The 65,007-nt window shown below is 31.5% G+C and overlaps 2 long non-coding RNA genes across 2 annotated transcripts; both read left to right on the plus strand.

The window, feature by feature from the left end:
- Nucleotides 1-35,609: 35,609 nt before the first annotated feature.
- On the plus strand, nucleotides 35,610-37,934 carry LOC148310056 (uncharacterized). The gene is made up of 3 exons (XR_015837439.1): nucleotides 35,610-35,722; nucleotides 36,841-36,950; nucleotides 37,905-37,934. It is a non-coding gene; the product is annotated as an uncharacterized LOC148310056 (long non-coding RNA).
- Nucleotides 37,935-51,930: 13,996 nt separating this feature from the next.
- LOC148310057 (uncharacterized) lies at nucleotides 51,931-60,407 on the plus strand. Its single transcript, XR_015837440.1, has 4 exons — nucleotides 51,931-52,018; nucleotides 54,883-54,967; nucleotides 56,352-56,657; nucleotides 57,842-60,407. It is a non-coding gene; the product is annotated as an uncharacterized LOC148310057 (long non-coding RNA).
- The last annotated feature ends 4,600 nt before the right edge of the window (nucleotides 60,408-65,007 follow it).

A 65,007-nucleotide genomic window follows, 5' to 3' on the forward strand; every position in this document is an offset into this window, starting at 1 on the left:
CATTTTTATTATTTAAGCTTATAATTTGACCAGATAATTTATTTACAACATTTTGAGTGTGTCCAAATACTTGTTCGCAAAATCTGGATTATCTCCAATTACAGGAGTTATTTTCATACATCTATCATGACATCTATCATAGATGTCAAAAAATAATATGAAAATAACTCCTATAATTGGAAATAATCCAGATTTTGTGAACAAGTATTTGGACACACTCAAAATGTTGTAAATAAATTATCTGGTCAAATTATAAACCTTACCCTAAACTAAGCTGTGTTAACGTCTCCAATTGAATAAGGAATTTCTCTGTTAAAAAGCGTCTGTCAACCCTTAAGTTAATTTGTATAAATAACGTATGTTTTTAATGTGACACTTGCTTAAAATGAAAAGGCATTGAATGTTCGTTTCATTATCCACCCTCGAGTAGATCTCCCATTACTGGGGTGTGTTTCAGTTCACATCCCTCCCTAGAACAATACTGCAATTTCACAGTGATGCATCTCGGTCTAAGGGTTGATTTTTCACAGACAAAGAGAAGATGAATCACGTTTTTTGTGTTTTTAGATGAAAGGGTTGCGAAGATGCCATAGTATGGTGAAAGTAGATTGAGAAGAAGATGATTGAAAGGGTGTATTTCCTGATGCTATCATGATTTCAATACACAAAATTGAGATTGTCATATCATGTATTTTTAAGAATAAATTCGACACAAAAAATACCACATATCGCTCACTCCTTTCAACAACGTCATATATCAAAAATCGTCATTTTCGGTTGTGCATGTTTTCAGAATGCCCAGAAAATATACTATATCCCAGAAAAAAAAGACATATATTCAATTTAATATTTACAGAAAGTGTTGTTTTTGCATTTTGAGGAAAAGGTATTGTTAAATTATTTTTTGAAATATGCTAAATATTTTTCAAATGGAGAAAGAACCTTCAGGGTTTACCTAAAAAGATCTGTTGCACAGTAAAAAGTTCATAGAGTGGCTTGATATTTATTTTTAATACATTGTATTATATTTTAAAACTTTAAAAACGTTCTCCTGAAAAATCAAGTTTTTTGATTTTTGACGTTGTTGAAAGGAGTGAACGATATGTGTGTTTTATATACATGCAGATATCAGTATGTGCATATAACCAATTCATCACTTGTCTTCATATTATTGAATTTACCGCCATCTATTTTTTGTAATGATCAAGATAACACTCCGTCAATTCGCCGCACTGCCCTATGCACCATTGGGTGCGGATAAGGGTTATAAGTAGGTATTTTTATTTTTTTTTATTTTAGCTTTTCTTGGTAAATACCACTATTTCTAAAAATCTATTTTGACACCTGGAACTGCATTCTATATAATAAAATAACAACGTTATTTTTCCACATGAATTTTATTTGACTAGCTGTTAAAAAAAAATTATTTAGTAAACTTTAAATTGATTATATTTTTCTTACGTACTATTCTCACAGTTTTATTTTGAAAAATCTCTAATTTATTTTATAGAAAAAAAGCTCCTTTATGTACAAATGTTATTTACTTACAACCCTTATGTTATAAGTAAATAATATATGTACATAAAGGAGCTTTTTTTTCTTTTTTTTCCGCACCCAATGGTGCATAGGGCACTGCATCGAATTGACGCAGTGTTATCTTGATCATTACTTACATGAAGGTAATGTGATCACTCTTGCGCTTCAGGAACCAGTCCAGGGTAATATTAAATAAATATCACGGTGTAAAGTCACTAACATTTTTTTTCACCCCCCTGGGAATCGAACCCGGGACCTCCAGCACGGTAGCTTAACACGCTGACCATTACACCACGGAGGCGGACAAAATGTACATATATGTATAATATGTACAAAAAGTTGAATAGATAAGATGAATTACTGAACATTCGTAGATGGGTCTGTAAAAATAAATTAAGGAAAATCTTAGCGTTCAGAAACAACTCAATAAAGTAGGTTAATATTTTCGCCATTCAATTTTATCACTGTACATCATTATTGTTCAAATTGATGTAATTTTAAGTCCACTTTTAATAAGTTGAAAGCTTCCTTTTATTACAAAACTTTCGGCTTTGTCCGTCACAATGAAAAAATATTGCGGAAAAATATTTCAGAACAATGCCTATTGAAAACCTGAAAGCTCTGAAAATCAAAGGGATAGTTTTTTATCCAGTCTGAGAAATAAATGTATGTATATAATATTTAAAAGTTTGTTTTACTTTACAAATGACCACATTTGTGGAGCTTTGAATCAAGTAGCTTTTTCATTTGCTGACAGATTTTTTTTCTTTTATTAACGGCCGTAGCCATTTTTTTTTCTTTTATTTGTACATAATAAAACTCTCTCCTTATCATTCATCGTTCACTCGAGTATTATATTACCATACCACAAAGTTAACAATTCTTATAAGCGAGTGTTTTTGCCCAGAATTTTCATTCAAGATTCAATTACAGTAACTTTAAACATAAAGAGTAAATCCACTCACGAGTAGGCATAGGCTGTGAAACCTAAAAAGTTGAAGCCTGAGTAGGGTCATGATAAACGGTGTTGCATAAGCCGTAGCTAGATTTCAGAGTCACCTGGACATTAGGTTATTAAAAAACAATGCTTATAATATACAAAATATTGTACATAATATATTACATATATACTTTATGATTATATGTAGAATATCATAAATCAATATGTTTTCTCTTTTTAAGTATATTATTGGTTCGAAAAATACTTATCTAAACAAGGACAAACATATAAAATAAGAAATTATGTATTAGCCTTAAATAATGTAATTATTATCGCTTTATAGTTAAAATATATAAAAGAAAGATTTATTTTCAATTGGTCTGGGTGTTTGTGATGTATTTTTCACATTTACCTTCCCTATCCTTACTATCCTACCTGCAGACAAGCCTCTAAAGGTAAAGACTTTGCGAGTTATTCCCTTTAAAAAAAGAAATGTCATAAACCCTGTTACTGTCCAGCTTTCTATTTTCTTCTTCATCTTTGTTGAGATGTCAAAATGTAATAATATTAAACATCATAAAATATGCCTCCAAAACGCCGGTGCTTGCAAGTAGACTACAGGGTTGGTTCTCATTTCCATTCCGAAATTTCGAGGTTGCAATTTGAGTGATTGTGTCTGGAAAAGAATGACGTTTCTGAAAAAAGGGGTGGAATTGTCGTATTTAGAAATAAGGGTTGCTTACCGCAGGACAAAACAGGACCCAAAAGGACAACTGAAAAATGAAAAAAATGAAAAACTGAAATGCGTCTTTGTAGCGACACAAAAGGGAGCTTCCTTTTCAGCGTGCTGCTCCTGAAATTCATGAAATATTTATTTCTTTTACTTACTGCAGTCAAAATTCTTCCTTTTTATTTCATATACTTATATGTTTGTTCATCTCACGATACATTAATTCAATCCAGTTCTAAAATCACGTTTTATGACTAACTTATCCTTAAAAATAGTGTCGGGTTGTGGTCCTGTGGTTAGTGTCAAGGACACAGTTTCTCGATTCGAACCTACTCTGCCACAATTTGATTCCTTTTTATAATAATGAGCCACTCAGGCTCACAGAAATAGTATGCAATTGATGTGTTTTTGGGAATAATAAAAAACACAATATCTTTATATATTTTTTTTGACATCTCATCAAAGATGAAGAAGAATATGGAAGTCTGTTCAATGACAAAGTCTGATGACCGTCATAGGCTGGTTTGAGTGATCACTTTACACACGTGTAACATTCACCAATTCTACCCATTATTGACAACCACACTATTCAAATTCTTAGAGGTTCTTTATATATGAACCAATTTAGAAACCTTGTTCTTGAATCACTAGAACTTCACTAGAGACATCTATTGGTGAGATGTAAAAAAGCTTTTTACTAAGCAGAAACTCTTCTATTAGTATGTGAGGTCCGAATTCTGGATTATAATCACACACATGAGAAACGCCAGAAAATACCATTTTCATTTTTATTATTTAAGCTTATCATTTGACCAGATAATTTATTTACAAAATTTTGAGTGCGTTCAAATACTTGTTCACAAAATCTGGATAATCTCCAATTACAGGAGTTTTTTCATATTATTTTTTGACATCTCATCAAAGATGAAGAAGAATAAGAATATTCCCCGTAAATGCCCAGACCTCCATATTCTTCTTCATCTTTGATGAGATGTCAAAAAATAATATGAAAAAACTCCTGTAATTGGAGATAATCCAGATTTTGTGAACAAGTATTTGGACACACTCAAATGTTGTGTTTATATATAAAAAAAAAACTAACTAACCATAACGCCGCTTCTCCGAAGGGGTAGGCAGAGAGAATAGAGCGCCACACCACTCTGTCCTTGCAAACATTCTTCGCCTCTTCCACGTTCATGCATCTCCTCATACATACCCGCCGATTGTTACGACTCTTAACCTGACCACTTTCAAGTATTTGGCATACCTGATCGTGCCATGTTTTTCTCGGTCTTCCTCTGCTACATTTATATATTATATATATATATATATATATATATATATATATATATATATATATATATATATATATATATATATATATATATATATACATATATAAATATAAATATATATATATATATATATATATATATATATATATATATATATATATATATATATATATATATATATATATATATATATATATATATATATATATATATATATATATATATATATATATATATATATATATATATATATATATATTTATAAATTTCTACCTACTTTAAACTGTATTTCTCATTTAAAAACGTTTTATTTGAGAAATTTCAATATTTTTTCAGTAAAGCTTGCATAAGAGAGGCTTATTCCAACTTTTGTACGAGATCAGTATAAAGAAGGCATCGTTTCGCAACGCAGACAAAGCTATAAACAATAAAAAGTGTACCTGAAGGCTCCCAAAGTTTGGTTAGCAGGTGGCCATTCGCTATTCAATTAGCTAAGATTATCTGGAAAAAGAAATATTACTTAAACTTTTTCACTACTCTCACTACTTTCCGGAGGTTCTTAAACTGTCCGGAAATTTTGAAAGGGATGTAGTTCAGATAATAATAATAATAATGTGAAAATGGATAATGTATAAACCGCAATTTCCGTAAAAATACTACCTCAAGGGCGCTTACATAACATGTATATTTATTAAATTACCTAACGTCTAAGTGACTTTGAAATCTAGCTACGGCTTATGCAACTAAGCTTATCATGGCCCTACTAAGGCTTAAAGTTTAAAAACCTTTATCAACTCGTGAGTGGATTTACTCTTTATGTTTAAAGTTACTATTTACAACATTTTCAGTGTGTCCATATACTTGTTCACAAATCTGGATTATTTGCAATTATAGGAGTATTTTTCATATTGTTTTTTGACATCTCATCAAAGATGAAGAAGAATATGGAAGTCTGGGCATTTGCTGGTTTAAGTTATCACTTTACACATTCACCAATTCTACCCATTATTGACAACCACACTACTCAAATTCTTTGAAGTTCTATATACATATTTGAACCAATTGTGAAACATTGTTCTTGAATCACTAGAACTTCACTAGAGACATCTATTGGTGAGATGAAAATAATATGGAAATAACTCCTGTGATTGGAGCATGTATTTGGACACATTCAAAATGTTGTAACTGTTTATTGATTAATTATGTTACATTTTAAAAATTAAAATTAAAAATCGAAAATGTAAATTGAACATTTTGAGAAACTCTTTGAAAGCAGATACATACTTCGATGTTAGCTTAATAAAATACTAAGTTATGTCACAACTTTAAAAAGGTCTTTCGAGTTTATTTTTATTAAAATTAGAGTTAATTAATTCATTGTACTTAACTTATCATAAGTCCAAATTTTTATGGCAAGACTGGGATATTTTTTTTGGAGCTAGTATAGTTTGAATTGCGGTGGTTCTACTTGGATTGCATGTATGTATTACTCAAATATCAATCCTTTTCTACTCGCATCACATCCGGGTAAATGTAGGATGTCTTGACTGTGGAATATCAGCGTGTGGAGTCGACCCAATACGCCAACGTCTAAAAACAGACACGGCACCGAAAGATAAAGAATTCAATTCTATCAAATGACTGCTTGCATATGAAAGGAATCCTAGATTTTCTAATATTTATTTATTGAACAGCTAAAGCCTTTAAAATAATACATATATACAGTATCTAATATCAAAATACACCAATGAATACACCAATAGAGAAACAAAAAGTCTTATTACATAAAATAATTATAAAATAACAAATAGTAAGCACTGGTACAAATACACGTCTCCTTCACACACTATCAGCGAGCAGCGAGAGAGGGTGAAATACACCGTTTAAATTTATCCATTATAACATGGAGAAAAAATTATGAGAAAGTACAGACTTCAAGGTGGATACCAACATTTTAAATAAATCTATACTGTCAAAAGCATTGGCTAACATGTGAAGCCGCGGAATCGGAGAGAACATGGCATATTTTGCATTATGTACAAATACTGCGAATACAGATTTTTGCCTAGTACCTCTTCGACGCACGCTAAGCTTTATTTGATTTGGGAGATCAGAATATGAATGCAATATGGATGTTCTATAATAGGTAGAATGGTGAACGTTACACAAGTGTATAAAGTGATCATTTAAGCCAGCCAAATGCCAGGTCGTCAGCCCTATAATGTTAAATTCTTCCTCTCTTTTGTGTAAAAACGAAATATATTCAATCTCAAGTTGACAAACAAAATATATACTTCTTCTTCTAACCCTTATCCGAACCTAATGGTGCATAGGGCACTTATTGTATTGACGTACCTCTTAGAAACCACTGTAAATAATTATTTAATTTTCGTATTTTTTTATCATTTTAATATAAAAAATCTAATTATCATAGCGTAGTCACACAGGAGAAAGTGACCAAGTGCATTTCTTACAAAAACGTGAGCATCGTCTATTTGATATCTTACTAGCTTAATATTGCCCTGAAAAACATCCCAAAGGATTTTTAACTTGTAAGTGTGATATATTGACTTGGTAAAAATGACTAACTGCATTGATGCTAATTTTCTTGCCAAGCAAAAGTGACTTAAATGGCCCTCCTGAACATTTCACCTTTTGTGAGTTGGTCACTTCCTCCTGTACGACTACAATAGGTTGATTTTAAATATATTTTTTATTATTAATGAATAATATCTTGAATGTTCTGACTATATTTTCACATTTTATCGTATTAACGCCAACGTTTAAAAAAACACACCACCGAAAGCTTTGAGAAGCACTTTCAATCATTTAAAAGTCGATGAGCGATTTTTTCCCAATTTTCAAACCCCGGAAATATTGTGTCGCGTCATTGTTCCTGCTCAGGAAGTGAGATAAAGGATGCATGGCAGACACGTACTCGTATTACTCCCAGGGGTGCCCAACCTCGCAGCCTCCCCGAGGCGTGTCTGGGACCCTGATTAGCTTTGGGAACCACTGGTCACATTAAATATTTTCCTATCACCAAGAAAAATGGTTTTGTTTCTTCTAGTACCAAATTCAATACATGTTTTTAAATGATTATTATAATTATGTAATTTTTAAAAAAAATTGCATTTCACAATAATAAAAAAATCCACAAAGGCATGGCTTGTGTGTGGGTATACATTATCTATATATTTTTTTTAATAAAAAGAGAAGTACATCTCACCTTTAGATGTCTCTGGTGAAGTTCTAGTGATTCAAGAACAAGGTTTTTTAATTACTTCATATATATATAGAACTTCCAAGAATTTGAGTAGTGTGGTTGTCAATAATGGGTAGAATTGGTGAATGTTACACGTGTGTAAAGTGATCACTTAAACCAGCCTATGACGGTCGTCAGCCCCGTAAAAGCCCAGACTTCCATATTCTTCTTCATCTTTGATGAGATGTCAAAAAATAATATAAAAAAGAGAAGTATTTGTGATTTTATATTTTACAAATCCTCAATTTCATACTATTTCTGTGAGCCTAAGCGGCTCATCATTAGAAATAGGTATCAAATTGTGGTAGAGTGGGTTCGAACCGAGAAACTCTTACTCAAGAGTCCGCGACACTAACCACGGGACACGGGACACAGGGATTTTAGATTATAATAAAGGGCGTTGGCAAGAATACAATAGATATCAGAAATAAAATTAGATTAAAAGTGCTAATATAATAATGTCCGCCTCCGTAGTGTAATGGTCAGCACATTCGGCTACCGTTCTGGAGGTCCCGGGTTCGATTCTCAAGGGGGGTAAAATAAATATTTGTGATTTTTTCACTGTCATATTTATTCAATATTACCCTGGACTGGTACCTGAAGCGGAGGGCTGATCACCTTTCCTTCATGTGTAAACGATCAAGATAACACTGCGTTTATATGACGCAGTGCCCTATGCACCATTGGGGTGCGGATAAGGGTTTTATTATAAATATTAATATAATAATAATAATAACTCTTTATTCCAGCTTGACTAAGTGGTGGGTGCAATACTTAGTCAGCCATATATGTTTTACATTTTTTTTATTAAATGAAATTAAAATTACAATAATAAAGAAAAGAAACCGCGAAAGAAAAACAATAAAAAAATAAAGTTTTTTTTTGAGAGATGTATAAACTACATATATTTGATTTTAACAGAAGACAAAAAATAAAAAAGATAAAAATGAAAAAAGTAAGCAAATATGTACTACATGAGTTATACGTTTAAAAGAAGAAGGTTATAAAGTTTTACCAGGGCTTTTTTTCCCATGTAACGTGGTGGAACGGCGTTCTGTCACCTTTTCTCATGATTTTTTTTTCAAAATCAATTAGACGAAACAATGTTTAGAATCCATAATTATTTATCAATTAATCTACAATTAAAATCTATATTTATATTATTAATCAGAGCTTTTTTTCCTATGTAACGTAGTGGAACGGCGTTCCGTCACCTTTTTTCATGAATTTTTTTTCAAAATCAATTTGACGAAACAATGTTTAGAATCTATAACTATTTATTAATTGATCTACAATTAAAATCTATATTTATTTACAACATTTTGAGTGTGTCCAAATACTTGTTCACAAAATCTGGATTATCTCCATTTCCTTTGAAAATGCTATTTTCTGGCGTTTCTCATGTGTGTGATAATAATCCAGGATTCGGACCTCACATACTAATATAAGAGTTTCTGCTTAGTAAAAAGCTTCTTTACATCTCACCAATAGATGTCTCTAGTGAAGTTCTAGTGATTCAAGAACAAGGTTTCTAAATTGGTTCATATATTTAGATCTTCCAAGAATTTGAGTAGTGTGGTTGTCAATAATGGGTAGAATTGGTGAATGTTACACGTGTGTAAAGTGATCACTTAAACCAACCGATGACGGACGTCAGCCCCGTAAATACCCAGACTTCCATATTCTTCTTCATCTTTGATGAGATGTCAAAAAATAATATCTATATTTATATAATTAACCAGGGCTTTTTTTCCTATGTAACGTGGTGGAACGGCGTTGGAAAAAATATGGTATTGAAATAAATATTATAATATTTATTAAGGATAAAAAATAAAAAAATATTTGCTTTAATCTTGTCAGATATTATCTCAGATAATTTCAAAATATTCGTCCCAATGAACCTCTTTTGTGCGGGTTGTATTACGAGCCGTTTTCTTCCCATTCTTAGAAGGATTAAAAGATGAAGAAAATTCCCCTACACTTAAGGAAATCTAAGGATGCGCTCAGTAGCACTAAGTCCTGGTAAATCCTTACAAAATTAACGCTTTGATTATTCAAATCCGAACACAAAAACCTTGTTAACAAAAGGAAATGTTTTATAATTAAAATGTAACTTTGTCTTAAAATCACTATAAATATTTTAATATAACTTTAATTTATTGTTTCGGCATTAACTTTGTGGTAAGACATGTTACAATGATTAAAGAAAACACTTCGTTTTTTACCACTTGAGTTTTATTATAGACTACATGTTTCAGAAGATGGAAGTTTAACTTCTGAAACATGTAGTCTATAATAAAACTCAAGTGGTAAAAAACGAAGTGTTTTCTTTAATCATTTTAATATAACTTAATGATAATGTCTACCGGTTTCCAAGCTAACCGCTTCTTTACAAAGACTGATTAATACTAAAACACTATCTACGAAACAATATACAAAATATTTTGACGGTTATTCAAAGAAGCTAGGGTAGATCTCAAGTGGCTTTATTTTTTTGTGTTGATTGGCAGTCACAGTCAAAAGGGATGAGGGATGATGAGTGATTGGAAACATATTTAATAACGGACTTTTAGCAAAATCATTTACTTATGTATTTATTAGTTGTAAATTATTATTGATTGCCATTTTAATTTATAATATTTCTAAGTAGGTAATCTAATTTAAGTCTCTATTACATGTGTGTAATATATTTTAAGTGTTAAGATTTGCACTGACATTTATTGGTGGAACTGCATTTTATAGAATAAAAAAACATCTGTGTAATTTTTTCCACATGAATTTTATTTGACCAGCAACTGGATTTCATCGTTACCGACATCACAAGACTGGTGTGAGGCTAGACTAAATTCTATGTTATATTCACAACAAGGCAGGAGTTTAAAGCCATGATTTTGTATATTTATTCATTTATTTTTTCAGTTAGTTATTTTTAAATACATATCGCTCACTCCTTTCAACAACGTCACATATTGAAAATCGTCAATTTTCAGTTTTCATGTTTTTGAAATGCCCGCCAAATGTACTATATCCCAGCAAAAGCGGCATATTTTAAACTTAATATTTACCCGCTACAGGGTAGAAATTGTTGTTTTTGCATTTTGCAGAAAAGGTATTATTTAATTAATTTTTAAAATAAACAAAATAACTAAATATTTTTCGAATGGAGAAAAAAACATTCAGGTTTTGCCTAAAAATATCTGTTACACAGTAAAAATTTCAATAAGTGGCTTGATATTTATTTTTAATATATTTTAGTACATTCTTATACTTTAAAAACAATCTCCTGAAAAATCAAGTTTTTTGATATATGACGTTGTTGAAAGGAGTGAGTCAAATATAAAGATTGTTTAAACGTTCATTTGTTTGACTGTCATAATTAAATACATATAATACGTAATACATTCGCATTTGGTATTTGATAAAGATGCGGAATGCATCGAAACACTAGTAACAATAGATTTTAAGAAATAGTGGTATTTACCAAGCAAACATTAATTGAAAATACAAAAATATACTTGATAACACTGGTATTTTGTATACACCATACAGTAAAATATAAAAAAAGAATGTATGTAAATTTCGAGAAGTGACTGCTGAAAAAATTAAAACGCATATGTGTCGCCTACATTCAAAATCCGCCAGATCCACTTTTATAAGATTTTAAAATAAACACTCTATCGGAATCCCAATTGTGGGCTTTATTTTTTAAAATATTTATATACTTGAAAACCCTGCTAAACAATACTTAAAAACAGCTTTGTATTTCAAATTCCGCTATATTCATGGAACTTGCCTTTTGACCCATATCGGCCAATCAGAGAGCGGGGATAGGTCAAAAATTAAGATGACGTCATTTTCGGTTTGTATCTCGTGTTTTTTTTATATACTGAAAAAAATCTAAAAAAATGTTGAAATTCTGTATTTCATAATGTTTTATCTAAAGTCAAATCTTTTAAACATAAATGTTACTTGGAGAATTAAGCATTTTTGGAAAATCGACTGACATGGATCTGGCGGATTTTGAATGTAGGCGACACATATATACTATTAAATTTATTCTTAAGGAAGGTCAAAAAGTAATGTTTTTTTATAAATATTTATCAATCAAAAATTATATATGATCCGAAGAGGTCAAGAGGAAATGATCATATGTGTAGTTTTGATAACATTATATTCTAGTATGTCATAATGTTTGTGTAAAATCGTCATATTATTCAATAATATTTTTAACCTTCCTGTTTTGATCTTGAACTTTCGTACTGATAGTGAGATATCTGTGTTTTTCAACTATTTTTCTTAGGAATTAAATTTCATTGTAAATTCGATAGCGAATTGTAAATTTGACATAATATCACGGTTTGGGATTACCAGTATAGATAATTAGAAAAAAAACACTAAATAATAATGATTCTCGCTGATAATGTTTTTTAAAATATTATTTTGTAAAATGCGAAATATTTGTGTTTTTATTATTTACAAAAATACTTCGATTTCATACTATTTCTGTGAGCCTAAAGGGCTTGTTGAACTTCCTGCCAATATACCAAGTTATTTTTTTTAACATTAACCTTCCTTATCCTTACTATCCTACGTGCAGACAAGTTTCTAAAAGCTTTGCGGGTTAGAAAAACATGTAAATAAAAATAATTATAAGCTTTATATAATTAAATAACTTTGTTTTAACCACTTTTTATTAAAAGTACACTTTAACCTACCGGTTTCGACAAGAACCTTGTCATCATCAGGCTTTATTAAATTCTAAAACATTAAAAACATTAATATAGGTACTCATAATTAATTACATTCCCTTACCAAAAACTTCCACACACTCCGTAAAAAATCCTTAAATGAGTACGAAGTTCACGGAAGTTTGTGGAAGTTTTTGGTAAGGAAATGTAATTAGTTATGAGTATTTTATTGTGTTTTAGAATTCAATAAACCCTGATGATGACAAAGTTCTTGTCGAAACCGGTAGGTCAAAGTGTACTTATCATTAAAAAGTGGTTAAAACAAAGTTTTTAAATTTTATAAAGTTAATAAAATGTGTAACAAAGTATCTGCGAAAATCATCCAAGAAAAAATAATTATAATTTAATATTAAGTTACATTTTTTGAAAATACAATTTCTACACATTTCTAATTAGTACAATCTTATAATTTTAGTTGCTCTAACCAAGTCTCTCCAAAAAAGAGACTGAGCTCTTGTGCTTGGAGAGGGACTTTAAAAAAATTATGTAGTTTTATATATTTAAAAAATATTACTGGGTAACATATATTTTAATGAGGTACAAGAGAGTTATCTTGTTTAGTATTATTTTGTATAATCTGTATGTAATATGTTTTTATCGTTTATATTACAATGATTAAAGAAAACACTTGTTTTATACCACTTAAGTTTTATTAAAGACTACATGTTTCAGGAGTTAAACTTCCATCATTCAGGTCTGTATAATGTTATTATACAGACCTGAATGATGGAAGTTTAACTTCTGAAACATGTAGTCTTTAATAAAACTCAAATGGTATAAAACAAGTGTTTTCTTTAATCATTGTAACATGTCTTACCACAAAGTTAATGCCGAAACAATAAATAAAATATCTTTTATGTTATTAATTTCTGAAGGGAGGCGGTTGAAATTTTTTATTTCTAAGTACATATATGTAATTATTTCTAAGTATATGTGAAAACAGCGGAAGCTAAACTGGCAGTGCACAACGGAGTTCTGGTTCCAACTCTAATGTATGGAAGTGAAACATGGAGTTGGCAAAAGAAGGATGAAAGTAGACTGAATGCAGTCGAAATGCGATCTCTCAGAAGAATGTGCGACGATACGGTGTATGATAGATGTGCGAATAGTGAAATAAGGAAGGAATGCAAAGCTGAGATAAGCACTATCGATAAAATTAAGAAAGGTGTGTTGAGATGGTTTGGACATGTAGAACGAATGAGTGAGGAAAGAACGGTAAAACAAATTTATGAGGCGAATGTTAGTGGGAAAAGAAGCAGAGGAAGACCGAGAAAAACATGGCACGATCAGGTATGCCAAATACTTGAAAGTGGTCAGGTTAGGAGTCGTAACAATCGGCGGGTATGTATGAGGAGATGCATGAACGTGGAAGAGGCGAAGAATGTTTGCAAGGACAGAGTGGTGTGGCGCTCTATTCTCTCTGCCTACCCCTGCGGGGAAGCGGCGTGATGGTTAGTTAGTTAGTTTAAATCTAATCCTTATTATATGTAATTATTTTGGTACTGTTTTGTGTTGCATTTAGTATTTTCAAATTATGTACATACATATATATTTCCCCCATAGAAGTTAGCAACAGAAAGACGGGAGGGGGGTGAAGATAATATTATGCTTATTTTCCATCTGAAATGAATGAATGCAAGTTTTCGAATAAAGACAAATGGAAACAATACAAAACATCCCAACTAAGAAACCCTTGGAAAATTTGCTACGGGGTGGATTTACTCGACTTTCTAACCATTCAAATGAATATTTATAATATATGTATTTATAAGCCATTTACACATACCATACAATAAAATGGTCAGCATTCTCGGCTACCGCACTGAAGGTTTTTATTTCCAGGGTGAGGGGACAAATATTCAAATAATAAAAATAAAGTGATTTTTTCACTCTAATATTTATTCAATATTACCCTGGACTGGTACCTGAAGCGGAGGGCTGATCACCTTGCCTTCATGCAATAAACGATCAAGATGAGACTGGGTCGCTACGATACAGTGCCCTATGCACCATGGGGGTGCGGATAAGGGTTAAAAGCAATACCCATTAAGGAGTTTTTTCTTAAATAAATATCAATAAGGAAGGGGAATATACCGTTTATTTTTAACGATGTCAAATATCTTCTTCTTCTTCTTTAGTTAGGACTGTCCTATTGGTTTCGGACTCCGCTTCTTGGAGGTGGAAGACCTGCTGTCTCTCCATCGTTCAGGTGGTCTTCCTGGGGGTCTGTTACCTCTTATGCTACTGTCTGCTGCTATCCTCACCACTCGATCCAAATTGCACTCATCACTTGAGTTTTATAAAAGACTACTAGTTTCGGAAGCTTATTGTACCAGTCCAGGGTGATATTAAATAAACATGAGAGTGGAAATCACCCATGGGTATTTACTTTCTTACGTAATGCAATATACTTTCTGTTATATGGTTGTATGCTATTAGTAAGACAGCCTCTGGATTCGATGTGTAGCGGAGTATCTTTTTAATACGGACGGCGTGTATTATGGTTGGAAAAGTACACAAAGGTATTTACGCTAAGTAGAGTATTATCGTATTACAGTCAACGCGTTACATAAAGGGGAACTTAAAATAAATCTGTGAAAATAATCAAAGTCACTTGAAAAAGAAAAAAAGGTATATAAATTATTATTTACAGAATTTAAAAAAGCCCAAAGATTCAAAGCAATTTTAAGAAAATCACAATTTTTCATTTACTAAAGGGTGACAAATATTTTAACTAAAAAAAGTCTATCTCCGAGATTCCAAAAATGATTTTGCAACTCAAAAAAACGTAATACTAAAATATCAACAAAATTTCAAATATTTAAGAATTAAATACTTCAAAAAACTCCCTAAAGAAATTAAAAAAAAATAGAGGATATCAAAATTCGTAAGAAAAAAATTAATGTCCATTACGTGTAAATCCTAAAAAAATATAAAATAGAAAAGAAAAATACTTTAATGCGATTAATCAAATAAAACATTGAACCTTGAGTGTAAAGGTTAAATAAAATAAAGATTTTTTGAGTATACAAAGCTGCATTTTATTGACAAAAACACATAAAAAATTCATATTGTGACAATTGTTTGATTTAAAATTAATACATAAATTAAAATGGAGTTCTACAAATTAAACGCCAAATCAATAAATAAAAAAATTCTAGTGATTCAAGAACAATGTTTCGAAATTGGATCAAATATACCTACATAATATATAGAACTTCTTAGAATTTGAGTAGTGTGGTTGTCAATCTTGGGTAGAATTATTGAATGTAACACGTGTGTAAAGTGATCACTTGAACCGATGACGGTCGTAAGCCCCGCAAATGCCCAGACTTCCATATTCTTCATCATCTTTGATGAGATGTCAAAAAATAAAATGATAAAATTAGATAAGCAACTTACTTGAATCCACATTTATTCTTCAGTATTTACAATGATATAGAATGCTTATTACTACTTACTTATCTTCTTTTTCTTCTTCTTATATTATACTCTTACTATTATATTATTTCTTATATTATTACTTATATTCATGAAAAAAGAATCGATCACTGACTTACCACTCTGTTGGCCAAACTTTCCGGTTGCCTTTCCGGTCCATATATATTTTTTAAATTCCATCAGGTCCACAATACATTTACAGCATTACAGGGTTAAACAATACATCCAAGTTTTTTTTAAAAATAAAACTACACTTCTTTTAAAATTTTATTTTTGTTTTGAATGTATACAATCTTGTCTCTCATTATTACATTTTATAGACATCTAATGTATGATATCGGTGAAAACAGTCACCGATGCAAAGGCCGGGCTTTCTCTCGTAAGTGACGCAAATGCATCGGGTTTCTTTTCTACCTCCAGGAATTTTTCGTTGAGCGTATCATTTTTCCATACACGTGGTCTATTGTGGATAGAATTGTCATCACTGCTGCTCACATGCGCACGGGTCGAGTGTAACTGATGCCGGTAGCCGGACATCCGAGTGACGGGTACCGAGCCAGCCCCCAAAACATACCTCTTGTGTCATTCTCAGGTAAAAAGTTGCACATTCTAGTGTTTATAAAAATCATTGAATCCTCGTCCCAGTATACCGCTAAATACGAGTCAGAAAAAATGTTTGCTTGTATTTTAATACTAAACTGATGAAGAAAAAAAATGTCGAATGACATTCGACATAGGACTCACCGGAATAAAATCGATGTCGAATGACATTCGAAATAGGATCGGAAAGGGTTAAAAAGCCCATATTAAATAATAAAAAAATAAAATAAAATAAATTTCTGCACAATTCGAGTGTGTTTCTTGAACGGGTGTACTAGGAACCCCGAACGCGTACATCTGTAAACAGCGGTATCCGCATTCTCTTAATACCTTCCGCGTTTGCGGGAAGACTATGGTTATCCTAAGGCGGCGCGCAGCATCTGGGACCCACCTAGCTAGGGGGTGACTTATCCCCGTTCTTTCGCAAGGGATGTGTCTGAAAAAGAGCTATAGAATTGACTAGAACGCGCCGCACAGTGTGTAATCAGACGTAAAAATATAGCCAAAATGAAAATTAATAAAAATATCATCTGCGTAATGCAGTACCGACTTGCTAATCCCTACGTAAAGTTCTCAGTATTTTCATCTCACCAAAAGATGTCTCTAGTGAAGTTCTAGTGCTAAAGTAGTGCTAGGTTGGATAAAGTGGACAAGCGCTAACCACGGGACCATAACCCGACACTTAAATTAGTCGCAACTAATGGAGTAGATGAGTAGTTATTTAATGACTTTATAGAAATAATATTTTGAGTATGTCCAAATACTAGTTCACAAAACTTGATTATCTCCAATTATAGGAGTATTTTTCATATTATTTTTTGACATCTCATCAAAGTTGAAGAAGAATATGGAAGTCTGGGGATTTACGGAGCTGACAAACGTCATAGGCTGGTTTAAGTGATCACTTTACACACGTGTAACATTCTTCATCTTTGATGAGATGTCAAAAAAATAATATGATTAATAACTCCTGTAATTGGAGATAATCCAGATTCGTGAACAAGCATTTGGACACACTCAAAATGTAGTTAACTATTTTTAGCATTTAATTTTACAAATGAGTATTGTAAAATGTGCCCTCGGAACGGGAAAACCCGATGAGGGCACATTATTGTAATTTGTTCTTATGTATATGATGAAACATATACATATATATATATATATATATATATATATATATATATATATATATATATATATATATATATATATATATATATATATATGTATATATATACATATATACATATATATATATATATATATATATATATATATATATATATATATATATATATATATATATATATATATATATATATATATATATATATATATATATATATATTTACAATATAAAATATAAAACCCTTATCCGCACCCCAATGGTGCATAGGGCACTGCGTAATACAAACGCAGTGTAATCTTGATCGTTTACACATGAAGGAAAGGTGATCAGCCCTTCGCTTCAGGTACCAATCCAGGGTAGTATTGAATAAATAGTACAGTGAAAAAAATCACTTTTTTATTTTAACCCCCCTAGGAATCGAACCCGGGACCTCCAGAACGGTAGCCGAGCGTACTGACCATTACACTACGGAGGCGAACAGAATATACATAAATAAATAAATTTGTCCAATTTAAGGGTTAATATAGCATTCTGTGTGTAGCTTTGCATATACAAGTATATATTTCCAATACAAGGAATTAGACTCTTAATCCTTTTGTTTTGTTTTCCATTTAAGTACGATTATTTAAATATAAATATGGGTCCCATAACAAAACATTGTATTCCGTACATTGATTTTTTTTGTTTAATTATTCTATTTTGTGACATTATTTTCATCTACAAATAATATGGAAGTCTTGGCATTTGCGAGGCTTACAACTGTCATATGCTGATTTAAGTGATCACTTTACACACGTGTAACATTCACCAATTCTATCCATGATTGACAACCGCACAATTTGAATTCTTAGAATTTCTTTATGTATATTGTTTTAAATTCGAAATATTTTCCTTGAACTTACTAGAATTTCACTAGAGACATCTATGGTGAGATGAAAGAAGCTTTATATTGAGCAGAAACTCTTTCATTGGTTTTTGTATTTCATTCTTCTTAATCTACGTTAATATCGCTCACTCCTTTCAAGAATGTCATAAATCTAAAATCGTCAATTTACAGTTGCGCATGTTTTCGGAATGCCCAGAAAATGTACTATATCCCAGTAAAAGCGGCATACTTTTAACTTTAAATTTACCCGCTACAGGGCAGAAAGTGTTGTTTTTGCATTTTGAAGTAAAGGTATCTTTTAATATATTTTTAAATATACAAAATATTTTTGAAATGGAGAAAAAACATTCAGGTTTTACCTATCTGTTGCACAGTAAAAAGTTCAACACGTGGCTTGATATTTATTTTTAATACATTTGATTATATTTTTAAACCTTAAAAACGATCTACTGAAAAATCAAGTTTTTTGATATATGACGTTGTTGATATATGATATGAATATAGAAGATGCGAATAATGTGCAAAACAGAGTGGTGTGGCGTTCTATTATGTCTGATTACCTCTGTAGAGAAGCAGCGTGATGGTTATTTTTTTTAATATTGTACTTACAGATATCAGTTTTATTTTTGATAATATCTACTCTACGTTTAAAATCATTGTTTGAAAATAAATTACACCAATATAATAGTACTCATCAGTACTATTATATATATATATATATATATATATATATATATATATATATATATATATATATATATATATATATATATATATATATATATATATATATATATATATATATATATATATATATATATATATATATATATATATATATATATATATATATATATATATATATATATATATATATATATAATAGTACTCATCGTATTTTTAACAAACCTTGAGATATGGTAGGGTGATGACTGTTATATTTTACATACAAAAGGCAGGATATCAATGCAGGAAGTGAAATCCAATCACGTGACCTTCGTGAAACAAATTCAAACAATAATAATTTTTTCCGGAAATATAAAAAAATGCACAATAAACCAATATTATAATATTGTATTGATATATCAAGTTTTTTTTTTAAAATTAATACTTGTATAATACCTCTTTATGATTTTTATTTCATTACTCACGACTTGTTTCGAAAACTACAGATGTTTTATTCGACAGGTGAAAAGTAAGTCAGTTTTAATTTTCACGTGTAGATGAAAACATCTGTAGTTTTCGAAACTAGTCGTGTTTAATAAAATAATAGTCATTGAGTGGTATTATACAAATATAAAATTTAAAAAAAAATCAACACACAAAGTTAATAGCGAATCAATAAATAATATAATTGACTATCTGGATATTAACAGGGCCTTTGATCTACCATAGGCTGGTTCAAGTGAATTTATTTATACTTGTGTAGCACCAACATTGTGTACCAGATGTAAATAAATGACTGCGTTTTACTGTCATAAGTTTTAGTATTGTTTTCACTTTTGATGTTTGGACAATCATTATAGATTTAATAATGTACAAACGCCTGGATACACATGCTCATTACTAGCACATAAGCATGCTATTATTGAGTAATTGCAACTTAGTAGCATGTGTGGATCAGCGACGTGCCTAGGGTTTACCAGTAAGGCAAGCCCTTATTTTCCACTCTCGTGAATACATAACGTACCTATAATTTATTCCATTCATACCATTCCCAGTACAGTAAACCCCAAAAAACATTATAAAGATAAACAATGCATTGTAATCTCGGCTTTTCTCGGCTAGATGATTCCAGTACCACGAACAAGCGCGCGATAATTTAAAAACAACCATACCCTAATTATGTATTTTTTTATCATTTGATGCAGATTTGGTTATTTTTATTCGGAGTTGTTAGGCAAGCCAGGCTTATGGGCTTCTATGGAAGTACCGCCACTGGTGTGCATGTACTTTGCTAGAAGTAAGCATACTCAAAAATCGACAGTCGTTGGATTTTCCTGCGTCTGAAAAGGGTGATGCTTGTATCGAAGTATGTAAACGAGAATGCTTATCTCAAGCAAATGTATACAGCTAGAGATCATGCCCGTCTTAAGTATGCTCATAAGCATTTTAAATTAGTAGCATGTGTATATATGTCCGCCTCCATAGTGTGCCGGTTACCGCATCTGGCTACCGATCTGGAGGTCCCGGGTTTGATTCCCATGGGGGTCAAAATAAATATGCGTGGTTTTTACTTTTGTATTTATTTAATATCACTCTGGACTGGTTACCTGAAGTCAGGGCTGATCACCTTGCCTTTGTGCAATTAAGATGGCACTGTGTCGATGTGATGCAGTGCCCTATGCACCATTGGGTGCGTATAAGGGTTAGAAGAGGAATAATAAGTATATATGTACCTTTACTCGTACCACCCCAATCAATAATCCTATGCTGTAGATTATATTGAAATAAAGTATGGTGAATTTTTACTAAATCTTTCTATTTAGGATGTTACGTATGGGTTTAAAGATTTTTATAAGTTTATTTATGTAGAATCTTCAGTTTGCAAATCCTATTTTAAGTTTTGGATATTTGTATACCTAAATTTTGATATTGTCCTCTTTTGTTATTAACATTTACTTGTCTCAGAGAATAACAGACCGGAATATCTTGCTATATCGTGATGGTAACGCCATTTGCATCCTACAACAAACAAAGAGTCCCGTTGCATTGTTAACTTGGACGTAAACCGGACGCAAACACCTAGAGACGGCGGGAATTGAAATCCAAACGTCAAAATTTTCAACAAGATGGCGGCTGCTGATAGCGACTGCAGCGCCAGCGCTTCTATTCACCCCCTGCGACTGGTTCCATTCAACAGGCGGTCGGCGCCGGAACTACGCCTGAGGTAATGTCAAAACTTTGAAATAACTTTGTATGGGATGAGTTTCGAATTTTGCAAACCACTACAGCTTGTACCTGGCTGATTCAGCATGCATTATTTGAGTTTATTTTCTATTTTTTTAAAGAAGAGAAACGTCATATATTTTATTGTAATAACAATGCTCCTATACACCGAATGCAAAACCTCGGCAATGATTCGCGGATCATATCGATATCTGGAATATGTCACTTCCAAAATATAAAGCAATAATAATTATAACATTTCAAGCTAATGTTTGTATCCCTCACTCCTTTCCACAACGTCATACATCAAAAAACTTGATTTTTCAGGAGATCGTTTTTAAAGTTAAAAAATATAATGAAAATAAATATCAATGTATTAAAAATAAATATCAATCAACTTATTGAACTTTTTACTATGCAACATTTTTTAGGTAAAACTTGACTGTTTTTTCTCCATTGGACAAAATATTCAGTATATTTAAAAAAAGTACTTACACAATACATTTTCAGAGGAAGACCGAGAAAAACATGGCACGATCATGTATGCCAAATACTTGAAAGTGGTCAAGTTAGGAGTCGTAACAATCGGCGGGTATGTATGAGGAGATGCATGAACGTGGAAGAGGCGAAGAATGTTTGCAAAGACAGAGTGGTGTGGCGTTCTATTCTCTCTGTCTACCCCTGCGGGGAAGCGGCGTGGTGGTTAGTTAATTAGTTTTTATACATTTTCTTCAAAATGTAAAAACAACACTTTTTGCCCTGTAGCAGGTAAATATAAAGTTAAAAATATGCTTTTGCTGGGATGTAGTACATTTTCTGGGCATTCCGAAAACATGCACAACTGAAAATTGCCGATTTTTGATACATGACGTTGTTGAAAGGAGTGAGCGATATGTTCATCCTTGTTTAGATTAGTACTTTTCGAACCAATAATATATGCAAGTACTTAAAAGGAAAAAAAAAGGTTATTTTTTTATCATGAAGTATACATGTAATTTATTTTGTATAAATTGCCGTTAATAAAGGGAAAAACATGTGAGTTGCGTTTATTTTTTACCCTGCGTGTTACTCGTGTGGACAAGGTTTATAGATCATTACGTGGATTTTTGCTTCTTCAACCTAAAAAATGTTTTATTTTAATCTTTGTTGGGAACAGGAGGGATAATCTAGTGTGGGCTAATCGGGAACTTGTCAGCATCAGCTCTTTGCTGGGAGGAAACCACGTTGCACTCTTCAGGAGAAGCCGGACTGCTGACTGTCCTCAATAGACCTTCTATATGATTATTTGAGTTTTATTCAAATGATAACTCAAGTTTTTTTATACCTCAACATAGATACAGAAAAATATTGTAATAATATTGATATCTCAACAAAGAAAAAGAAGAATATGAACGTCTGGACATTTACAGGGTTTTCGACCTATCAACGACTGTTTAAAGTGATCACTTTATAAACTGTGTAACATTTACCATTCTTACTATGATTGACAGCCATGCTACTAAAATTTCGGAACTGCGTTTGGAGTGTGTCAAAAATCTTTTTACACAAATCGCCGCTTCTTCATCTTTGTTGAGCTGTCAATAAAAAACCTTAGTTTCAATAATAACAATCGGTAGCCTAAATACTCATGTCCGTGTAGCCTTACAATAAGATGTATCAAAGACCGAAAATTGTTGTCTCGAAAGTCGATCACAGTTAGCCCAGAGGGCCAGCCTGACAAGAATACACCGTTATCTATTAAAATGAGTGCTAGCCTATATTTTGCAACAAATAGAAATTTCTCAATCCTTTGTATGACTTGACTTTTGTTTGTTTGCTGAACGCTTAATTACGTTTCATTCAAACATTTGTGTAGGAATAACAAAGAGCATCCTTATTTCTCAAAATCAGCCACATCCAGCAAAGTTTTTTTAAGAAAAATTAAATTTGAAATTAATTTAGATACTAAAAATTTATCATCAGTTTTTCATAATTCAGTTACTTAACATTCTTCTTCTTGGTGTGGGTCTTATAACCTATTTTAAGAGGGATGTCGAATCCCAGCTGTAAATCAATCTCTTTGCTAGTCTGCCTTGGGGTTGGCCGTGCAGTGCAATGTGGGGGAGTCTGGATGGTTCCATTCTCCTCACACGCGCATACCATGGTCTCCTTCGTTGCCTTCCCCACCTAACGACATCTTCCATCTCGCATATTTCCCTTATCCTGGTGTTCCTTATTCTATCTTGCCAGATATGCTCCTTAGAATCTTCATTTCTGACACTCTAAGCGCGTTTTTTGTTACTGCGATGTCCGCTCTGTATTCGATCCCATATCGCTCACTCCTTTCAAGAACGTCATAAATAAAAAAAACTCGATTTTTCTGGAGAACGTTTTTAAAGTTTAAAAATATAATACACTGCATTAAAAACAAATATCAAGCCACTTACTGAACTTTTTACTGTGCAACAGATCTTTTTAGGTAAAACCTGATGGTTTTTTCTGCATTTGAGAATATTTAGGATATTAAAAAAAAATATTAAGCTATACCTTTTCCTCAAAATGCAAAAACAACACTTTCTGCCCTGTAGCGGGTAAATATTAAGTTAAAAATATGGCTTTTTTGCTGGGATATAGTACATTTTCTGGGCATTCCGAAAACATGCACAGCTGAAAATTGTCGATTTTTGATTTATGACGTTCTTGATGAAAGGAGTGAGCGATATGTCATGATGGGTTGCGCATTAAATAAACGATTTTTTTTAAATAAATTACAAAATATTTAATTTCTTTGTATGCAAATACTGCGTATAATCACTTTAAGAGATTGTTATCAAGATTTATCATTTATATCTCAAAAGAGACGAGAATGAAAGACTGAAGATTTCACAGATTACTAAAAAGTTCACTTTTACATTTTCGACATCTCAACATAGATAAAGAATAAATACCGATCCGTGACGGGAGTCTTTTGCGATCCGAAAATGCCATCCAAATTAAAGAGGAAAGTCTACCATCAATTGTCAGACACGCACTCCTATACGTCTCCGGATGCTGGACCATGTACAGCACCTTCTCTAGGCAACTAAAATCCGCTGAGATGCGAATGCTCAGATGGTCAGCTGGAGTGTCCCTTAGAGACAAAATAAAGAGTTCACGTATTCGTGGAAGTCTGGCTGTAACAGGCATCAATAGTAAGGTAGAGGAAAGGCAATTGAGATGGTATTGGCATATGCCAATACCATCTCAATCAATACCTCCTATATAGGAGGCAGAGAACCCGAACATGTAGTTAACCAGGCAATAGAAATGGATCTTCCTTGAAAGTTATCTAGAAGAAGACCAAGAATTCATGGGTGATGCAGAAAGATAACATGATACGAAGGCATGGCCTAGGTGACGTTGTCCAGGACAGAAGGACCTACGGCCTGAGGACGAGGAGAGCTGACCCCAGCAGTCTACAAGGACAATAAGCTGGGATGTAGCCAGGAAGAAGAAGGAGAACATGGATGAAGAAGAAAAGTGAAGTCTGGGTATTAACCCGTAATAGGCTAGTTTGAGTGATCACTTTATACACGTATAACTTTTTACTCTATATCTACCCATGATTAACAACCACACTACTCAAATTTTTGAAACTTCTACATAAGTATATCATAAATCTCGCTAAGCCAGTTTTTTTTAACAGATACAGCCGCCGTGGATGTGTCCGCTTTTGAGACTCAAGGACACAATAAATAAAAATGAATAATTCATTTGTGAAAAGCGGTTCAATAACCTAATTGTTTATGTTGACACTTTTAAATTGAAGTGTACAATCACTTGTCATATTTTTAGAAGTGATGAATTTAAAGAATGACATTTTAAATATATATATATATTTTTATAAGAACGAGATAAAAAAAAAATTGTTTGGACCACACACCGGGAGGATTAATTTTTTTTATATTATTTTTTGACACCTCATCAAAGATGAAGGAGAATATGGAAGTCTGGGCATTTACGGGGCTGACGACCGTCATAGGCTGGTTTAAGTGATCACTTTACACACGTGTAACATTCACCAATTCTACCCATTATTGACAACCACACTACTCAAATTCTTGGAAGTTCTATATATATGAACCAATTTAGAAACCTTGTTCTTGAATCACTAGAACTTCACTAGAGACATTTATTGGTGAAATGTAAATAAGCTTTTTTATTAAGCAGAAACTCTTATATTAGTATGTGAGGTCCGAATCCTGGATTATATTCACACACACGAGAAACGCCAGAAAATACCATTTTCATTTTTTATTATTAAGCTTATAATTTGACCAGATAATTTATTTACAACATTTTGAGTGTGTCCAAAGTTCTAAAGTGATGTTCTAGTGATTCAAGAACAAGGTTTTTTAAATTGGTTCATATATATAGAACTTCCAAGAATTTGAGTAGTGTGGTTGTCAATAATGGGTAGAATTGGTGAATGTTACACGTGTGTAAAGTGATCACTTAAACCAGCCTATGACGGTCGTCAGCCCCGTAAATGCCCAGACTTCTATATTCTTCTTCATCTTTGATGAGATGTCAAAAAATAATATGAAAATAACTCCTGTAATTGGAGATAATCCAGATTTTGTGAACAAGTATTTGGACACACTCAAAATGTTGTAATTATTTTTTTTTAGCTATTTGAACCTGGGTTTAACCCATCTGAATTCTGTGAAGATCGCAAACCAATCCTTATACAGATTGTTACCCACGAAGACTGGAGGACGCCTGAAAACATGATTGTCAATTTTTATTAAACTTTTATTTTTACCAGTTATTTTGTTATTTTTATCTTTCAAAAATATTGATATTTTTATTTTGTCTCCCATAAATAATCTGACAAAATATGATGGTATGGTAAAACCAGATGACGTATTATTGTACGTGGAACTATGTTTAAAAATTTATGTTAGCTATGAGCAATATTATAGAATTAGCATAGCTAAACGCAGCAATTACCGCGGCCAACCCACTTGTATTGGCTGCTTTGCATCCTACGTACTGTACATATGGGTACATGCATGTTTTGAATTCATATCTCGGCATAAGAGACAGGTCATTGCTCCAGTTAAACACACGTCTGCCGAGGTGTCACAATTCATTTTCACACACTCAAATATGTATATATACACACACACACACACATATATATATATATATATATATATATATATATATATATATATATATATATATATATATATATATATATATATAAATATATTTATATATATATATATATATATATATATATATATATATATATATATATATATATATATATATATATATATGTATGTATGTATGTATATTTTTAAATATTTGAGTATTGCTGATGTATGCAAATTCACTCATTCATAATAACACGAGAGGTATTGTTATTTACGAATATTTAAATGAACTTTCTAAAGCGATTATATTTAAAAAAAATAAATTATAAATAATATTTAAGAATGACTTAGTGACATGAATCAATAACTATTTTTAACCATGGAAATAAAACACTTTCTTTTATCTATGTATAAAAGAAAGTGTTTTATCCATGTATAACTTAAAACCTGGTCTGTGCAGGCTGAGGATCGGACACACTATACTTATTTATTGTAACTGCTGACAGTTGGTAGAATTCCATATAGAATTGTTGGGTAATATATTCAAAATAAAATGTATTAAAAATAAATATCAAGCCACTTATTGAACTTTTTACTGTACAACAGATCTTTTTAGGTAAAACCTGGATGTTTTTTCTCCATTTGAAAAATATTTAGTATTTAAAAAAAATATAATTAAATATTATGTTTTCTTCAAAATGCAAAAATAACATTTTCTGCCCTGTAGCGGGTAAATATTAAGTTAAAAATATGCATCTTTTGCTGGGATATAGTATATTTTCTGGACATTTCGAAAACATGCACAACTCAAAATTGACGATTTTTGATCTATGACGTTCTTGAAAGGAGTAAGCGATTTATTTGTGTATATCTTAATACGTGACGCGTTTCGTCTTCTTAGGACATTATCGACGAAACGCGTCACGTATTAAGATATACATAAATAAATGTAGAATTCAATCCAACAAAAACCCTGTTTTATTTTGATATATTACCCAACAATTACATACTATACTTGCATCCCACCTCGAAAAAATTACATTCTAACTTGTTCATTATAAGCGTGTTGAGAGGAGGATGAGACTGCTGATGACATGTTGTTTAACTGTCCCTTACTCCCTAACCTTTAGTTCCTTCAGGACATTCGCTTGAAGGGTTTGTCCTTCCTTCTGAATATCCAGCATCTCTTATCAATGAACTCCCAAAATTATAATAGTGCGGTCATAACGCATTTTAAAAATTATGGCAAAACGTTTAAGTAACACAAAGTATTTTTTTTTGACATCTCATCAAAGATGCAGAAGAATATGGAAGTCTGGGCATTTTCGGGGCTGACGACCGTCATAGGCTGGTTTAAGTGATCACCTTACACACGTGTAACATTCACCAATTCTACCCATTATTGACAATTACACTATTCAAATTCTTGGAGGTTCTATACATATGAACCAATTTAGTAACCTTGTTCTTGAATCACTAGAACTTCACTAGAGACGTCTATTGGTGAGATGTAAAGAAGCTTTTTACAAAGCAGAAACTCTTATATTAGTATGTGAGGTCCGAATCCTGGATAATAGTCACACACATGAGAAACGCCAGAAAATGTGAGATAATCCAGATTTTGTGAACAAGTATTTCGACACACTCAAAATGTTGTAAAGTAAAATCATTGAAAAAAATGTTTGAATAAAATCATTGTTATGGCATGTGTCACTCAATTTTGGGTACTTTGCCAATAAAAACAAAACATAAAACCTGAAATGATACTCCTGAAAACTCATAAAAAAAAGAATATATTTGTGTGCGTGCCTGAAAATAATATTATAATAATAAAGAGCGGTCTACGTGATGCGTGTACGGTTTAATGACGTGCGTTGAACGCTTGCAGAATTCATAATATTGCTACAAGGTAATTTCAGAAGTGCATTGCTCTGAATGAATGACGTCATAGCACATTATGCAACATAATCTACAAGGTCCTGCGTAGGAAATTTTGCATATGCGTTTTAAACAACTGTCGCTTAATAAATATTGTTCATTATTTTTGACCTCTCAACATAGATGAAGAAGAAAAAATATGGAAGTCTGGTCATTTAAAAGGTCTACGACCGTCATAGGCTACAGTAGAAAAAATTGGATCATATATATATATATATATATATATATATATATATATATATATATATATATATATATATATATATATATATTTATATTTATATATGTATATATATATATATATATATATATATATATATATATATATATATATATATATATATATGTACATATATATATATATATATATATATATATATATATATATATATAGTATATATATATATATATATATATATATATATATATATATATATATATATATATATATATATATATATATATATATATATATATATATATATATATATATATATATATATATATATATATATATATATATATATATATATATATATATATATATATATATATATATATATATATATATATATATATATATATATATGTATATATGAAAATATGAAAAATAACTCCTATAATTGGAGATAATCCAGATTTGTGAACAAGTATTTGGACGCTTTCAACCTGTTGTACATTTTTTGTGAGGATTTTTTTTTACTTTTTGACATCTCATTATGTCGAGTTGTGATCCCGTGGTTACTGTCGCGGACGCTCGAGTCAGTGTTTCTGGGTTTGAACCCACTCTACCACAATTTGATACCTATTTCTAATGATAACCCGCTTAGGCTCACAGAAATATTAAGAAATTAAAGTGTTTTTGTAAATAATAAAAACACAAATATTTGTCTTTTAGAAAAAAAAGCAAAGATGAACAAGAATATACTTATCTTGGTATTTCTTTATCCTCTAACGCTTATGCGTACTCAATGGTGCAAAGGGTACTGCATCGTATTGACGCCGTGTTATCTTGATCGTTACTTACATGAAGACAAGGTGATCACGTCTCCGCTTCAGAGACCAGTCCAGCGTAATATTAAATAAATATTAGAGCGTAAAATCGCTAGTTATTATTTTCACCCCTCCCTGGGAATTGAACCAGGACCTCCAGCACGGAAGCCAAACATTCTAACCACTACACCACGGAGGCGGATACGGGATAACTAATTATAAGTAAACATTGTACAATAGATTTCTTAACACTTGAATATACCAATTTAATAAGTTTTACTTTTATTTACGACTAGTTTCGAAAACGACAGATGTTTTCATCTTCTGGTACAAATTAAAAATAATTAAATGTAATTATATAAATATATATATATAAAACCCTTATCCGCACCCAAATGGTGCATAGGGCACTGCGCCATATAAACGCAGTGTTATCTGGATCGTTTATTCATGAAGGAAAGGTGATCAGCCCTCCACTTCAGGTACCAGTCCATGGTAATTTTGAATAAATATTACAGTGAAAAAATCACTAATATTTATTTTACCCCCCTTGGGAATCGAACCAGGAACCTCCAGAACGGTAGCCGAGCGTGCTGACCATTACACTACGGAGGCGGACTAAATGTAAATAATTACATGTTAATAATTACATGTTAATTATTATAGGATTAATAGGATTAAATGTAAATAAAAATAAAACTCATTAAAGTGGTATATTCAAGTGTGTAATTTTAATAAAATAATCATGTCATTCCACAAAGTTAATGCCGAATCAATAAATAATATATTTCTTAACGATGATAAATTATCGATAAAATTAAGAAAGGTGTGTTGAGATGGTTTGGACGTGAGAATCAAAAGAGCAAATAAAGAACATTTTAACAAATTTATGAGGTGAATTTGGTTTGTAAAAGAAGCAGAGGAAGACCGAGAAAAACGTTGCATGATTGAGTCTTCAAACGCTTCGGCGTAGTTAGGTCAGGAGTCGGAATAATTAGCTGATATGTATGAGGAGATGCATCAATCTGGAAGAGGCGAAGATTGTTTATTAAAAACAGATTGGTGTGGCGTTCTATTATCTCTGCCTACCCCCGCGGAAGCGGCGTGATGCTTAGTTAGTCAATTAGTTAGCTAGATAAGTGATTTGAATATTTAAACTTGTTTTTTATCAGAAGCCTTCAGCGATTTCGTTATATTTACGATAGTTCGTTGTATTTTTTTTCCTGTACTTCAAAACGTTTATTATCATCATTCGCTGAGCTCAAATGTTTTATTTTCCATTTTGTTATCAAACAAACATAAAAATGTTGACAATTTTATTGTCAAGTGTTGTTAATTGATTATTATCCTTGAAGTCTACCTAACGATCATTTTACCGTATAATATAAAATTTTAAGTGAATTTATCAGAACTACGACTATTTGCTAAGTCATTGAAATATCTAATTAGAAGTATAAAAATATATATATATATATATATATATATATATATATATATATATATATATATATATATATATATATATATATATATATATATATATATATATATTTATATATATATTTATATATATATATATATATATATATATATATATATATATATATATATATATATATATATATATATATATATATATATATATATATATATATATATATATATATATATATATATATATATATATATATATATATATATATAAATATAAATATATATATATATATATATATATTTTTATTTTATTTTATTTTATTTATTTACGGTTCACAAACAATGAAAAACATATTACAATAAACGAAATACAGTGCAATACAGATAGTTTTGATGTTTTTCATCAATTACATGGGAACACAACAAGCTTACAGAAACAATAAAGGTGCAGGTTAAACACATATATAAACAATAGTAATTTGGTGGTAAAAAAAAGGGTAGTAACAATTAAAAGTAATGAAGTAAGAAAAATAAAAATAAAAATTAGAAGTAAAAATAAAAAGTGAAATTAAACTACGCTACATAAGGTATAAAATTCAAGACTCCACCAAATTGGTGAAATCAATTTGAAATTGATTTCACCAATCCGGTAATAGTCCTCTTGTATTTCTCCGTGCCATCATTAAATATGTCGATGGTCACATTATCAGTATTTTCTAAATTATTATTATATATATATATATATATATATATATATATATATATATATATATATATATATATATATATATATATGTATATATATATATATATATATATATATATATATATATATATATATATATATATATATATATATATATATATACATATATATGTGTATATATAAGTAAATTTATACTATATTTTGACATTCAACAAAGATGAAGAAGAGTATGGAAGTCATAGCCTGGTTTAAGTGATCACTTTACACACGTGAAACATTCAATAATCTACCCATGATTGACAACCAAACAATTGTATACTCGTATATGATCCGATTTCGAAACATTGTACCTGAACATCTTAGAATTTCACTAGAGACATCTATTGGTGAGAAAAAAATATGAAAAATAAATAATATAATTGGAGATAATCCAGATTTATTTGGACGCACTAAAAATGATGTAAATTAATTATTCGATCTTGTTTACATGCAATGATCTTGGATTCGTGTCATATGTGGGTAGATGATTAATAGATTTTGAAGTATGGCAGAGTATATTACAAAAATAATACATGTGTTCTTTAGTCTTTGCGTGTTTGTTTTGAATTTTTCTTCTACATTTTGGTCGGATTTTCCTAGATTTCGTATTTCCGGGGTTCCACTGTATTAATAAAAAATAAACAACTTTTATTTTCACGCTTTTCTTATCATTCACTTTGTGTATAAATTAATTAGAAATAATTGAAGTCTTACCCATAGTAAATAACCAATTAAATTAATATTCTCAATATTATTAATATTTAAAGCATTTACTTTGTGGTTAGTCATTTTTACTTATTTATTTTTTTACAAAAATGTTAATAAAATTAGTATATAACCACTCACCGAGATTTTTACGTCTACCGGTTTCGAGACGTACCCGTCTCTTCGTCAGGACAATCACTAACACAGCATGCAAACAATACTACCCTTCACCACCATAGCACCAAAGTGTGTAAATGGGTGTGTGTAAATTTGAGTGTGTAAATGGTGCTATGGTGGTGAAGGGTAGTATTGTTTGCATGCTGTGTTAGTGATTGTCCTGACGAAGAGACGGGTACGTCTCGAAACCGGTAGACGTAAAAATCTCGGTGAGTGGTTATATACTAATTTTATTAACATTTTTGTAAAAAAATAAAAATTAAATTAATGTCTTCTTTCTCTCTTTCAAAATTTATTTTTGTCTTAATGTCGGACCATAACAATTTCATTTTAATCTACATTTGAACTGATGATGGAATGATTATTCCGAAACTGGTGGTCACGAAGTAGTATTTTTAAAGTGGTATTAGACAAATAATAATAATAAAACCCTTACCGCACCCCAATGGTGCATAGGGCACTGCTTCATATAAACGCAGTGTTATCTCGATCGATTACACATGAAGGAAAGGTGATCAGCCCTCCACTTCAGGTACCAGTACAGTGTAATATTGAATAAATATTAGAGTGAAAAAATCACTTATATTTATTAGACCCCCCTGGGAATCGAACCCGGGACCTCCAGAACGGTAGCCGAGCATGCCGAGCGTTAGACAAAGTGAACGATAAATGATAACATGAGTTTTATATTACCATACCACAAAGTTAATAATACATTTAAAATACAAAATATATTTTTTAAAATAATTATTCTTTTTCTGATGGAGAGCCACTGCTTGTTAAAACGGATAAACCCATTCGACTACATATAGTATATAAGAGAGAGACAATATGTCGTCATCACTCATTTCGCGATCAGTACTCAAACGATATATACAACATACTGGTACAAGTTTATATGTTTAAAAAAAATATTTATTAAAAAGTATAAAAGTGTGAAGTGAATTTTAACCATTCATTAACGCAGCAGAGAACCATAATTTCATTAATAATAAAAAATAATAAAAAAACAACGAAAAAACCGCGATAAATACAAATTGTTTTAAAATTAAATAAAGTAAAGGCGTTTAGTTTTAAAAAATGGCAAATAAATTTGTGTTTTTTTATTGTATTGTATTTTTAGTAGTTTTATTGCAAATTTCAACAGCAGTTGAATCAACTCCACAAGGTAAGTTTTTATTATGATTTTTTTAAGGATAATTAATATACAACATTTTGAGTGTGGTCAAATACTTGTTCACAAATCTGGATTATCTCCAATTATCAGAGTTATTTTTGATAATTATTTTACACAGTTTTTCTAATATTTTTCTTTTTGTCCGCCACCGTAGTGTAATGGTCAGCATGCTCGGCTTCCGTTCTGGAGGTCCCGGGTTCGATTCCCAAGAGGGGTAAAATAAATATTAGTGATTTTTTTCACTGTCATATTTATTCAATATTACCCTGGACTGGTACCAGAAGCGGAGGGCTGATCACCTTTCCTTCATGTGTAAACGATCAAGATAACACTGCGTTTAAATGACGCAGTGCCCTATGCACCATTGGGGTGCGGATAAGGGTTTTATTATTATTATTATTTTTCTAATATATCTAATATATAGAAAAATATCTCCAATAATTGGAGATAATCAAGATTTGTGAAAAAGTATTAGGACACACTGAAAATGTTGTAAATAAATTATCTGGTCAAATTATAAGCTTGAATAATGAAAATAAAAATTATGTTTTCTGGCGTTTCTCATGTATGTGAATATAATCCAGGATTCGGACGTCACATACTAATAAAAGAGTTTCTGCTCAATAAAAAGCTTCTTTCATCTCACCAATAGACGTCTCTAGTGAAGTTCTAGTGATTCAAGAACAAGGTTTCTAAATTGGTTCATATATATATATATAGAACTTCCAAGAATTCGAGTAGAGTGGTTGTCAATAATGGGTATAGAATTGGTGAATGTTACACGTGTGTAATGTGATTTTTTAAACCAGCCTATGACGGTCGTCAGCCCCGTAAATGCCCAGACTTTCATATTCTTCTTCATCTTTGATGAGACGTCAAAAAATAATACGATAATTAATAGGTCATTTGTAAAAAAATTCAATCAATTTGTGGAAGTTTTCATATAAAAAAAAATTACAAGACCAATACGGTTTTTTAAAGAGATTCATGTAGATCTGGGTGTAAAATATTGGTAAATGGTGATATAATAGAACAGGTAGGCGATTTCGTTTATTTGGGAAGTATGTTTTCTTGGGATGGAAAGATTGATAGAGATAAATGTAGAAAGGAGAGCGAATGCTGGGAACAGAGTGAATGGTGCACTGAAATAAGTTAAAGTAAATAAAAACTCAACAGCGAAAGCTAAATTGCCAGTACACAATCGAGTCCTGGTTCCAACCCTAATGTATGGAAGTGAATCATGGAGTTGACAAAATAAGGATGAAAGTAAAGTGAATGCAGTCGGAATGCGATCCCTCAGACAAACGTGCGGCATAATGATGTATAATGGATGTTCAAATGGTGATATAATGAAATAATGTAAGGCTTGGGAAAAGCATTATCGATAAAATGGGACATGTGGAACAATTGTGTCGGGTTTTGGTCTCGTGGTAAGTGTCGCAGACTCTTAAGTCAGAGTTTCTCGGTTCGAACCCACTCTACCACAATTTGATACCTATTTCTAATAATAAGCCACTTAGGCTCTCAGAAATAGTAAAAAATTGAAATATTTGTGTAAATAATAAAACAAAAATATTATTTTCTTAAAAAAAAACAATGAGTGAGGAAAGAAGGTAAAATAAATTTATAAGGCGAATGTAGTATTAATAAGGTAAAAAAAGTAGCAGAGGATGTTCGAGAAAAACTTGGCATGTTCAGGTAGGTCAAATAATTTAAAGCAGTCAGGCCAGGAGTAGAAATAATCGGCGGGTATGAATAAGGAGATGCTTGAATGTGGAAGAGGCGAAGAATGTTTGCAAAGACAGAGTGGTGTGGCGATTTATTATCTCTCCGTGGTAGTTATATATAGATCCATACATTTTATTCAATTAATTGTTTTCTTCTTCTTCTTCTAGGATATCAAGCCAGTACCCTTCCGGATATGTGCTTGTTACCAAAAGTAACAGGAGTGTGTAGAGCAAGGATGATAAGGTATTTGAAGCAATTATTTTTAAATTTATATATATATATATATATATATATATATAGATATATATGTATATATATATATATACATATATATATATATATATATATATATATATATATATATATATATATATATATATATATATATATATATATATATATATATATATATATATATATATATATATATATTTATAAATATATATATATATATATATATTTATATATATATATATATATATATATATATATATATATATATATATATATAAAAATATATATATATATATATATATATATATATATATATATATATATGTAAATTTTGTCCGCCTCCGTAGTGTAATTAGAGGTCCCGGGTTCGATTCCCAAGGGGGGTAAAATAAATATTAGTGATTTTTTCACTATAATATTTATTCAATATTATTACCCTGGACTGGTACCTGAAGCGGAGGGCTGATCACCTTTCCTTCATGTGTAAACGATCAAGATAATACTGCGTTTATATGTGCCCTATGCATCATTGGGGTGCGGATAAGGGTTGTATTTTTATATATTTACATATATAAATAGAAAGTATACAATTTTTATGACATTTTATTGCAGCAATAAATAATTTTAACGGGTATCCTTAGGGATGTTTATATGAATATATCTGTTATTCTTTTCTGGATTTATTGGTGCTTTGGGCACTTCATAATAATAATTAGGTGATATCTTCAATTCGCATCACTTAAGCCGAATATTAATACTAGAAAATAGATTTTAAACTTAATATTAATTTATTTATAATTTGCTATTATGTGTAAAATGGAAAGTAAATAAATAATGGTCCTAGGAATGTAATAATTAAAAAAATACTTTCGGAAGCCTTAACATAGATAGAACTATAATAAAATAATAATAATTATAAAATTCATTGTTACTATATTTTGAATATTAAAAGCATTACCTTTTTTGGATCAAAGCGATATTTTACTTTGAGAAATAAAAATACTTTTTTTATTTTATTGATTCACTCACATTGTTATTAAAAACCATCTAGACTTTCATATTTTTCTTCATCTTTAATGAGATGTCAAAAAATAAGATATATATTTTTTTTCTAATTTTTTTTTTAGATGGATGTACGACCCTGCAGTAAAAGGTTGCGTTGAATTCGTGTATGGAGGATGCCGGGGAAACGCTAATAATTTCATCAGTAAAGAAAAATGCGAAGAAGTTTGTCATGGTAAATATAAAATCCTCCCTTAGTTTTTCCCTCTACCTCCTTCCAGTCCTTCCCTAAACTCCCTTTTTCCTGTGCCTTCCTTATTATCATCAATTTGTAATTTATGTTTTTTTAAATGTTAAAGTATTATCTAATCTCTGATTGCAAACAGCTATACTTATATGGTATCAAACGTTTTGACCAATATCACTAGTCAGTTTTTGATTGGTTGGAAGATATAGCTTTTTAGCAATAAGCCAGCCAATGTAAATTTATTTTCTGTACGTAATAATAATAATAAAACCCTTATCCGCACCCCAATGGTGCATAGGGCACTGCGTCATATAAACGCAGTGTTATCTTGATCGTTTACACATGAAGAAAAGGTGATCAGCCCTCCGCTTCAAGTACCAGTCCAGGGTAATATTGAATAAATACGTAAAGTTTAAAAAAAGTTTCTGTATTAAAGCTTAAAAAAAATAATTAAAAAAATAATAATTAGGTCCTCACCAAAACGTTACATTTCCATGATAAATTTTAAGTAAACAGGAATTCTACTGCTACTACTACTATCACTACCATCACGCCGTTTCTCCGCAGGGGTAGGCAGAAAGTATGGAACGCCACACTCTTCTGTCCTGACACACTCCTCGCCTCCTTCACATCCATACATGGATGCTCTAGTCATACATGCCCTCCAATTACGCAAACTTTTGACACCACCAGATTTAAGGTTTTGATTGATCTGATCGTGCCAAGTCTTTTGCGGCCGTCCTCGTTCTGTTATCCCGCTCACATTCGCAACATATATTTTCTTTGTCATTCTCTCGTCATCCATTCGCTCCACATGTCAATACCATCTTAAAAAAAACTCTTCCAAATCTTTTCAATTATTCCTTGTTCAGCCTTACATTCCTTTCTTATACGAATATAGTATATTTATATACATATAATTGTATGTGATTTTTTTTTCAGGAGTTTAACTTCAATTCTACGACGATGAAAGTTGAATCATATCTCCACCGATTACATTACCGTGTTAAAATACTTACAATGATTTATTTGTATAAATTTAACAAAACATAATGTATAACATACATAAAACAGGATGAAAACTAATTGAATCTTGAATGTTGACTGAGAAAAGACAAATGTAATAATTTCAACACTGTTTTTTGAAAACTCGAAATATATTTATATATATATATATATATATATATATATATATAACGTGGTAATATATTCTTTTGTAAATTGGGTGTAAATAATATGTAAAGTGGGTGTATAATAATAAAATAAACAATGTGTTGCTTTGTAATTAAAGAAACGACAATAAAAGTTTATTCTTAATTAATCTTTACAAAAACTTTTATATCTATCTGATTCTGACAGTTAATAATATTATATTTTTTCTATCGGATCTCTTTTGTTTAATTCTGTGCGACGCATGCGACATCTGGTGGTTTTATGTAGGTACTATTTGTAAGTCCTTAATAAAATGTATAGGTAGGTACCTAGTTATTTTATTACATATATATGTATATACATATATATATATATATATATATATATATATATATATATATATATATATATATATATATATATATATATATATATATATATATATATATATATATATATATATATATATATATATATATATAAATATATATGTTGCTTTAAATTGTAGGGTAGATTATATATATATATATATATATATATATATATATATATATATAATATATATATATATATATATATATATATATATATATATATATATATATATATATATATATATATATATATATATATATATATATATATATATATATATATATATATATATATATATATAAATATATATGTTGCTTTAAATTGTAGGGTAGATTATATATTTTCATTAATTGATTCGGCACTCAATTTGTGGTAATATCTTTTCATTTTAAATTTATGATTTATATGGTAAATACCACTTTTTCTATTTTAAATCGCTTTTTTAAACCTTTAGTGACTCATCGGCGCATTCCGCTTCATTGTCAAATACCGTATTTAATGCGGAATGCATCGAAACACGTGTCATAAGTGATTTGTAAAAATAGTGATTTTTACCAAGTAAAACTTGAATTGAAAATTGATAATAAATGTGTGATGTTGTAAATATGTACCAAATTATAAATAAACGTACAAAAATTACAAGAGATATTTTTTTATATGTAACTGTTTTGAAATAGTATTTATTTATTTACTATTCAAAAAACAAAGATATTTATATGTTTTCTTGAATGTTTTTCGCAGATACTTTGTGGCAGATTTTATAAACATAAAATAAAACAACTTTGTTTTAACCATTTTTTTTTTAAATTATAAGTACACTTCAACCTACCGGTTTCGACAAGAACATTGTCGTCATCAGGGATTATTAAATTCTAAACATTAGAAACATTAAAATACTCATAATTAATTACATTCCCTTACCAAATCTTCCACACGATCCGTAAAAAACCGGTATGTTAAAGTGTAATAATAATATAAAAGTGGTTAAAACAAAGTTTTTTTTAATTTTATAATGTTTATATATATATATATATATATATATATATATATATATATATATATATATATATATATATATATGTAAATATATATATATATATATATATATATATATATATATATATATATATATATATATATATATATATATATATATATATATATATATATATATATATATATATATATATATATATATATATATATATATATATATATATTTACATATATATATATATATATATATATATATATATATATATGTAAATATATATATATATATATATATATATATATATATATATATATATATATATATATATATATATATATATATATATATATATATATATGTATATATACATATATATATATATATATATATATATATATATATATATATATATATATATACATATATATATATATATATATATATATATATATATATATAAATATATATATATATATATATATATATATATATATATATGTATTCACGAATTTTCATTAAACGTGATATTTTTACAAAGATTCCAATTGAAAAAAAATGTTTTAGATGTCTCAATTTGAGATGAAAAATCTTTTGTTTGTATAGAAAAGAAGATGGACGTCTGATCATCCCAAGACTTACGACTTGGCATTTGGCTGGCTATAGAGATCACCTTATCAACTTGTGTACGTAATATATGCGTCACAATATATTTTAGACTGATGGCGACACTATCAACTATACCAAATTTCCTTTCAAATCGATGAAATGAGAACATGCATGTAAAAGGAATCCACTAGCATTGCATACACCATTTATGTTATAGTATTTGACAGTATTGACGGATCTTATGGTGGAGTAGTGGGGTGATGTGACAGACTTGCGCAAAGACATTCATTTTTCATAGCTCCAAAACTGTTCAACTTATTCCACAAAGACTATTTGTTAGATGTTAATTCCCTAAGTTCGTGTAAATTTAAAAATTTGCTTAGATTATTTATAGAAGAGACAGATTTAAGCTCCTTTTTCATTTAGCACATGATCGCTAGCTTTTACTTTGTCATCTTTTTTATGTTTTTTAAGTTTTAATTTAAAAAAAATGCTGACTGTGAGTCAAGTATTTTTTTTTGTATTTTATATTAAGTTTTTTGTATTTTGTATTAACTAATTATACTTAGAAACCTATTATACCCTTATACCCTGTTGTACTATGACTATTTATTTTGTATACCCACACACAGGTCATGCCTTTATGGGATCTTTTTTTGTATTCATTTTTATTTTTTATTAATATTTTTTGTTTTTGAATTTGTGTAATGCAAAAGAATTTAAAATAAAGAAAAATAAATAAATAAATAAATTTGGAAAATCCAAAAATCAGTCTCGCTGCTGCGTTTAACACTGATTGCTGTCGAGTCATCTATGTAATAAGATAACATCTAATAACAATCGAGTCATCTTAAAACAATAGTTTGGTAGACCATTACAATAATCGAACCCTCTTTTGGCGTAACGGAATGCCTGTTGACGACAGTCAGCAGTCCGCCTTCTCCTGAGGAGTGAGCAAATGCTGACAAGTTCCTGACTAGCCCACACTAGATTATCCCTCCTATTCCCAACACAGATTAAAACTAAACATTTTTTTAAGTTACCAGAAACAAAAATCCACTTAATGACCTTGTACATAATAAGCGAGGTAAATAATAAATGCAGCTCCCATCTAAAAAAAACACCTCATACGAGGGCATAATTTAGAAGAGATTTGAAATAAAACAGTATAAATATGAAGTTGTTTTTCTGCCTTTGTTACTAAAATTGAAACTACGGTCCCAAGTTTTCAATTTTCTTACGGTTTTCTTTTCAAAATACTGCATTTTTAAAGAGAAATACAAATAAACCACAAAAGATTACTGCAACTGGGAAATATAGAATTAACGCTTGGGTGGACACTGCACCCAACAGCTAAGAGAAGAAAAAAAAATAAGAAAGAGTAATGAAAAACAGAAAATCTTGACGTTTTCGATGGAAAAAAATATACAGTCCTGAAAGAAAAGTAAAAAGGGTAGAAGACTAATAACGATCGAAAAATCCAGCGCGGTACTAAGGATTTGACATTTCTACAAGACCATTCAAATTTAGTTACATTTTTGCTCGCTAGGGTGGCGAAATTTACGTCAGGATTCGAGATTGGGAGCAGTTATGCGAAAAACGACTATAAAAGAAATACTTATTTCATCAGAATGTGGGCACAGTGGTGACAGCAACATAGCCGCAATTGTATATATACCCGCATAGTCTGGCAAGCTACATTGTAGACTATTCTTTCCTAGAAACCAGTCACTCACTTAGAGGTACCTACCTAGCAATACTTATTTTTAATAAACCAAAGTACTAGTGAATTACCCATCATCTTTCACTGCCTTAGTACACAACAAAACCATTATGAATAAAATAAAGTATAAAAATAAAACACTTTTTACATTTTTTAGTTCAATAATGCAACACACAAATAAATAGTTCTGTTTGCATTATTATTTACATCTGAAGTTCTCGAAATTCGAGAACTACATTTCGTAGTCGTACAGGAGAAAGTGACCAACTAACAAAACGTAAAATTTTCAGGAGGTCCATTTAAGTCACTTTTGATTGTCAAGAAAATAAACATCAATGCAGTTGGTCATTTTTAACAAGTCAATATATTATACTTCCAAGTTTGAAATCGCTTTGGGATTTTTTCAGGGCAATATTAAGCTAGTAAGATATCAAATAGTCAATGATTACCTTTTTGTAAAAAATGCACTTGGTTACTTTCTCCTGTATGACTACGATATGTTATTCTTATCAACAAGTAAAAATTCAATTAGTTTGTGTTTTCACTTATTGATGATAACATCTGGAGTTCTAAAAACTAGTCGTGCTTACATTTACAAACTCAAAAAAGTTGTCTTACACAAGTGTTTTATTTTTACTATCAATTCAACTTTTACTTGTTAAATACCACTGAATTTACTTTGAAAAGTGGTATTCACAAAGTAAAACGAAATTAAAATTTATTCTTTACTTCTAACCCTTATCCATACCAAATGGTGCGTAGGGCACTGCATCATATAAACGCAGTGTCATCTTGATCGTTAACACATGAATGAAAGGTGATCAGCTCTGCGCTTCAATGCGCTGAAAATGATGTGAAATGTATAGAAACACATTTCACAATACATTTGAAGAAATAATGGTATTTACCCACTAAATAAAACTTAAATTAAAAATTAATATTCTTCACTTGGCCGCTTTCCGTTTAACTGCATCCAAATCAGAACCGAGCGGAAAATGACCTAGCATACCCGCGTAAAAAGGTCGTTTCCACAACTTTACATGAAATTTCCGCGGCGTGTTTAAAACGTCCTTTTTACGCGCATATGCGTAATTTTAACTTTGCAGGAACAAAGAGCGTTACATTGAAAAAAATAGCGGTTCACGAATCCGCGATTTGTCAACCTTCGCTTGGCTTCACATCTAATGGCGTAGGATTTCGGTTGCAAAAGAAAATAAACGTATTAAACTGCCGACAAGTGGGTTTGACATTTTTCTTTATAAATAGTTTGGCTGGAAAATGTCGAACTTACCCCTCGACTTCGATTAAGAATCGATTCTCAATATGTTTATAAAAATATATATACTTTTATACATATATACATATTAAATGTATATATTAAATGTTAAAATCGAACAATGATTTTTACTACTGAGTCTATGTTATACAATACAAAGAATGAAATTTGTATAAATTCTTTCTCATTGTTTTGGCTTTTAGAAACTAATGTGAAGATTGAATGGTATATACACACACACACACACACATATATATTTATATATATATAAACATATATTTTTTTTTTAAAACCCTTTTCCGCACCCCAATGGTGCATAGGGCACTGCGTCGTATAAACGCAGTGTTATCTTGATCGTTTACACATGGAAGAAAGGTGATCAGCCCTCCGCTTCAGGTACCAGTCCAGGGTAATATTGAATAAATATTAAAGTGAAAAAATCACTCATATTTATTTTAACCCCCCTGGGAATCGAACCCGGGACCTCCAGAACGGAAGCCTAGCACGCTGACCATTACACTACGGAGGCGGACATATATATATATATATATATATATATATATATATATATATATATATATATATATATATATATATATATATATATATATATATATATATATATATATATATATATATATATGTATATCTATATATTAACTGCATTCAGTTCTGCTCTTATTTCCAACTGCAATCACCTTATATAGTTGTTTTTACGTTTTCTGCATTCCATATATCCAAAACAACTCATCTTTCTTAATTTGATGGATAGTGTGTGTATCTCAGCCTTGCATTATTTCCTTATATCATCATTCGTTATATTAACATCTATCATACATGGTTTTACTGATCTCACTCAGAGATCGCGTTCCTTCTGCATTCAGTCAACTTTCATCCTTCTTTTGCCAACTCCATGCTTCACTTACATATATTAAGGTTATATAAGAAGAGCATGAAAGGCTGAGATAACCATTGTCGATAAAATCAAGAAACATATGATGCGAATTTAATTGGGAATAGCAGCAAAGGAAGACAGAGGAAATTTTGGCATGATCAAGTATTTCAAATACTTGAGCGTGGTCAGTGCAGGAGGATGCAAGAATGTGGAAGAGGCAAAGATTGTTTGCAAAGACTGATTGGTGTGGCGTTCTATTCTTTCTTCCTACCCATGCGAGGAAGTGGTGTGATGGTTAGTTAGTAAGTTTTAGGATTTAGGACCAAAAAGTGATTTCCAAATAAATGAATGAAAGAAAAAAATTATTAAAATAGTTCAAATAAATTCTTACATAGGTACCACAGCAAATGAAGTAAGCACTTAGATTTGATTTTTAAATTAAATGTTGCGGAAAATTTAAAAGCCAAAGAAAAGTGGTCGAAAAAATTCAATTCAAAAGACAATTATTAATTTGTTTTTTTTTGTATTTCTCTTATTTTAATTTTAATAAATGATTTCTTCAAACAATGCACAGAGTAGACAAAACATTTCTCTCCCCACTGTATTGCCTTTCGATATACCTGTTCAAGACCTTAAAGTTATCCCCAAAGATCCCGTAAACCAATTCAGAACATTTTTTTACATCTCAATATAGATGAATAATAATTTGAAGTCTAAGTATTTACAGGGCAGGTGAATAACTATTCGGACACACTCAAAATGTTGTGAATTCAAAACTGTTTGAAATTGTGATTAATCCTTATTTATTTAAACATCTTGTACATACATTTTTTATCACAAACCTTCAGCGATTTCTTTGTATATAATTCGTTGTATTTTTTTAAGCACTTCAAATCGTTTAATATTAAAATGTTTTATTTTCAATCCTGTTATCAAAAAAACATAAAATTACTTTTATATATTTTTTTACAATTTTTTTTAAAATATGGCACGATCAGGTATGCCAAATACTTGAAAGTGGTCAGGTTAGGAGTCGTAACAATCGGCGGGTATGTATGACGAGATGCATGAACGTGGAAGAGGCGAAGAATGTTTGCAAAGACAGAGTGGTGTAGCGTTCTATTCTCTTTGTCTACCCCTGCGGGGAAGCTGTGTGATGGTTAGTTAGTTAGTTATTTACAATTTTTTTAGTAATAATATTTAAACCACTCAGCGAGAAGTTTTTGTCTACCGGTTTCGAGACGTAACCATCTCTTTGTCAGGAAATTCACTACAAAAGCATGCAAACAATACTACACGTCACTACCCATAGCAAATAAATAAAAATGACTAACCACAAAGTAAATGCTTTAAATGTTTTTTTTATTTATTTTAAATTCTTTTGGACTTCACAATATATTATAATACAAGTACAAAAAAATATATTAATACTATAAAAGACCCCACAAAGGCATGGCCTGTGTATGGGTATACATTTTATTTTAGGTTATAATAAAGGCTAGTGGCAAGAATACAATAGATACCAGAAATAAAAATAGATTTAAAGTGCGAATATAAACCACTTTGACTTTAAGTCATAAATTAAACCCTGAAGAGGACAACAGGTTGTTGCCGAAACTAGTTGGTTAATAAAAATGTGAGGGGGTCAAAATACAAAGTCTTTTTATTTCTCAAAATAATTTAGTCTCGGTTGTGTTCCGAACGCGTCGAGAGAAAGGAATTACCCATCCCAGAATCCCCTCTCTGCGTACTAGTTGCTTCATCGTGCGGCCTTTGTGATGCAGAGGAAGACCGGCGAATATGGCCAGGGGGGATTTTTAATTAAACAAGGCAATTATCGCCCAGTTTTCAAGACATTTCCTCTTATGTTGAGAGCCCATTTAAACGCTGGGACACATTTTTATGAGGTCTCATTTTCATTTAAAAAAAAAACTAATTATTTTACGCCACCATTTTTTTTACTCAAGAATGAATGCTGCGGTCATCACATCAAGAGCACGTGATTTTTGTTTTTTTTTTCTGAGTCTAAGTAAAAAAATGAAATTGGTGGTATTTCAATTATTTATTTATCGGTCAATTTATATAGGGCTGTTTTTATGGTAAATACCTCAAGGGCACTTCACAATTTAGAGTAATTTGACCATTTAAAAACGACATAACGAAATCATTGTGTGTCGGGTTGTGGTCCCGTGGTTAGTGTCGTGGACTCTCAAGTCAGAATTTCTCGGTTCGAACCCACTCTTCCACAATTTGATACTTATTTCTAATAATGAGCCGCTTAGGCTCACAGAAATAGTACGAAAGTTTAATATTTGTGTATACTTTTATATATATATATATATATGTATATATATATATATATATATATATATATATATATATATATATATATATATATATATATATATATATATATATATATATATATATATATATATGTATATATATATATATTTATATATATATATATATATATACATATATATATATATATATATATATATATATATATATATATATATATATATATATATATATATATATATATATATATATATATATATATATATTGAAACATTATTCTTGAATCACTAGAACTTCACTAGAGACATCTATTGGTGAGATGATAAAAATCTTTTTATTAAGCAGAAACTCTTTTATGTGAGGTCCGAATCCTGGATTATAATCACATACATGAGAAAATAACCTTTAAAAAAATATATTTTAGCTTATAATTTGACCAGTTAATTTATTTTTAGGGTAGGGAATAAACACAAACATATTTCTGATTCAAATGTAAACATTTCTAGTAGCGAGAGGGTTGAATTGATCATTGAAAATATCGATTAAAGCTAGCCTGTGTACTTTATTTGGGGCAAAATATTAATAAATACGCGTTAAAGGGTTACATATCTACGCGACACGCGCACCCCTTATGTTCACGATAAAACCTTCGGGGGTCAGGAAAGGGTTAAGGTACAGGTGTTAATATTTGGATAGGTCGTTAGTTAGCCCTTAAAAGCTTTTTAGATATGATCACTTGGGCCTGGTAAGTGCCCATTTTAGAATCAAAACACGAGGGCTGTTTTTAAGGGATGATATTTTAAGAGAATGACCCAAATTAATGGTATATGTATTTAAATTTAAATTTAAATTTATTAAAAAAATATATATATAAACATAACAAACAATATTCAAGGCGTATATATTAAAAGTAAGCAAGAAGACTTAAAGGTGTAGAAGAATCCCGCTTCGGAAAACTCCTTCGGACACATGGAACAGATCAATATCTAATGTGATATTGTTCAACATAGCGGTAGCTCTTCCTACAGGCATAACCATCGGCAGGTTGGTCCTGTGTATAGGAATGTGAAACAATCTATGCCGACGCTGTCTTAGGTAACTATCGGGAACATACAGACCAATGCTCCGGATAATTTCAGGATTATCGATCATACCGCGCAACAATCGATAAAAATGCGTAATCAAATACACATTCCTTCTAGTCTCTAAACTATTGTAGCCGAGCATATCCTGGAGAAACTGGGTCGGGTAGAGCCATGGAATAGCCGTACTCTCTCATGTAGAGATACCTCAGAAACTTCTTTTGGACTTTCTCTACCATAAGAGAGTACTTAAGCTCGTGTGGCCCCCAAAACATCGAGCCACTCTACTTCGCACCAAGGAGTTATAAAGAGTATAAAGGAGATGAGATGAAGAGAGTATATAAGAGATGTATATCAAACATATAAAGATTTCATTTTACCTTCTTCTTCTTCTTCCTGATTTCATCTCAACTTATCGTCATTGTAGACTGTTGGAGTCAGCTCTCCTCATCCTCAGGTCTAAATATAAACATATAGTGTTTTTTTACAATTTTTTCATATCTTATCACAAAGTGAATGCCGGAACAATGAATAAAATATTATTTTTAGGGCTGTTGCCCTAAAAATAATATTTTATTTTGAGTGTGTTTCATTTCCCATTCCTATACACAGGACCAACCTGCCGATGGTTATGCCTGTAGGAAGAGGTACCGCTATGTTGAACAATATCACATTGGATATTGATCTGTTCCATGTGTCCGAAGGAGTTTTCCGAAGCGGGATTCTTCTACACCTGTAAGTCTTCTTGCTTACTTTTAATATATACGCCTTGAATATTGTTTGTTATGTATATATATATATTTTTATTGAATAAATTGAATTGAAATTTAGTGTGTCCAAATACTTGTTCACAAATCAGGATTATCTCCAATTATACTCATATTATTCTCCAAGGACCTATCATTCTATCATGCACAACGTCACCTAGGCCATGCCTTCGAATCATGTTATCTTCCTGCAGCATCCATGAATTCTTTGGTCTCCCTCTAGATGTCTTTCGAGGAAGATCCATGGCGATCGCCTGGTTGACAATATGTTCAGGTTCTCTGCGTCCTATGTGCCCATACCACCTCCAATTGCCTTTCCTCTACCTTACTATTGATGCCTGTTACAGCCAGGCTTCCACGGATGCGTGAACTCTTTATTTTGTCTCTAAGGGACACTTCAGCTGAACACCTAAGCATTCGCATTTCAGCAGTTTCTAGTTGCCTAGGGTATCATATCATAAAATGAATTTTTTGACACCTCATCGAAGATGAAGAAGAATATGGAAATCTGGGCATTTACGGGGCTGACGACCGTCATAAGCTGGTTTAAGTGATCAATTTACACACGTGTAGCATTCACCAATTCTACCCATTATTGACAACCACACTACTCAAATTCTTGGAAGTTCTATATATATGAACCAATTTTGAAACATTATTCTTGATTCACTAGAACTTCACTAGAGACATCTATTGATATATTACTATGACTAGTAAATGCCCAGACTTCCATATTCTTCTTCATCTTTGATGAGATGTCAAAAAATAATATGATAATAACTCCTATAATTGGATATAATCCAGATTTTGTGAACAAGTATTTGGATACACTCAAAATTTTGTCATAAAATTTGTAAGTTCTTTCATGTGTGAGTTCTTGAAAGCATCTATAGTTGATATGCAAGATGATTCTCGAATTATTTCACATACTAAGAGATGCCTGAAAACATGGTTTTTCATTTTAATCAAGCTTATATTTTAGCACCGGTTATTTTTACCACAGCATTATTGGTGTGTCCAAATTCTTGTTCACAAATCTGGGTTTATTTAGAAGTTTAGTAGTTCTTTAGAAACCTTTTTTTTAAGATAAATATTTGTGTTTTTATTATTTACACAAATATTTCAATTTCATACTATTTCTGTGAGCCTAAGCGGCTCATTATTAAAAATATGTATCAAATTGTGGTAGAGTGGGCTCGAACCGAGAAACTCTGACTTAAGAGTCCGCGACACTAACCACGGGACCACAACCGACACAACTATCAAAATGATAAAAGCACGTGACGCATCACACCTGTGGTAAGTATATTCTGTGCAAAATTTTGAATGTGTCCAAATCTGGATTATCTACAAATAGGAGTTGTTTGAGAAACCCAGATTTGTGAAGGACAGTGTTTAGGGCGGTATTTTTCTGATTTAATTTTCAAAATGGAGATTTTCTCTAGTCCGAATGACAGCCGGAAACTCTGTGGGCGCCATCTCGCGCCGGCGGGAGATATGAGAATTTTATAATTGTTTCCAACATGTCCGCCATTTCCGGCCCAGGAAATGACTCTTTTTATGCTTGTTACCGAGATACGACGATTGTAAACCCACCCCAATCTAAAACAGCCCTTAAAATTAAAAAAAAAATGTTACCAGAATTGAGAATAAAATTTTTGGACGATCAGCGCAAATGAGGGTTGGCATTAATTTTTTTATCAAAGAGTAATATTTGTTTTATTTTTATTTATTTAAACATTAATTTTGTCCATCTCCGTAGTGTAATGGTCAGCACGCTCGGCTACCGTTCTGGAGGTCCCGGGTTCGATTCCCAGGGGGGGGGTAAAATAAATATAAGTGATTTTTTCACTGCACTATTTATTCAATATTACCCTGGACTGGTACCTAATGCGGAGGGCTGATCACCTTTCCTTCATGTGTAAACGATCAAGATAACACTGCGTTTGTATTACGCAGTGCCTTATGCACCATTGGGGTGCGGATAAGGGTTTTATTATAATTATTATTATTAAACATTAATTTTTAACTATTTATTTATTTATAATTATATATATATATATATATATATATATATATATATATATATATATATATATATATATATATATATATATATATATATATATATATATATAAATTCATGTACTGTTTACATCCATTTAAAAATTTATAAACTTAATTAATATTTTTTTGCAGAGACCCACCAAGCCACCTTGTGTGTCTTGTCGGTGGTGTTATTTTTACATACGTTTTTTTAATTCATTTTTTGTTTTTATCTTTTTTAATCTAATATACACACAAAATAAATGAAAAAAAAAATTTTTTTTTTACAATTTTCATAGAATTAACTCTTGATCATTTACCCATTCGTTTATTTACTAAAATATTTAAATTTCATACTATTTCTGTAAGCCTAAGCGGCTCTTCATTAAAAATAGATATTGGTCAAAACGTTTGATACCATATATAGCTGTTTGCAATCACAGGGTAGATAGTACTTGAACATTTTAATAAACATAAATTACAAATTGACATTTAAAAAAATATAAATTACAAAAGATGATAATAAGGAGGTTACAGGAAAAAGGGAGTTTAGGGAAGGAGGTAGAGGGAGGAGGTTTGATGGACAGTTAGGGTACTAATGATAGATAGTAATGTCTCAGACGTTTCTTAAAAGTTGTAACAGAAGGTGCATTTTTACGCGGAGAGGTAATTCATTCCATAGTCTAGCCGCTTGGACAGAGAAGGAATTGATAATAATAATAATGCTGATAGGTCTTATGTATAAAGAAACGCATGAATGTAGAAAAGGAGAAGATTGTTAGCAAAGATAGATTGGTGTGGCATTGTATTCTCTCTGAAAAATGGATTATTATTTTAACATATTATTATTTTTAATTATCTTCCTTTAAGGGTCAAATGTTATCACAATAATTCCGAGTAATATATGGAATGAAAAGAAACAGATATATGTCCAGGCCAAATGGTAGTAATATATAAATTAATTACTATTTTTTGTTGGGTAATATATCCATATATCCATAGTTGTCTGCCTCCATAGTGTAATGTTCAGCACGCTCGGCTACCGTTCTGGAAGTCCCGGGTTCGATTCCCAGGGGGGGTCAAATAAATTTAAGTGATTTTTTTCACTGTAATATTTATTCAATAGTACCCTGGATTGGTACCTGAAGCGGAGGGCTGATCACCTTTCCTTCATGTGTTAGCGATTAATTTAACACTGCGTTTGTATGATGCAGTGCCCTATGCACCATCGGGGTGCGGATAAGGGTTTGAAATATATCCAAAATTAAACATGGTTATTGTATTAAATTCTACTTTTATTTACATATATCGCTCACTGCTTTCTACAACGTCATATATAAAAAAAATTGTCAATTTTTAGTTGTGGATGTTTTTCGGAATGCCCAGAAAATGTACTATATCCCAGCAAAAGCGGCATATTAAAACTTAATATTTACCTAATAATAAAAGTCTGCGTAATCGGAGGACATGTATGACTAGATGTATGGATGTGAAGGAGGCGAGGAGTGTATGTCAGGACAGAAGAGTGCGGCGTTCCATCCTCTCTGCCTACCCCTGCGGAGAAACGGCGTGATGGTAGTATTTAGTAGTAGTACCAAGTAAAACTTCAATTAAAAATAATAATAAAAATATCGAAGAAAGAAGAAGAATAATTTTAATTTATTGATTTAAAATTGAGTTTGTGTAATTCATTTCTGAGCCGTCAATTCTAAACAAAAATATAATTATATATTAAATAATTTGCAAATAGTATCATCAATTGCGGCATGTAGGTGAAGTGTCAGTGTCTATTAATATATATATATTTTTTAAATGTTTTATTTAGCTATGAATCAGGTATGATTTGAATATTTTTAATATTATGAATAAGTGGATTGATTTTTTTAGTTGAGAATGTACCAAGGATGGATTGTAAAATGAAAGAAAACAGAAAAAATGTGATGAAATGAATGAGTATATAGGAATGTCAAAATAAAACAACTTATTTATTGGAAAACCAACAGAATATTTAACAAAAATAACATAATTTAATAAAATAACATTCCAATTAGAGGTTTCCACTTAAGTAATCTAAAAATAAAAATAAACTGTCATGTACGTAAAAGTATAACTATATAATGAACTGACATTACGTGTCCGCCTCTGTAGTGTAATGGTCAGCACGCTCGGCTACCGTTCTGGAGGTCCCGGGTTCGATTCCCAGGGGGGTCAAATAAATATAAGTGATTTTTTCACTGTAATATTTATTCAATATTACCCTGGACTGGTACCTGAAGCGGAGGGCTGATCACCTTTCCTTCGTGTGTAAACGATCAAGATAACACTGTGTTCATATGAAGCAGTGCCCTATGCACCATTGGGGTGCGGATAAGGGTTTTATTATTATTATTATTATTACGTGTTTTTATCAAATAATACAAATTTTCTTTATCAACTAGTCAAATAGACATCAACAATATTTGTCTCAAACGTATTAAAAGAAACATTATTGACGTCTATTTCATTAAGCATTACATTGCACATATCGCAGGCTCCATTTTAAAATGAATTTTGGTAGGACTTGGTGTGCATTTTAGGGATTTTAAATAAATTTTTGTTTCTGGTCTGTGCTCCCGGGACTCTAAAATTAATCAGTGATAAAAGCTCTGGGCAATCTACATAATTATTTAAAATTTTAAACAGGAAAATAAGGTCAGCATTGTTCCTACGTGTTACGAGCTTGGGTAAATTCATAAATTCATTGCTTGTACTTAAAACTATTGTACTTAAGGTACATTGTATGGGGGATAGTAGGAGAGAGAGTCTATGTACATTACATATATCGCTCACTCCTTTCAAGAACGTCATAAATCGAAAATTGGCAATTTTCAGTTGAGCATGTTTTCTAAATGCTCAGAAAATGTACTATATCCCAGCAAAAGCGGCATATTTTTAACTTAATATTTACCCGCTACAGGGTAGAAAGTGTTGTTTTTGCATTTTGAAGAAAAGGTAAAACTTTTTTTTTTAAATATACTTAATATTTTTCAAATGGACGAAAAACCTTCAGGTTTTACCTAAAAAGATCTGTTGCACAGTAAAAAGTTCAATAAGTAGCTTGATATTTATTTTTAATACATTGTATTATATTTTTAAACTTTAAAAACTTTCTGAAAAATCAAGTTGTTTGATTTATGACGTTCTTGAAAGGAGTGAGCGATATATGACTAGAAGCTAGGACTGTATGCCAGCGTTAGGAATGGAGAAATCAGAAGGAATATGCAGCTGAGGCAGGAATAATTGTGAAATATTATGAATACCTACGTCTCTAAGATGGTTTGAGGATGTGGAGATAATGGTTAGAGCAGTATATATGTAATAGTAGAACCGATAGTCTACATAGCATGTGTGACTAGAAGCTAGGACTGTGTGCCAGGGCTAAGAATGGAAAGATCAGAAGAAATGCGCAACTGAGACAGGTATAATCGGGAAGAACTAAGAAAGCGTCTCAGGGATGGTTTGGCCATGTGGAGAGAATGTTTATATGGAAGAGTAGGACTGTATGCAGTCGAAGGTAGGATTGTATGCCAGGGCTAGGAATGGATAAATCAGAAGGAATGTGTAACTGATATATAATATGTTTTTAATATGTTTATTCATAAATTTAATCGTTTAAACCACAGTTGGCCAACCCGCAGCCCTTATAATATAAGATAATTTAAGAAGAATATATTTTTAAACCAGTGATATATTTGTGATACAAGGTTTGATACATCAACAAAATATATGCCCTCAAGTATTATCTATGAGCAAAGTCATGCATGTTGTTGTAAAAACAGTGAACAATATACGGATATTGTTCACTGTTCAGAGCGTGCGAACGGTCGCACGCTCTTCAGCATTGCCAATTTAAGGCAATCTCAAAAAATTTCAAAAACCAGTTAAAGAGTGCAACTATTGAAATAGATTAAGTAAAGCGTAAAATTAAGTAAGCGAAGAGAAACTCAAATCTCAAACTGAGTGGTCATTAGTAAAATTATTTTTTAATAAAATAAAAATGTTAATATTGTTTGATTTATGTGTTCTAATTAATAATTTTGATTGTTAAATTTTTTCAAAATAGTGTCTGCCTCCGTAGTGTAATGGTCAGCACGCTCGGCTACCGTTCTGGAGGTCCCGGGCTCGATTCCCAAGGGGGGTAAAAATAAATATAAGTGATTTTTTCACTGTAATATTTATTCAATATTACCATGGACTGGTACCTGAAGCGGAGGGCTGATCACCTTTCCTTCATGTGTAAAACGATCATGATAACACTGCGTTTATAAGACACAGTGCCCTATGCACCATTGGGGTGCGGATAAGGGTTTTATTATTTTTATTATATTAATTTTTTTCAAAATGTATATTATCAAAATGTATATACCAATACATTTTTTGTTGGTTTTTGTATGTTTTTTGCTCACTTCTGGTCTAAGTAATGTTTTCTTTCTTCACAACTACCATGATTTTACTTTCTGATTACCTCCGCATTCAAATTATTTATAATAAGTACTTACAAAAAATCAAAAAGTATGAAATTCATTGCTTAAAAAAAAATTCTAATGTCTGTATGCGGTCCTTGGAATAATTTTAAGTCATCGATGCGGTCCGGGATTCTATTTGGGTTGGCCAGGCCTGGTTTAAACTAACAAAACAGAAAATAACATTAAACTTTTCAGGCGTGCTTCATTTTTCTGCTATTGGCTATAAACATAGCAGATGGAAGTCCATTAAGGAATGTAATTGTAAGAAAACAGAGAAAAGGTGAGAATTAAAAATAATAATTATGTTTTAAGATTCCCTGCCCTTATTATCTTTCAAATCATCCCACATAAGCAGGCTACAGTGGCAATCTTATTCCCCGTAAGAACCATACAATGTCATCTATGTTTTATACAGGACTATTCAAAAGAAGTTTCTGAGGTATCTCTACATGACAGAGTACGGCTATTATCCTCAGCTCTACCCGACCGAGTATCTCCAGGATATGCTCGGCCACAATAGTTTAGAGACTAGAAGGAATGTGTATTTGATTACGCATTTTTATCCATTGTTACGCGGTATGATCGATAATCACGAAATTATCCGGAACATTGGTCTGTATGTTCCCGATTATTACCTAAGACAGCGTCGACATAGATTGTTTCATATTACTATACACAGGATCAACCTGCCGATGGTTATGCCTGTAGGAAGAGCTACCGCTATGTTGAACAATATCACATTGGATATTGATCTGTTCCATGTGTCCAAAGGAGTTTTCCGAAGCGGGATTCTTCTACACCTTTAAGTCTTCTTGCTTACTTTTAATTTATACGCCTTGAATACTGTTTGTTATATATTCTTCTTCTTCTTCTTCTTTTTGTAGATCCTAGGGATCTGTTTGTGCCTCCGCATATCGCTCTTGGGATGTTGACTCCCAGCATTCCATCTTTTCGGAGGTCTACCTGGGGGTCGGCATCCTTCAGGATTACCTTGAAGGGCGATACGTGGAAGTCTGTCTTCTAATATTCTGTTTATATGTTCATTGGAATGAACAATATACTGGAGTATTGCCGTTCCCACCTCACGATATCCTCCGTCTTACACATGCTCCGGATGTCGGTATTTCTTACTCGGTCTCGCAGTATGTTTCCGGTTATGGATCGGAGAGTCTTCATCTCGGAGGTTCCAAGTCGAGATTTTGTTCTGGAAGTATCTGCTCTTGCCTCAATCCCATAAGTGACTATTGGTCGTACATATGTTATGTATATTTTCATTTTACTTTCTATTCTCATGTGTTTGTTCCTCCACACCGAGTTTCTGAGGCATCCGGATATAAAATTTGACAAGATGAATTAGACAAATAAATGAACTGTGTGACAAATCTTCATTGATATAAAATATTGAATCCATTGTCTCTATTGTATTGCTTTTAGGGATCAACCATATTAATTTATTATTAACTATAGACATTCACAATTATTTTTAAGAAATATAAACTGAATATGATATAAATCCTTGTACATAATAGGCAAGGAGATTTTTTATTCAACTAGTAAATATTATTAAAAAAAAAACTATTCTATTCACAAAACTAAACCGTCTTAGAGAACCTTTGAACAATTTTATAATTATATGTATGAAGACCATATTGTTTTATTTCTAGCCCAACACTTCCAACACTATGATTCTTTCGACGTAAAATATGATTCATCTCATCCAGTAATATCCACACAAAAACCCGACATGATGTCATTCATACCTGCTAATGGAGAGTACAGTGCTCAAAGATACATTGCAAGCTCAAATCAAGGCCTACCTAATGCAGAACACACCAATACAGGATCAGTATCGGTCCAACAACCAATTTATGTGAATCCTGGGCTGATACAACCAAATCAGATGAACCAACAGACCGAAAATCCCATATTTTTCTACAATGGACAGTGGCAACAAGGTTTTATTTACCCAGGTAAACAAAAATAACACACTAAGGACGGGAAAGGTATTTCTACCCGTTGGGTGGATTGATGCTTAAGGACGGGAAGGGTATTTTTACCTTCTGCGCTGGCCTCCTTTCAAAGTCAGAAAAGAAGAAATTATGAAATGTTTTTTATGAATATTATGTACCAATCTCTTTGTTAAGGTCTTAACTACATAAACACAATTATCAAACGCCGTCACCAGCAGTCGTCATCAGCCCGGTCCGCAGGTGATGGGATTTGATAATTGTGTGAAATGTGTTAATAGACATGGACGATCAAATCAAAAACTGATTTAACATATTGTTTACGGGAAACGCTTAAAGGCATGTTTTAAATACTGTTGGTAGAGAGCGGGAGACGATTGCAAGCGTTCTATTTGCTTACTTTAGGTAGAGCGCGAGAGACGCCTGCACACATTGTACAGATGGGAATTGGGTGTTGCGGCTACTTGTGATTAGTATACTGAGGGTCGGGCGGCAGACTGCCAGAGTATAATTAAGGTCCTTTTCCATACTGTTGGTAGAGAGCGGGAGACGCTTGCGAGCGTTCTATTTTCTTACTTTAGGTAGAGCGCTAGAGACGCAAACATTGTACAGATGGGAATTGGGTGTTGCGGCTACTTGTGATTAGTATACTGAGGATCGGGCGGCAGACTGCCAGAGTATAATTAGGGTCCTTTTCCATACTGTTGGTAGAGAGCGGAAGACGCTTGCGAGCGTTGTATTTGCTTACTTTTGGTAGAGCGCGAGAGACGCCTGCAAACATTGTACAGATGGGAATTGGGTGTTGCGGCTACTTGTGATTAGTATACTGTGGGTCGGGCAGCAGACTGCCAGAGTATAATTAGGGTCCTTTTCCATACTGTTGGTAGAGAGCAGGAGATGCTTGCAAGCATTCTATTTGCTTACTTTAGGTAGAGCGCGAGAGATGCCTGCAAACATTGTACAGATGGGAATTGAGTGTTGCGGCTACTTGTGATAAGTATGCTGAGGGTCGGGGTTGGGATTGATAAAAAAACCGCCCGACAACAATACGTTAGTAACAACTTTTTAACAACAAATAATAATGATGTTTATAATATTGTTTTTTAAATTTTTGTTTAAGTTAATCAGATCAAATAGCTTTCTCCTATCACTCGACTTTATTAAATTTAAATTTTTGTTTGTTTCAGCTCAAAATACGAATTCAATTCAACAAACGCAAGAAGTTATACCAAATATCCAAAGCGTCAACTATAATGGTTTTGGAAAAGCAAGTTACGATACATTACCAAATGAATCTGCGACATTCAACCAGTATCCCGATAATTCCGGGACTATTCCTTCTTTCGACAATTCGAACCCATCACAAAACGTTATTCCTGAAACATTTTTGAACCCAATTTTCAAGTCAACGCCAGCTCCCATGTGTACCACAGGAACCAAACGTTTTCCAATGGGATAAACATTAATTTTTATCCGGCTTCATAGAGTGGTGGTTAGCGCGTTCGGCTATCGTGCTGAAGGTCACTGGTTTATTCCCTAACTAACTAACAAGCCATCACGCCGCTTCGCCACAGGGGTTGGCAGAGAGAATAGAATGCCAAACCAATGTGTCTTTGCAAACAATCCTTGCTCTTTTTCACATACATGCATGTACTTATTATATTATTTATTGATTCGGCATTAACTTTGTGGAATGACATGATTATTTTATTAAAATTAAACACTTAAATTAACCACTTTAAAGTAGTATATTCAAGTGTTTAATTATAATAAAATAATCATGTACTTATTCATACCCGCCGATTATTTTGACTCCTGACCCGGCCGCTTTCAGTATTTGACAAACCTGATCGTGCCAAGTTTTTCTCGGTCTTCCTTTGCTCCTTTTTCCAACCACATTCGCCTCATAAATTTGTTTTACCTTTCTTTCTTCAATCATTCGTTCTACTTGTCCAAACCATCTCAATACAACTTTCTTAATTTTATCGATAATGCTTATCTCAGCCTTGAGTTCTTTCCTTATTTCACCATTCGAACATCTCGCTCACTCCTTTCAACAACGTCATAAATCAAAAATCGTAAATTTTCAGTTGTGCATGTTTTCGGAATGCCCAGAAAGTGTAATGTATCCCAGCAAAAGCGGCATATTTTCAACTTAATACATATTTACCTGCTACAGGGCAGAAAGAGTTGTTTTCGCATTTTGAAGAAAAGGTATTGTTTGATTATTTTTTTTAAATTGTACTAAATATTTTTAAAATGGAGAAAAAACATCCAGGTTTTACCTAAAAGATCTGTTGCACAGTAAAAAGTTGAATAAGTGGCTTGATATTTATTTTTAATACATTTTATTATATTTTTAAACTTAAAAAACGATCTCCTGAAAAATCTAGTTTTTTGAGCGATCTATCATACATCGTAACTAAAAATATTGGATGTTAAAACTTAAAATAAATTAACCATTATGCAGGGGTAGGCAGAGAGAATAGAACGCCACACCACTGTCTTTGCAAACAATTTTTAGATTGTTTCACATTACTATAGACAGGACCAACCTGCCGATGGTTATGCCTGTAGGAAGAGCTACCGCTATGTTGAACAATATCACATTGGATATTGATCTGTTCCATGTGTCCGAAGGAGTTTTCCGAAGCGGGATTCTTCTACACCTTTAAGTCTTCTTGCTTACTTTTGATATATACGCCTTGAATATTGTTTGTTATGTATATATTATTTTTTTATTGAATAAATTGAATTGAATTGAATATTTCCCTGATCCTGGTATTTCTTATTCTATCTCGAAGACTCTTGCCTGATGTGCTTCTTAGTCTACATTTTTGACACTCTAAGCGCGTTTTTTATAGCAACGGTGTCCGCTCTACTTTGATTCCATACGTCATGAAATAAGGGTACTAAATTTAAATAAATTATTGAATTAAATTTAAAAGAAATGTATGCCTTCAATTTTCTTTCCATTCCATTTAAACAGATTGAGTCCCAGCTGAGTAAAGAAACAAACAAATTACGACGTATAAACTTAAAACGCTTTATTTTCAACATTATTAAAATAAGGGTACAAAAATAAAATGATTAATGAAATAAAAAAATCATGAAATATATGCTTCGTATTTTCATTCTTTCCATTTGAACAGACTGGGCCACAGTAGCACATGGTACAGCTAATAAAGTAAGGTGACTACAGTACCGTAGAATGGCGCTACTTGAACTTTGATGTGTTACTTGAGCCCAGTACAAAAAAAATGATTTAGATCTGTATTTGGTCTACAATAATGAACGTATTGACATGATTCATTGTTACCCTGACAGGTGACACTTATTGTCACAATACTTCGATCGATACCACGATCTAAATTTTTTTTTTTGTACTGGGTAAAAGTAACACATCGAAGTTCAAGTAGCCCCGTTTTACGGTACAGGTAATAAGGATCTCTAACCCTTATCCGCACCCCAATGGTGCGTAGGGCACAGCATCATATAAACACAGTGTTATCTTGATCGTAAACACACGAAGGAAACGTGATCAGCCCTCCGCTAATAAGGATACAAAAATAAAAGAAATAATTGCTTTGGGTTTATTAAATTTATTAATTTTTTTAGCTAAACATTTATTAATATCACTTGAGTCTATTTGTAATAATATAAACTACATCATAATATAATATGGATGGAATAACAGTAATATACATATATAAATATATATATATATATATATATATATATATATATATATATATATATATATATATCCGCCTCTGTAGTGTAATGGTCAGCACGCTCGGCTACCGTTCTGAAGGTCCCGGGTTCGATTCCCAAGGGGGGTAAAATAAATATAAATGATTTTTTCACTGTAATATTTATTCAAAATTATTTATTTATTCATTTATATAAAACCCTTATCCGCACCCCAATGGTGCATAGGGCACTGCTTCATATAAACGCAGTGTTACCTTGATCGTTTACCCATGAAGGAAAGATGATCAGCCTTCCGCTTCTGGTACTAGTCCAGGGTAATATTGAATAAATATTACATTGAAAAAATCACTAATATTTATTTGACCCCACCTGGGAATTGAACCCGGGACCTCCAGAACGGTAGCCGAGCGTGCTGACCATTACACTAGGGAGGCGGACAATTGTATACATATATATATATATATATATATATATATATATATATATATAAATTAATATACAAAAAATGCCTAAATGTTTTAAAATAAATGCACAATTCAATATCATTTTGTACATACTTGCAACTAATTTCTTTAAACAAGATTAAACATTTTGATTGTAATCACGAGAATCATTGAAGTGGTTCAAAAATGGAAAAAAATGTACCTAAATGAAATCAGCACTTTATCAACATATCCAATTATTCAATATTTTCTGTTAAGCAAAAAAAAAAACACCAAAAATAGTAAATTAGTTATAGTTCCAGAGAAATAGTTGAGAATTTATACTTGGCTCACGGTCTGTGTCACACTGGTAATGCCCAGCACACGTTTGGCACACAATTGTGCCAGCGCGGTACCCGAAATTAAAAACGACAATTTCTCTGGAACATCTCAATCGTTTTGGGTTAAACCTTATCTGATTCTTTACACTTCTGACATCTATGGAATTAATTTGAAAGAAAAATAGATTTTGTGTTATAAATATACATATATTCAAGTAAAACACAATTAGTGTGTGATATGTTTTAAAATAAACAAATTTTAGATAACAAATTTTTTACTTTTTGTGACAATTAGCCCTCTCCTCTTCTTTTCCCAAAAAACTTTTAAAATTTTCAACTGAGGACGCCAACATCAGCTAAAAAACTCCAAATCGATCAATATTACAACCAACATTCGAAAGGAATTGTATAACAACGCATATATATATTTCAATCTTTAAAAAAAAAACAATTTGGAACTTAAATAATGGGCAAAATGGTGAATGTTACACACGTGTATAAAGTGGTCACTAAAGCCAGCCAAATTTCAATAAATATCAACATTTCATCACGTAACTATACTAAAGGTTCTTCTCCTTCAGGATGATTTCCATAGATGTCAGTAGTAGCAAGTTTAAGATATCATAGAGTGCTCTAACGGGTAAGAGTAAATTATACAATGGTGCATAGGGCACTGCAGCATATATAAACAATGGAATCTTGATCGTTAAATACATGAAGGAAAGGTGATCAGTCCAGGGTAATATTAAATAAATAACGAGTGAAAAATTACTGTTTTGTATTTTGACCACCCTGGGAATTGAACCCGGGACCTTCAGCACGATAGCCAAATGCGCTGACCACTACATAGCGTAAGGGGTCATATCTACATAACTTAAAAACGGATTCAAAATTTTGAATCTGGTTTTGCATCTGAAATCCTTAGTCGTACAGGAGAAAGTGACCAAACAAAACGTAAAATGTTCGGGAGGGCCATTTAAGTCACTTTTGCTTGGCAAGAAAATAAACATCAATGCAGTTTGTCATTTTTAACAAGTCAATATACTATACTTCCAAGTTTAAAATCGCTTTGGGATTTTTTCAGTGCAATATTAAGCTAGTAAGATATCAAATACTCAATAATCACGTTTTTTTAAAAAATGCACTTGGTCACTTTCTCCTGTATGACTAAGATATAGTAATGATAAACGTGATGTTTAGATACAGCATTGTATGCGTACAATCTTCATACATCAATCTCTAAAAACGGCATCTTTGACGCAAGTAAAAGTTGCATAAATCCACTTCATGCGTTCATACGTTACTTATTTGTCCGTAAATTTACAGCTAAACGTACAAATTTCATACTTCTTTACCTAATTATTATTATTTTTTCTATTGCACAAGTTTCTAAGGCTTATTTCCATACACTTTATTAAAAATATCAGCAGTACAAATATAATTTCTATTATCTTAGCACACAATTTGCCAGAATCATTTTTCGCGACATGATAATTAATGATAGTAAAAATATACTCGATACAAAAAATAAACCTTGACCAAAAATATGACAATCTTCACCATGCTTTGTGTACTTCATATCAAGTGAATAGGATCACAACTGTGGAGGTCCTCAGCAATACGTTACCATTATAAATGGTTAATCTCCATTATGAATGCAGTCGAAATGCGATCTCTCAGAAGAATGTGTGACAAAACGATGTATGATAGATGTGCGAATAGTGAAATAAGGAAGGAATGCAAAGCTGAGATAAGCATTATCGATAAAATTAAGAAAGGTGTGTTGAGATGGTTTGGACATGTAGAACGAATGAGTGAGGAAAGAACGGTAAAACAAATTTATGAGGCGAATGTTAGCGGGAAAAGAAACAGAGGAAGACCGAGAAAAACATGGCACGATCAGGTATGCCAAATACTTGAAAGTGGTCAGGTTAGGAGTCGTAACAATCGGCGGGTATGTATGAGGAGATGCATGAACGTGGAAGAGGCGAAGAATGTTTGCAAGGACAGAGTGGTGTGGCGCCCTATTCTCTCTGCCTACCCCTGCGGGGAAACGGCGTGATGGTTAGTTAGTTAGTTAGTTAGTTAGTTTATGATTTAATTATAATGATTTTAATAATCAAATGATAATTAATGATTTTAAGTAATCAGGAATTCTAAGAGTAAGAGCGGACACCGTTGCCACAAAAAACGCGCTTAGAGTGTCAGAAATGAAGACTCTAAGAAGCATATCAGGCAAGAGTCTTCGAGATAGAATAAGAAACGCCAGGATCAGGGAAATATGCGAGGTGGAAGATGTCGTTAGGTGAGGAAGGCAACCAAGGAGACAATGGTATGCGCTTGTGAGGAGAATGGAACCATCCAGACTCCCCCACATCGCACTGTACGGCCGACCCCATGGCAGACCACCAAAGAGATGGGTCAATAGCTGGGAATCAACATCGCGGGAGGCTTATTTCTCTTAAAAACAGGCCACAAGGCCTACAACAAGATGAAGAAGAAGAAGAAGGAATTCTAGCTTGTAAAATTGTTACGTTTCGGTGAGATTTAATGATTTCATATTGGTTTAACACAGGATTGGTCACGTTTTGTCGTAACTTTAATTAAGATTTTGATAGAATACAGTAAACAGAAGAGATTTGCATTAAAAGGATTTTTAGTGCAATATTGGAAATGAAACTGTTTGGTGAGGACCTCCACAGTCAAGGCCTAGAAACACATGCTTATTACTAGCAAAAAATGCATTTTTTTAAGTATCAATTGCTCAAAAAAAACATGCGCTTTTTTTGAGCAATTACTTAGTAGCACGTGTGTACAGTAAAGCCTCGATATAACGGACTAATTTTGGGGGGAGGGGGTGTCCGTTAAAGCCGAAAGTCCGTTATATAAAAATATGTTTAAAATAAATAAAAACATACTTTTTTTAAATGTCAACACTGTATTTAGATATAGTTGCCAGCAAAAGAATGATTTTATTCAATTCCGTACAAAGGGCCAATTGTTTTTGCTGTCATTTTCTTGATGTAATTAACAGATGGCGTTGCCATAAAATAATTCATCGAGGAAAAGGTCAGAATGATTGGACCAAATTCTGGCAGGTGTTGACAGGTGTCAAGCCATCACAGACCGCGTAAAATAGAAATCAATGCACCCCCGAGCAGGTTTTAAATATTTTTGGTCAAACTTTACACACATATATCGCTTTATACTTTCTGAATACATTTTAAATAACAAACTAAGAGCACAGTATTTTTTACATACATAACTAGTTTCAGGAGGCACAGACTCCTCTAACAGATGTGGAATAAAACATTTATTTACATAATAATAACAAGTGATTTAAGATGATCATATAACACATGAAGGGTATGGACACTTCCGATTACATTTTTAGACATTTTATTTTGATATTTTTTTATATATTAAATAAAGTTCGTTATCACGGGAACAGTATTTTTTTAAAAATAATTAATGATATACCACTTCTCTGATAATTCTATATTATTAATAAATTTTTAAAAAGTAACACATTTAAAATTGAAGCATATAGAAACAAAAACGGAAGTTTCCACATTGATTTGAAAACGAGGTGGAAATTTGAGTATGTATATTGATATATACAATAATCACAACCATAAAATCTAAGATTTTGGAGACTGAAGAGCGCTACAGAACCATGATTATTGACTTCTTCATACCACAGTTGAATGCCATCGATGTGACAGAGCTGCAGTTTCAACAAGACGGCGCAACATGCCACACGGCGGACATCAATTTACTGCGGGAAAATTCGAATTTGTATACCTCTAAAAAAACAGCCTATATATTACCGAGTGAGTTTCAACAAGATGGCGCAACATGCCACACGGCGGACAT

This window comes from Brachycentrus maculatus, unplaced genomic scaffold (assembly GCF_059751285.1).
Source record: "Brachycentrus maculatus isolate JH-2025_06_01 unplaced genomic scaffold, ASM5975128v1 h1tg000109l, whole genome shotgun sequence".
NCBI classification, from domain to species: Eukaryota; Metazoa; Arthropoda; class Insecta; order Trichoptera; family Brachycentridae; genus Brachycentrus; species Brachycentrus maculatus.